This window comes from Nuphar pumila, chromosome 15 (genome assembly GCF_984573655.1).
Source record: "Nuphar pumila chromosome 15, dmNupPumi1.hap1.1, whole genome shotgun sequence".
NCBI classification, from domain to species: Eukaryota; Viridiplantae; Streptophyta; class Magnoliopsida; order Nymphaeales; family Nymphaeaceae; genus Nuphar; species Nuphar pumila.
Genome location: NC_143263.1, coordinates 15,992,762 through 16,064,850, shown reverse-complemented (window position 1 = coordinate 16,064,850; position 72,089 = coordinate 15,992,762). Strand labels below are relative to the sequence as shown.

The 72,089-nt window shown below is 36.6% G+C and overlaps 3 protein-coding genes across 5 annotated transcripts in view; all 3 read left to right on the top strand.

Moving 5' to 3' along the window:
* Positions 1-6,282: 6,282 nt before the first annotated feature.
* LOC149814623 (uncharacterized) lies at positions 6,283-10,804 on the top strand. Its single transcript, XM_089989736.1, has 3 exons — positions 6,283-6,702; positions 6,864-7,279; positions 10,205-10,804. Exons 1-3 carry the CDS (start codon positions 6,538-6,540, stop codon positions 10,644-10,646), a joined length of 1,023 nt encoding a protein of 340 aa, XP_089845862.1. The 5' UTR covers positions 6,283-6,537; the 3' UTR covers positions 10,647-10,804.
* Positions 10,805-31,079: 20,275 nt separating this feature from the next.
* On the top strand, positions 31,080-59,691 carry LOC149814622 (L-aspartate oxidase 2-b, chloroplastic-like). Of its 3 annotated transcripts, none has more exons than XM_089989653.1 (8): positions 31,080-31,268; positions 32,622-32,778; positions 37,001-37,346; positions 55,095-55,340; positions 55,822-55,878; positions 55,963-56,064; positions 57,985-58,046; positions 58,119-59,691. In XM_089989653.1, the coding sequence occupies exons 2-8, from the start codon at positions 32,645-32,647 to the stop codon at positions 59,128-59,130; spliced, it is 1,959 nt and encodes a 652-aa protein (XP_089845779.1). In that variant the 5' UTR covers positions 31,080-31,268; positions 32,622-32,644; the 3' UTR covers positions 59,131-59,691. The 3 variants fall into 3 exon arrangements, with proteins under 3 accessions (XP_089845779.1, XP_089845780.1, XP_089845781.1); XM_089989654.1 differs by having other exon boundaries at positions 31,080-32,277; XM_089989655.1 differs by having other exon boundaries at positions 31,082-31,268; positions 55,984-56,064.
* Positions 59,692-63,123: 3,432 nt separating this feature from the next.
* Positions 63,124-72,089, top strand: part of LOC149814621 (protein NUCLEAR FUSION DEFECTIVE 6, mitochondrial-like) — an 18,848-nt gene continuing 9,882 nt past the window's right edge. Inside the window, exons 1-2 of the mRNA XM_089989656.1 lie at positions 63,124-63,300; positions 63,891-64,009. Coding sequence (XP_089845782.1) covers positions 63,155-63,300; positions 63,891-64,009 — 265 coding nt within the window. The 5' untranslated portion in view covers positions 63,124-63,154. The remainder of the gene's footprint in view (positions 63,301-63,890; positions 64,010-72,089) is intronic.

Sequence of the window (72,089 nt, the reverse complement as noted above, 5' to 3'; positions counted from 1 at the left end):
CTGTGCATGTTGGGATGATTAGTGGGTGCATATAGCCTATTTAGGTGATCGTTTGGCCATTTAAAGGTGCATGTTGCATGTTTGAGATTTAATGGATGCATACTGCCAATTTGGTCTTAATGGGCGCATGCCAAATGATCCTATTGGTCGTTCAGCTAGGGTCTATATAAACCCTGATTGCCTCTAATATTTCATCAATGAGTTTAGTCCTCTTCCTTCCCTTCCTACGATCTCTTTCCTTTTGTTTTAAGTTACTTAGGGTTGCCACATCGTGGTGGTTGGCCTTCTCAGTACTTGGAGCAGCCAACATTGCATGTGAGGTGCATATTTGGTTTTATTCCATAAGCAAAGTTGCATACAACCCTTTTGCACCCAAGTTCACACATGGTGGATCAACTGTCGCTTTTAAGAAAGTGTCATAGGTGCGTGACTCCAAGCATTTTTGGCCTCACCTAATGTGAATAATCTCCAACATTTGTTTCTCTTCTTTTTTCAACAATCAACTTTTAAGATAACATTTCAAACTTTCAATTGGGTAAAAAATTATTGCTAGTATTTCTTAACATTAATAATTAGCATTATTATTAGAGTGAAATTTAAAAGAAAAATATTTTTTTGACCATCACTTATTCATAGATATAACCATCTAACTACTAGCATGCAATTGTTTTCCACTTTAATGTTTTCACTTGAGATATGAAATTTATTTATTTTTTGTTGAGCTTAGGCTGGCTTCTTTTAAGATCTACTCAAGTCATGCTTGAGGTAGAGCTAGGCATGAGCTAAACACCTTCGGTCTTATAAAGATTTTGAAATAAATAGAGGAGTGTGATTCCAATTGATCACCTTCTCTATAAGGGGGCGTTTGCATATCATGGCATGGGGGTGTCGTGGCACCCCCCTTCTGTCGATTCCACTCCGGCAAAATTGGAATCGGACCCTCCACGAGAATCGCTTTCACGAAAAAAGTGGGTCCAACATGTATTTTGGCATGCCCGTCAAGGTAAATCCACGCTCCCACATTTGTTTCAAAATTTTGGGCACCACAGAAAATGCCCGTTTTCCATGACATGAAAACGTCCCCTAAAAGTTAAACATCTTATCCTATTGGAAAGCATTTTACTTTATACAACAACATTTATACACATACTCAAACTGGATGTGTCATAAAATCATATGAGGCAAGCTCAATTGAACTCAATGACCTCATCAAGCTCGCTCTTTTGTTTATTCAGACAAGTTTGACTTGAGCTTAAATGTGTTAATCCCAAGCTAGTTTGGTTTTTTGTGCAGCTAAGGGTGCACACGAGCCGATCCCAGACTCAAAAAGCTTGGCTCGAATTGAGCCGAGTGTGAAAGGTTGTGCACAAACTCGGCTCAAGTTCGAGCTTGAGCCTAGTTCAGCTCGGCTCAAACCGCATTAACTTACATTTGAAAAAAATCAATTGAATAGAGGGCAGGATTTGAACCTAAGATCTCACGCATACGGGTATACACATTACCCACTTAGTTGAAAAAAGGTTTTATGAATATAAGTCAACAAAAGTAATACATATCTTAAATTTAGTCGCCATATGTCACAATTAGATGAGCTTAATCAGGCTAATCTAGCTTAATCAATCTTGAATGCCTGATCAAGCTCGACTCGTTTACTTACTCAGGTGAGTCCAAGTCAGGTTTAAACGAGTCGAGCCCAAGCTGAGATCCAGCTAGCTCGGCTTCTTGAGCAGCCTTACCTTGCTTGATAAAATAAGGGTTATTCACAAAAACATACCTAATTTTTTTTATAATTCAAAACCTAAAAAATACCTATAATTCAAAGGCATAATTACTTTTATGTTTAGTTATTTGAATTCATGCTTATGGTAACTATTCTCTTTTTAACTATAGTTGATAAATTCATCATAAAAAATACTATAGTTGATAAATTCAAAGATATTATCCTCATTAACTTTGCCTATTTACTCTCAACAAATTCTCTCTCTCTCTCTCTCTCTCTCTCTCTCTCTCTCTCTCTCTCTCTCTCTCTCTCTCTCCATAAGGGTAATATTGACTTTTTCCAAAATAAAATCACTGGATTTGAGTGAAAATAGGAAATACCAATTTACTAATTGACCGTAGTTCTGATTTTGGTTAACTACAAAAAAAATTGAGATTTGCATTTGAATTACCAAAACTTTTGGCTATGAATCTAAATTATCAATATTTTTGGGTATGTTTATGCAAATAACTCATAAAATAATTAAAAATAGTGAAGATATTTTAACCATTTTACTGAAATAAAGCCATGATCAACTTAGGGCCAAGCGTGATTTTATCGTAAAAGTGAAAAAGAATAGTTATCGCTAAAATGAGTAATAAATCAGACAGTTTTATATATGACTTCACATTATATGCAGCGTTGTTGCATGGTGCAGACTGCCTAACAACCATAAATCTTGACATTTCTTAAAATGGGTGCATTGTCCATCTCGAGAAATGTTAAGATTAATAGTCAATGCTAATGGAGATGCATGTTAAATCATGCAGAGCTATTGGTAAAAAATGGTCAATTTGTATAATTTTAGCACTGCATAATTATTGTTAGTAAAATTACAAAAGCACACCTAAAGTTTTAGTGATAATAAAAATACACATAATATTCTAATATTGCTAAAAACACACTTAAATTATACTCCAATAATTAAAAACGCACTTTCATCAATTGAACTTGGGTTATTGTTAACCTAAGTTGAGTATTTTGTTGTTAATTTACCCTCAAAGCATATTTTTTTAATAAACAAAAAAATATGTATACTAAAACTGGAAGCGTTATAAAACCCTAATCGAGATTAATGGAATTTAGTAAACTAATGAATCCCGACTCAATTATTTATTTGAACAAGTTTGAACTGAGCTTAAATGTGTTACACCCGATCTAGCTTGGCTCCTTGCTTAGCCCTACTTTCATTAATGAAAAAGATGTTATTTACAAAACCATACCTGACTTTTTTTATTATTCAAATTGATATTGAAAATAATTATAATACAAAATCATACTTAGTTTTATGCTCAATTATTTGAATTCATACTCAGGGCATCTGTTCTCTTTTTAATTATAACTAATAAATTCAAAACTATTGCCCTAATTAAATATGCATTTTTCCCATTTATCTTCTCTCTCTCTCTCTCTCTCTCTCTCTCTCTCTCTCTCTCTCTCTCTCTCTCTCTCTCTCTCTCTCTCTCTCTCTCTCTCTCCATAAGTGTAAAATTGACTTTTTAAAATAAAATAATGAATTTGAGTGAAAATAGGAAATGTCAACTTACTAATTAACCTCAACTACAAAATAAATTGAGGTGTGGGTTTGAATTACCCAATTTTTTTATATAAATCTAAATTATAATTTTTTTAGGTATGTTGTGTAAATAAGTCATAAAATAATATACTATTTTTAATAAAAAATAGTAAAGATATTTTAACCATTTTATTTAATTAAATTTGATCAACTTAGGGCCAAGCATGATTTTACAGTAAAGGTGAAAGAGAAGTAGTTACAAATAAATGAGTAATAAGTCGGGTGCTTTTATATAATTTTACTATTTTATAATTATTGTTAGAAAAACTTTCAGAAATGTGACCAAAATTTTAGTGATAATAAAAACACAAATATTTTTTATATTGTTAAAAACACACTTAAATTTACTCTCATAAAAAGGCACTTTCATCCATTTAAACCTAAATTAAGTTAAAAAGATAAAATTAGTATTCACCATCAAAGCAATATTATTTTTTTTAAATATTTTAGAAGCACAACCAAGGTTTTGGTGATAATATAAAAACACACTTAAGCTTTGGGTAATTGCAAAATACATTTAATCATAACCCTGATTAAAGTAAACCATGGTATTTTTCAATTAATCATAATAAAGTTTAGTTGCATTTTTAATAATATTAATGTAATGAACCAAAACCAGAAAATACATAAAAAATTGTAAACACAATATCTCATATATGACATTGCCTAAACCAAATTGAGCTCGAAGAAGTCGGCCTGCACAAGCACTAGTGTTTAATAGCTCTATAGAACTGAATTCGAGAAAAGACGTTCAAGCGATAAAACTCTTTATTTCAAAATCACATATAATTTAAAGTCTACAGCAAAAACATTATTTTGAAAATGATTAAACAATTTGAGCGAGTTACATGTACTTAAAAAGAGCTTTAATAAACTATAACTATTTGAATTCATTCATAATCAATTAGTTTATATCAAATGTTCAAAGAAATATATATTAAATTAGAGTATATATTCACAGAATCTAAATAAAATAAATGGTTCTCATGGCCCGCAACTGCTCTGCAACTCATTCATTAGCATCTATGCATTTATAAAAGTAAGGTGTCAGACTCCAACCGAGTCTCAGTAGGACACACATTAACAATGTATGCATACACAACACTAAATATACATAAGCATGTATCACGAATAACACACAGAGTATAACACTAGACTTTCAACTAAATTACTACAATAGTTAATTTCAGGAAACACATTATCATAACATGTCATCATTAAATAATATATTAGCATAGGCATGCTTTCAACAGAACAATAAAATAAACATAACTGCAAAATGTAAAGTGATCATGATCATCTAATTAATTATTTCTCTTGCTTAATCTTGTAGGCATTCAGACGAGACCATTTAGTCGTTTATTATGATATATATTTTTTTATAATCCAAATGACTAGCTGAACAACAACCCAAAAGGAGAACGACTCATAACCAAGAGAAAATCTCCTAATGGCAGCAACAATTGGATTGATCATGAAAAGAAGACTCAACAAGTTAAGGAAACTATTACCTAAGCCACACGATAGTTGCGCCCCCCAACTCCTCCCAACTCCTGTGACTAGGGACCAAGTAAGACCTTCTGCCTACAAAACAACAATAATGTCTCAGGAATTTGTATTGTCTACCCTCTCCAAAGTAGACTTGGGATATTAGATCTCATGCATTCTAGTACTCTTTCGAGGTACTAGGAATCATTAAGTATGGGTTATCTTTATTGTGGTCATAAGTCAATGATATTTTTAAAACTTGGTGCACAGTCAACACTCTATGGGTTCTCACAACTTCTTTCTTACAACTGAGTGGTCTCATGCATTTGCATGTTGCACACATGCCTTATAGCAAAAGAATATCATTTGACATCATCCCACAATCATGCACATATAAGGTGCATCCATATTAGCATATGCAACATATCAATTCAAGCTTTTAAGTTTTTGAACTGCAAGCTCATACAAGAGCAAACAATCATGCATCATGCAATTCATATATCATAGCATGTAACAACAGTAATTATTCATCATGATGCATGCCCATAAATTATGTCATAACATATGATGCATATTCTATTCATTTCAACATGTGACATATCATGCATTCATTTAACTTTGCAACTATCATTTAGTATAAGCATAATCATAAACATGATTTGAAATACACATTGGTCTTTATCCATTAGTATGTTCATCTGGTTCAATTATGAAACCAAGACATGTTTATCTGATCCTTTTTTGAAAGCAGGATACATGTATCACACAAGTTCCAACTCAAATTGTAGGGACTGAATTTTATCAGTCGGTATAAATTTGGTTATGGTCAAATTTTAGTGAGTAAAAATCTAAAATATTTATAGCAAATGTATGGTTCTGTTAGGTAAATATAGCCATAAACCTTGTCTTAATTGGGGTTCGAAGAATGAATAAATAAATGATTTACCGAGACTGGTTTTTTGTTCATCGAATAAACTTATTTGGTTTTGTCTTTCTGAAGAAGTAAAAAATTATAAAAAATATTGTACATAGATGAAAATGTCTAGAACAATCTTCCAAGTAGATTAGGTCTAGACTCCATTCTACTTGTGAATTAAAATTCACGGTTGGTAGCCTGTTCAGGTTTTTAGAAGGTTTGCAGCCCCATGTTCGGGGGGAACACACAATCTGCTCTTCTCATAGACTAAGTGGGTCTCACATGGGTGGTCCACATGTTATTAATTATATCTAATTTTATTAATTAAATTAAGAATTAATAATTATAATTAGATTTAAACTCATATTGAATCCAAATAGTAAGGTTTAGACTCATATTTATCATGTCTAAAATTCATTATTATAATTATCTGAAATACATTAATTAAAATTTATATATATATATATATAATATTAAAAAATCAACTCAAAGTTTAGGCTTGTTTTGACGATTTCTCCTGTTCTTATTTACCAAAGTACAAAAAAGAGAGTCGAAGGATAGAAGGGGCTGCAAGGTTCTGGTAGGCGGTGGAGGTTGGGTGTGGAAGGTTCTAGATGCCACTCACCTGTTAATTTCCTCCACCCGTCCGCGTGCCCGATCCTCGAAGCTGCTATTTCTTCCTGTTACGTCGCCTCTCTCTCTCTCTCTCTAGCATTCCGATCGCGGCTCCGTCCACCACCACCACCATCATACGCAATTCAGCACAGTCAGGCCTCTTTTTGCAAGAGAAGCGAAGGCATGAGCGTGGATTACTACAAGATCCTTCAGGTCGACAGGAACGCCAAGGACGATGATCTGAAGAAGGCCTACCGGAAACTCGCCATGAAATGGCACCCCGACAAGAACCCCAACAACAAGAAGGAAGCCGAAGCCAAATTCAAGCAAATCTCCGAGGCATACGAGGTACCCATCGTCGTCTCTCTCTCTCTCTCTCTCTCTCTCTCTCTCTCTCTCTCGCTCTCTCTCTCTCTCTCTCTCTCTCTCTCTCTCTCTCTCTCTCTCTCTCTCTCCATTGTACAATTTTTTTCTTACTTCCATAAACGTAAACTTTTGGCTTTGATTAGGTGTTGAGCGACCCCCAGAAGCGCGCGATCTATGACCAGTATGGAGAAGAAGGGCTCAACGGGCAAGTCCCTCCGCCGGGCTCCGGTGGATCTACGTTCTTCTCCACCGGTGACGCCGCCGGCCCCAACGTCTTCAGGTTCAATCCCAGGAACGCCGACGATATATTCGCCGAGTTCTTCGGGTTCTCGAGCCCGATCGGCGGCATGGGCGGCGGCCCGCGGGGGGGCTCGAGGATTCCCGGGAGCATGTTCGGCAACGATTTCTTCGGGTCGTTCGGCGAGGGTTCGATGAACCAGCAGTTGCCGCCTCGGAAGTCTCCTCCGATCGAGAACCATCTGCCCTGCAGCCTGGAGGAGCTCTACAAGGGCACCACCAAGAAGATGAAGATCTCGAGGGAGATTGCCGATGTTAGTGGGTATGTTAATCTATCGAAGCTGGTCTGCTTGACGGTGGGAATTGTTGGTTAATCCTTTTGGGAAAGTGATGATATGAATTGGAATCTTGCTGGATTGTCCTACACTGTTTGTTTTTGTATAATTCTGGTAGATATGTAACATCTTTGTAGGGCGTTTAGATTCACTCGCTTATCGAAAAAATGTTGGATAAATTAGAGTATTGGGCTGTTCCCCATGTTGCAATATCCTGGTTTATCCCAATTTTCTGGATAAGTGGGTGCATCCAATCACCACCTTGAAATTGATTATGAAACTTGGTTTCTTGTTTACTCCAAGGTTAGTTTATGTCTTGAAATAGAATGCTTCTTTTGATCGATTGGCCTGGAATATCTGTAGATGTTTGATGCGGCAAACTGCATATCTGAAAATATTTTCCTTTGAATGAATGGAAATTCATTTGCCACTTTATCTATATCATTTTCAAGCCCGAATTAAATTTGGATTTATTGCTTCATTACGAAGCAAGACATAAGATTGGTAGATACTACGAGAGCACACAAGTTTCCGTTAAAGTGCTCTGTTCCAAAAGTTTGTAATTTACTTGGTATAGATGACTTACTGCCATAATATAATTATGTGTTTTATCTGTTCCATTGCTCTAATCTGTTTCCAATTATTCCTAGTATATCATGGTTTGACTGTTTTCTTATAATTCATATAAAAATTGAGCAACCTAAACCTAACTTTTATAGATTGCTTGATCGTGTACTTGATTTGATCATTCTTGTTTTTCTTATGTCGCCTTTGAATTTTTCCGTCCAGCTGATCAGTTTTTATTGTTGGTAGTTGTGTTTTTGTCATATCCATGTATAGCTTCATATTCATCTATAAGTATATTTGGAAGAAATGAAGTTTCTCAGCTAGTATAGTTTTATAACTCCATCACAATATGATTGAAGAAAGCAAGTTTTCTTGTCCTTTCAAGTTTAGAGGTTCCAGAGATGCGGTTTTCAAATGCACTGGTCCATCTAAATATTTTATATTTAGCATTGGTGGCGCATTCTCATAGGACTTAGACACATGTCATAATCTTGAATTAGTTCTCCATTTCTATTTTGAAAGAATAAGCTTGATCAGGCAGTATATGAAATGCTTGCCTGTTTTAATTGTAGATTCTCCTATTTTCTTTCTTCACTTTTGAAAGCTAAGGCCATTTTCTTGAATTATCATGAAATTAAATTTAAACATGGTCTGCTGCCTATAAATTAATGTCTAAACTAATTTAGACGCCGATCATAACCTGTATATTATTTGATGGAACATGGTACATATTGGGAGATTGAAAAACTAGAAGGTTTTTCCGTGCGTGCCAAGTCTATGTGATAAGTAGAAGGGTAACTCTTCCTTTCCTGGTAACAATGTTGCCTTATAGATAAGGGATGAAATAGAGTTGGCTAGTTTCACCTTTGGCATTATTGGTTATTTCAAGGTGGGTGTGCCAGGAACTGTCACTAGCAGATTGCATACCCAAATTGGAAAGGAAGGGATTATTAGCAGTGTGATGCAATGTGTCTGAATTTTTTTGCATAACGGATTCATACCAGCAGTTTGCAGTTGCATATATGTGATCCACAATGTGCACTCTTTCTTTTTGCTGCAATTTTATGATGAAATTTGCTGGTTTTATAAAATCTTTTCAGGAAAGAATGTGCCTATCCACTTTGTAAGTTAAGCAGTTTGTCCGATAGGGCAAAGCATTTTGCTACAGATGCATGATGAAATTTATCTGATTGTGAGTTGCACATTATGATTAAACATTGAGAAGTCAATGTGTAAATTGTTTTAAATACTGGATGCTGAGATACGTGGATAACATGGCTGCTTCAGAAAAAGGTTTAATATGAAGCTTGAGATTCATTTTAGAGGCATTTATATATGGAAGCTGCTGGATTATGTATCCTTTTCTTTGTGCATTTTGCATAGCATGTGCTTTGAGATATTTTTATGCTATGTCACACGGATACTCCATTTTGGCTACTGTTCCGTATCCCCTTATATACTAGTCATATTGAAAACTTCATAAAATTGATCGTATCCCCGTATCTGCAGCCACATCCATGTGACAGCTTTTATGTAGGTAAAATCAGATCTTTCGGGTTGTTTTTCTGTGATGTAGGTTTGTTAACTTCCCTTTTGTTTGGGGAAAATATGCAGGAAATGCCCATGAAAATGTCAGCTTGATAATTGGGCTTTGTCAAATCCTGCCGTATCTATCCATATGGATTCATGTTTTGCACCTTATTTAGCATAATATTTTTAACCGAAACCATAAATCAACCGACATCTTTATCTGAGGGCTGTTGCTTTACGATTTGTCGAGAGTTGATTTTAGTAAAGATGAATACTGGCTGATTGTCAATAGTAAAGTTCGGTCAGTGTCATCAGAAGAGTATGTGTAGCTTAAGATGGACTGCTGCATTTCACAAATGACTTGCGGGTTCAATACAGAATTGCAGGCTGTGTTCCTTTATCATTCTCTTGCTGTGCTAGTAATAGGTAGTTTATACTTGGAGGAGGATTCTGGCTTTTCAGATACGTTTGCTTTTTTTTATTTGTTTTATTTATTTGTTTTTATCAAAGACCAGGTAAGAGGGTTCACTTGCTATAATGGAATTTGATGAAATTCTCTTGAATAATTGTTTTTGGTTCAAATCTAATTGAGTGTTAATCTTTGTGCCCTTCATTTTTCTGCTTTAGTGGTTGACGGATGACAGTAAATCTCCATATAGGATCATGTTATATGATTGCCAAGTCATTGCATTTTCCTCTTCGAGTTTGTTTGTGATTTTATGCTGTGTATGGAGTTTGAAATTAGCTTCGGATAGAATAGCAACTTGGTTTGTTATGCTCACGCTTTTGTTTTGTGCTTCTCCTGATACGATCAGGAAAACCATTACAGTAGAGGAAATACTGACGATAGGTATCAAGCCGGGATGGAAGAAGGGAACCAAGATCACATTCCCGGAGAAAGGCAACCAACAGCTGAACGTCACTCCCGCAGATCTCGTCTTCATCATCGACGAAAAGCCCCATAGTGTGTACACGAGGGACGGGAATGACTTGGTCACCACGCAGAAAGTATCTTTAGCAGAAGCTCTAACTGGTTTCACTGTGCACCTGACAACTCTTGATGGTAGAAGCCTAACCATTCCCATTAACAACATCATACATCCAGACTATGTGGAGGTGATGCCTAAAGAGGGCATGCCCATTCCAAAGGATCCATCCAGGAGAGGTAATCTGAGAATCAAGTTCAACATAAAGTTCCCTTCAAGGCTAACAGGGGAACAGAAGGTTGGGATCAAGAAGCTGCTGGCAGCTCCATGAAATATGAAGTGAGAAAATGAAGCTCAAAGTTTGTGCATGTACTCGGTTGTTGCATTGCAAAATTGCATAAGGGGTTGATTCTCAATGTTATCATAGCTTGATTTAACGTTAAATTGTATGTGTCACGAAATAACATGGATCCCGATGCAATTCAAAAAGAGCTCAAGGAGTTGAAAATTTGGATAAGACCATAACAACAAAGGTAGCATATTGAAATGAATATCTTTGTTAATAAAGAACACAAGTAAAATAAAAAAAATTTACATAAAATTTTCACTGCGTAACTTTCAAAACACAAAAAAAATATTAATACTGCCCATCACTCTTTTACCTTGCAAAGCACACACCCGTTCCAATTTATAGAGGAAAGAGAACAAAGAGACCTCTCTAACCGTTGGACTTAGTGTTGGGTTTAGTTTCCAACTTTAGTTGACTTACTTAATATATATATATATTTTTTTTTATATGTACATATATATTATATACACATATTATATATATACAACGGGTGCATTAATTTTAACAGTTGGTTTACAAAACTTTTTATGATTTTTTTTTAAAACTCTCTCTCCCCCTATTTACAGCAAGGTACTTCATGCGGTTCATTTGGCTTCTGTTTTTTTTTTTTTTTGTGAGGAAGGATGAGGTGTATTTTTTTTTATTGAATTTTTAGTGAATTAATATTTTGTCCAGAAAATTCTGACTCGTCATTTGTGACAACCAAATTGGGGTTGTCATAGCTTGCCGCATCATCGGGTTTACTTTTCCTTGTAAATTCCTTCTCTTGGAACTTTTTTTTTAAGCAAAAGTTGCCTAAGATCAATTTAGGTGACCCTACAGTTGATGGGTTTGAATTACTTTTACTGACTTGGGTCTTCAACTTAGGGATGGCAGTGGACTGGGGCGGGGCGGGGACAAGGTTTTCACCCCCGCTCCGTCTCAAAATCCTGCCCTCCATTCTCGCTTCTTTGCACGGGTTTTGATTTTAACCTCCATTCTTGTTTCATGTCCTCCATCCCCGATCCAAACGGGGTGAGGTGGGTCGGGCTTCATTTTCTCTCGGTCCACTGCCATCCCTAAAGAAGGACCGGGGACGGAACGGGGTGGGGCAAAGTGGGGATTAAAGATGGGGACGGGATGGAGCAGGCAAAAGCGTAATTCCATCTCTGCCTCCATCCCCCCACAGGTTTTGATTTTAACCTCCATCCCCAGGTGAGGCGGGGTGGGACTCAGTTTTTCCCAAGTCCACTGCCATCCCTACTTCAACGTCTTGCCGGGTGCCTGGAGCCTTTATGTGTAATTCATGGAGACATGCTTGATACGGTTACGGTGTAAATTCAAGCATTTCAAAAGCAGCTTATCTTTGAACTTGACAGTGGTTGTTGCCTTCTTGGTATTTTCTAGGTTCCAGCTACCCTTTAGGTCTGATTTTTGTCACAGCAATGGACCCTTTTAACAATCCAAGTTTTTACTTTAAAGCAGTGTTGTCAGTATCGATGAGAATCGGCCCATAATCAATTCCACAAGGTCCAATTCAGCCCTCAGCTGTTTTTTAATATTTTAAAAATAATTTAATATGTTTTAATAAAGCTGAAATACGATTTGATCTTTTCCATGCTGTGGAAAAGAAAATGTAGTTTTCTAACTCCACTTTGAATATGTTTAACATATCACAATATTTAAAAAATATTGCGATATTACCAGTTTAAGGAATTTCAGATAAATTAATTCAGCACAGCCTTTAATTTTTATCAACGAAATAGAGACTCAATATCCAATTTTAATCAAGAAAGCTTGATTGCCGTGAGAGACTATTTCATATTAATAATTTATCCTGCAAAGAAACGTAATTGGAGCCAAAGCCTCTCTGAAAAAGTGTATTTTTCTTGGGCATTATTTTTGTTCCTTAAATCATAGCTTTTAGTTTTTTTACTTGAAAGATGAATTAAAAAAATGGTTATCTTTTTTAAATCAATATAATCTGACCCAATCAGATGTTCTTAAAAATTTGTTACTATATTGTACCAGTAATGGTCTGCCTAACCCTAGCTTGTCTATCCAAAAAAAATCAACATTGAAATAAATGTTACAGCCTTTGTAAGATAAATTTTCTAGCTGACCAAAAGTTGCAGCATGTTCTTTTTCTTTTTTGGATTATCAAGAAGAAAAATGCCCCCCTCACCGTGGTCACTGACATAAAACCAATGTCGTCCGTATCGGAATCGGGGCCTGAATCGTTGGGCTGCCGATTCAGCTGTATCGGGCTGATACCTATACTCAGCTGAATCATTCTGTATCGGCCGAAAAATAATAAAAAATCATTACATATCAATCATTATGTGACACTGTTAAAACCATTAAAATAATTTAAAATTAATATTAAAAATATTTTTAAGTATTTTTTTACATTTATTAAAAATTAGTCGTATCAGACCTGCAGCGTATCGAAATTCTGTGATACAGGCCAATACGCACCGATACTGATAACATTGCATAAAACAAACCCCAAGTCACCGTTGCCTATTAAGGAGTGCTAGCTTTGGTCTCGCAATAAGAGATGTGGACATGTGAGTTTTGGACTCTTGACGGCCCATGAACTTGGTGACTATCATGAGTCGGCCCTACCAGATGAGCAGAGCCCTGATCATGGTCCAAAGTAAGGCTGTCAAAGGGTCAAGTACCCGACCCATGAGGGTATACCCAAACCCGCCCATATAACAAATTGTCGGGCTTGGGTTTTGCCAGTCACAAAAATGAAAACCCAAACCCAGACCTACATGATTTCAGAAATTTACTTTTACTGAAAATATATATAAAATACTCGGGTTGGTACAAGGACCCGACAAAAATCATAACCCAAACCCGAACCATTGACAGCCCTAGGCAAAAGATGCAACAGGTAACATTCCACAAGAAGTTTAGGAAAAAAAAACTTAGCACACCTTAGGTTGTTAAATAGGTTAGGGCAAGGGCTGTTCCAGGGGGGCAAGCCCCTCCTCAAGTTTTGAAAATTTTCAACTAAAGTGGAAAAATTTTCAATATAGCATATATCTATGATTTTTTTTTTTTTTATGATTGTGGGTATTGATTTATATTTTTTTCAGATTTCATGAACATTTAATTTGGGTTTAAGGTTTGTGTTATTTTTCTTTTCAATTACCATTAAGCACTCCTCTTAAAGTTTTGAAAATTTTCAATTAGAATAGATCTATGATTTTTTTTATGAATATTGATTTAAATTTTTTTTCAAATTTTATGAACATTTAATTAAGGTTTTAAGATTTTTTGTGCTACTTTTCTTTTCAATTAGCATTAAACATGATTATATTAATAAATATTTTATAATAAATATTTTTTTAAAACATATTGTTAGTATAATTAAGAGGGAGCTAGAGACTTTTCAAACCCTATGGATAGAAACTCACAGCTATCATTGGCCTCGAGCTTTTTTCATAAATGGATCTGACGAAATGCTGGGATTTTTTGTTCCGAACTACTAATGACATAAGAAGGGGTTGCCAGACTTTTTCTGTCCAAGGACAACGACATCCCCTTGTAGGTACGGTGCGCCCAAAGCAAAGTTTAGCCAAGTTCACATCGAGCCCTTCAGTCCTTCGTTGCCCTAAATCGAATGGAATCTTGAAGCTTCCTGTCCCGCCTCTAGTAATTGTTTTTTTTTAAATTTTATTATGCGGTTTGTGCCCACCCTAGTTTAGATTCTTGGCTCGGCCACTGGGTTAGGGACGTTTCTATTGAAAACAAAGATTATGTAGGAGAAAATTCCTTTAATCTTTTGCCATTGAAGAGCAGATACTCCTCCACAAGAGTGGTTAAAGGCATTAGATGTAACGATCTCAACTCATACCCCTTAGAAAGTGCAGAATTTTTTTTTTAAACAAGTGTGAAAACAATCCCAGAGACCCGGGGCCTTTACAGTTTCACTCACCATTGGATAATCAACCAACCACAAGAGATCTTATACTCATCTTTCATACCAAACTAAAATCAAACCAACTTTATTCATTCAAATGCAAAGCGTCTGAGACATAAGTAAATGAAAGTAAAGAAAGCAAAACGAAAGAGTCACATCGTCAAAAGAATCTGGCATGTAGTCATGTGGTCCCCTCGTGACTCTTCTCAGAAACGAGTCCTCCTCACTAGGCATCTGAGGCTGTGAAAAACATAAAAAGTCAGGTGTCAGAATCCAAAGAATCCTGCGTACGAATCCCTCTAATGAATCAAACAAGTAAAAAGAACATAAATAAGATTCATGCAATACTTTAGAGAGATGCAGTTCTTATAACTTCATAATTTAAATAATCATTTAAGCAGTAGGGATCAATTGCTAAACAAGAGAGAACAATTATCATCAATAGAGAACATCAATTATGCAATAAAGACAAGTATCATTCAATAGAGAATAATTATTGAACAATAGAGACCACAAATTAAGCAATAAAAACATTTAACATGCATTAGGGAACAAACATCACGCATTCCTCAATATATCACAATTAAGAAAATAAGTAAATATGCATGATCTAATGCATAGCAGGAATATGCATGATTCCAGTGCAATGCATGAATAATTTATTATCTTAAATCAAGTTCTCTTTCATATGCATGCCCCTATTAGGATGCACACACATTTAAGTTTCTCTTTTTAATTACCATTGCCCGTGAATACTCAAAATTGGTAAAATCCCCAAGGTCAAGTTAAGTTCCCAAGGTAGCTTAGCACACAATTTGTATTTTATTACTAGGTTCCAAACTTAGCCCTCAATCGATATCAGAAAACAACATCATTCATCAGAATATTGAAAATCAACATCCAATATTAATGACACAATGGAAATCAACATCCACTGGCGTCACTTTCTTGGTATACCAAAACAACAGTTGTGTCTACACACTACCTTCATGCAAAGTGACAGACTCTCCCTAAAATCGTGGCTAGGAGAAGAATCTCAATATCGAGTTAAGGGGCAACAATAATACACACAGAGTTTTAGTGTCCTCACGATTTCTCCAAACCGCAATATCCAAGATTTTTATACTAAAGAAAAGACATCAAGAAAACATAAATTATACTATTCTTTACTTTCTTTTATATTGTTATTAATTCATCTATTTTATATTTGTAAATCAACATACATAATTAATAACATAAGCTTGCAAATCAGCATGCCAAGCTCTTCACAGGACCACAGTCCGTAGCATCATAGAACAATACAATAAAAACAATAATATCATATTTGATTTTTGCAATGCATTTAACAATTAAAATAAAGAGCAACACATGCTCAAGGCTCACACAACCTAGATGATCCATTTGATCATCAGTGTATTCATATGCAAAAATCATCAACCACATGCCACTATGCATTACTTTCAAATGCTTTTTAATGCATATTCATACATGCTAACTAGAGATGTACAAGAACCAAAACATTCATATGCATGTGTTCACATAATCATGCCAAATACATGCTTTCATTTGTGGACACTCATGCAAATATGTATATGCAAAACATATCAATTTTAGGTATGCACATGCACATGTAACCATCTTTACAACAATATCTCGAATATGTGTCACAAAGCAAGTCTAAGCATGTGAGAAACATCACCCCTTTGTATGAAGAATAAAGCTTTCAACAATCATTTATAGAGATAAAGATGCAACTCAATATATTCTAGGCAGTGCATTCATTCAATTCTTTTACCAATTAGGGCATATTGCTAACATCTAATCCCTTGCCTTGCATTTGATAAACCACAACTTATTAAGACAAATCATAAATGTGTATTATGCAGCAAGAAATTGCAGGGTCACATTTAACAATTCTTCCATTTCATTGTTTACTTCCATTAAGGGCAAAGCTATTGTTTAAAATAAACTTGAAAAACACTAGCAGAAGTGAACAAGGTAAACCAACAATTTCCATGAGCTTGATGTAAGCTCATAACAGAGTGTTAAGAGTAATGATATTAAATTGGGATGCTAAATATGTCATTTATATAATAGCATCAAATAACAAGTCGTTAGTTGATATGGATTTTAAGATTTACGACACTCATCTATTCTTCTAGACTTCATACCATCTTTTCTTATAAATCGTTTCTCAAACACCACACATATTTCCCTCACTTTGACTAGTGTCAGAACAATTGTTAAGCTATCTGTATCTCAAAGTGCACCTACCAAGAATAAGTTTTAGTCTAATACCCTTAGCATATTCTGAAAATTTAAATGCATGACTGAATCTCTATAACAATTCAAGTAGGTACCGATGGTATGCACATGTGCATGAAACAGTTTTGTAATAACACCGTGAACATGCATCATAACATAACCAATTTATTTTCATGAGCATGAATATGAAAATATTCATGCCTGACTGCATATGCCCTTTCCTTTAGATTTTTTTTTAACACATGTGACCCAATATCATAAAAATATTAATTTAATAATATATATTTATATTGTTTCCCCTTGTTTCTTTTTTAGGCAATTGGCCCAGCTGAATCCAATCGGTTGGGTCTGTTCACTGCCAAAGCACACCCAGTCGACTGGGTAGGCTTGGGGCCAAATCAAGTCACTTGCCTAGCACGATAATGCATATAAAAAAATTTGTTTAACCACATATATATTGTTTTTTTTCGTTATGACAGCGTGTCAGCCCCAGCCGACCAGTGGGCTGGGACTAGACTGTTCCAGGTTCAGTCCAATTGACTGAATTGGCTGGAGGCAAATATATATATATATGTGTGTGTGTGTATTATAATATTCTCCACATCAACAGTGGTCCAGCACCAATCTGGACAGTTGTATGGGACTGGACAACAAACTGTCATGTCCCAGCCAACTGTCCAGGCTGGGACTGGACAATTGTTCATCCTATTTTGGACAAAAAACCTTCATAAATTCAAAATTTTTACATTAACTGAATATACACATATTTTTTTTCCATAAATCTGGTTTCGTTTTAAGAACCACATCCCCATGTTCACATGTCTATAAATATGCACATGTTCAGGGGATAGATTTGTCTAGAATGGACAGAATGGATAGAACAGACAATATGAATAGAGGCTCAAATCTGACAAGATCTGCCCATCATCACAGTGGCCAAATATGTCTAGATCTACCCGCTAAAAGCATGAGGCAAAACTGTTCAGATCTATCCAAAGTGTCCATACAAGGCAAGAATATATATATATATGAATGGGAGAAAAGGTAAAAACATGCAAAAAATTATAGGAAAATGAATATCACATATTCTAAGCCTTCCTACATCCATTCCCATGGATTAAACCATGAAGAATCAAGATAGAATCCATGGTTCCTCATAAAAATATTGCCTAAAGCTTATTTAGGCTCTTTTTTTCATCCGAGACAAAAGAAAGACCCGTACCATGTGAAGAAAAACAATGGTAGATATTGAAAAACGTGGGTGGATGGCTGGAAAAGATCAAATATCCTTCTCTTCTTCCTCTTTTGCATCTCTTTTCCTCACTTTTTCTTTTCTCTTTTTTTGAAGTCTTTTTATAGGCCCTATAGGGGAGGACGCCTCCCCCCCCCCCCCCCCCCAACCCATCTAAAAGGGTTGGAGAGAGAGAGAACTCTCATGAAAATAAAAACTCTTTTATATGAGTTTTTCGAAAATTTTAAAACTCTTCAAGTTTGACTTTTCAAAAATTTATTTTAACAGAACTATGAGTCTCTCAAATCTTCTTAAATGATTCCAATAAAGTCTAGGGACTCATTAAAATAAATTTTTGGAATTGAAATAAATTAATTAATTGATTAATACATCTTCTTAGACAACTTATTGAAAGATATAGAGAGATGAACAAAGATTTGCATATGGTTTTTATTGATTTAGAGAAGGCATACGATAGAGTACCTAGGGACGTTCTCTGGTGGACAATGATGAAGAAAGGTGTTTCTCTCAAGTACATTAGTATAATTAAAGATATGTATGAAGGAGTAGTAACCAATGTCCGCACTTGTGGAGGGGTGACAACCAATTTTCCGATAACGGTTGGGTTACATCAAGGATCTGCTTTAAGCCCTTTCCTATTTGCGATAGTGATGGATGAACTTACGAGATCAATTCAAGAAAATGTACCGTGGTGTATGTTGTTTGCTGATGATATTGTTTTGATTGATGAGTCTAGAGCTGGGGTTAATGCTAAGTTAGAATTATGGAGACAGACATTGGAAACTAGAGGTTTTAAGTTGAGTAAGAGTAAGACTGAATATATGGAATGTCAGTTTAGTAAGCAACGAAGTAGTGATGGGAGTGTAGTGAAGCTTGGTGAGCAAGATATACCGGTGAATGATTATTTCAAATATTTGGGATCTATCATTCAAAAGTATGAAGAAATTGATGGAGATGTAAATCATAGGATAAAGGTTGGGTGGATGAAATGGAAAAGTGCTACTGGAGTGCTGTGCGATCGTAGAATGCCATTGCGGTTGAAGGGAAAGTTTTATAGGACGACTATTAGACCCGCTTTACTATATGGTACGGAATGTTGGGCTGCCAAGAGACATCATATTCAAAAAATGAGTGTAGCTGAGATGCGGATGCTTAGATGGATGTGTGGAAATACAATAAAAGATAAGATTCGGAACGAAGAGATACGTAAGAAGGTAGGTGTTGCACCCATTGAAAATAAGATGCGAGAGAATCGTTTACGGTGGTTTGGACATATTCGGCGAAGGCCTAATGATGCTCCAGTTAGAAGGTTGGAGAAATGGGAAAATATATTAGTTAAAAGAGGTCGGGGTAGGCCTAGGAAGACTTGGATGGAGATGATAGGAAAGGATATGAATGCTTTGAACCTCACCGAGGACATGGCGTTGGATAGAAATGATTGGAGGAAAAGGATTCATGTGGAAGACCCAAAATGAATTTCTTTTTGGTTCATGTCGCTGACCCCAATTGTTTTGGGATGAAGGCGTAGTTGTTGTTGTTGTTGTTGATTAATATTTAATATTAAATAAAATTTCAAAAGTTTCAAAAAAATACCAAATTAATGTGGGAGGCTTCTTAACATAAATAAACCCCAATTTAAAGGTTTTTAATGCATTTAAAATTAAAAAAAAAAACCATTGGGTATGGATTTAGACCTGGATCCAGATTTAAGATCCAAATCCATCTCTGAAATCCAAATGAGTTTTGAGTTGGATCAAATCCAGATTAATATGGGTCTTGGATGGAGTCCAAATTCATATTAATTTGGATCAAATTCATAAGATCTGGTTCGATCTAGGTTCGGATCTAAACTGACAAACTGCTCACTTTTTGAAAAATTGTGATTTTTTGTCCAATCATAGCCCGAATCGAGAAAAACAAAATATCATTGCGCTCAAAGTTCTGAGACGCATCTAACGATATATAACTCGAATTTCGCTTCTGAAATTTGAATAAAAATAACTCAAATTTTGCTTAAATTTTGCTTGAATTTAAATGTCAAAAATAAAAAAATTTCCCACGTTTCAATTAACTCATTTAGACCTAGAAAATGAGACTTGGGTCAAACCCAGACTCAAAAACATCAGATCAAGGTTCAAACGATTTTTCTTCTATACTTAGCCAAATTTTTAAAAATCTCAAATTTAACTAAGTGTGAAAATACACGATATTACATTAAAAACTAACTACCACATTTTTTTTAGAGTGCCCTAATATAACACATGCAGAAGAGTTGTAGGTATGTTTGGGAAAAGATGAAGAGCAAGGTGAACATTGAGTCGGGGCACTGCAGAATTGGTTCATTTTTAAGTTCCAAACTTAGCTTGCTTGCATCTTTCCAAACCATCATTTAAGTTTTTTTTTTTTTAAGTATGATATCAGGATATAGACTTTTATCTTTTTAATTAATAAAACAGTCTATTTTTTATATTTAAAATATATAAATGTGTTTTTACTGAACGTATTGATAAAAATATTAAAACTTAGTAAAAATCTTAAAATAATATCTATACATCAACGTGTCACATAGTGTTTCACGGGTGTCACTCATGACACAACTTGAAATAGCGTGTCATTGTGACAGGACGGAAGGAGAGGATCCCTTCTCTTTGTTTTTTGTTTTCTTGCCCACGGAGAACGCGATACCGAAACAGGAAGGATCGGCGTCTCTCTGAGTAATAGCCAAGAGATTGTTGTGGTCTTGGAATAGGACACATGTAGGGCCAGGGGACATTGCGTTTTAGGGTACGTTTGTCTGTCACGGAAAATAGGTGTTTTCTGCAGAAATGCATCGATGGGCATGAGTTTCCGTGGGGCTCACAGTGATGAATCAAACAGCGGAAACTGTTATTTTCACGAAAAATCTTCGATGAGCATGCCAAAATACATGCTCTTTCTGGGTTTTCTGCGAAAACGGTTACTGTGGAGCCAGATTCTGTTTTCGCATCAGACATTTTAACAGCACCCCCTTTCCTCACATGCAAAGGCCTCTTTAGGGTTGTAGAAAGTGCATCAACAGCGGGGCTGGGTCAGGTGAAGCCGCACATGGGCTTCACCTGATCACCCTTCAATGCTGTAGGCCCCCCCACATCTGACAGGCTGTATAATAGCAGATGGAGGGTGAGCAGGTGAAGCCCATGTGCGGCTTCACCTGAGCCCGCCCCTATGTTGATGTGCTTTTTACAACTCCAAAGGGGCGTTTGCATATCAGGGAAGGAGGTGCTGTTAAAATGTCTGCTGCGAAAACGGAATCAGACCCTCACAGGAACCGTTTTTTGCAGAAAACCCAAAAAGGGCGTGTGTATTTTGGCATGCTCATCGAGAGTTTTTCGTAAAAATGGCAGCTTTTACTGTTTGATTTGTCACTGTGAATCCCATGAAAATGCATCCAATCGATGCATTTCTGCATAAAACACCAATTTGCCATGCCACTGCACCTGATCTCATCGACAGCTTGGGAGTTAGAAGGCCTTTTCAGGGACCCAGGATTGGGTCCAATCACATGGCACAAAATTTGTGCATTAAGCACCTGATTGCCCTCTATCAAGCCTTGGGCCCCACAACTGACAGGCATCAAGTGCTTCGTGCACAAATATTTGTGGTCTTTTAATCTTTTCAGGTGCCCCACCTATTTTTATGAGTATTTAACTAACATTAATTCTCAAACAGGTGACTCTCCTGCTCCACCACATCACATGCATGGTTTTGTCGAGGGGAGGGGTGTCAACGGGTCAGGATTGGTTCAGACCCAAGTGGTAGCAGACTTACCCAATTTTGGTGTATGGTACCGAGTTAGGATCCGAGTTTAATCAGGTTCACTGTAAAAAAAAAACCATACCTGGACCTAATAAGAACTACATGAATCAGATCCGAACGATACTATGTAAAATCATATTTTTTATCATTTTTATGTTGAAAATTTGTGGGTCTTAATCGAAACTCAGGTCCGGGTTTAGTATAAAATTTTACAAACTATACTCAGGTCCATGTATTAATCAACCCTTCGGATCCGAACTCGAGTCTTAATTGAGTGACCCTGTAGAGTTTGATTCGAGTCCGGGTAAACCCTTCGGATCAAGAAGCCTCGGCACGTGGGGTCCACATGCCCAACAAAATGAAAGTTCATAGGAAAAAGGTAAAATTTTCACATCCCTAGAACCAATGCTGTCACAATCCAATGTGCCTTCAAATCGTTTGGCTAACGATTGGGCTCGAAATGAATCGGCCAACATTTAACCAGCAGACAGCACGTGTCATTTAAAATATTAAAAACAATTTTTTAAACATATTTTGATTTATTTGAAAAAAAAAATCTGAATCAGGTTAGTTGCTAATCGAATTTTTACTGACAGGATATGAATTGACTGATTCAGGCAGACTCACGACTAACGTTGCCCCCCAACCTCTTTCAAGCGGTACAATCTTGGCCCATTGAAATGAGGCCTGGGCCGCTAAGCAGACGATCTAGGTTCAAATCTCATGGGTGTCACCTTTTGCGCAAGTCGAAGTGTGGCGACTTCTTGATCATGTTTAGGCAATAAAAAGCTCTTTAGAGCTCATGAAATAGTCTTTACCAAACAGAGCATGAACAGCAGGTGTTTGCCTCAGCTCTCCTTGTATAGGGTCATTAAGTAGTAATAATTAATCAATATATTTTGGATATATTTCATAATATAGTTTAGAATAAATAGTCAAACTATTTGTCTTGCAAGTAATAGGTTTACATCCCAACTACTATTCATTTCAACTTTGAAGCAATTTTGTTTTTATTAAACAAATCAAACTCAACTTGAATCGATAAGTCTAGAGTTCAGAATCCTGTTACTTCAAGCTTTGAAACAATGTATTTTTCATAAATGTGACAGCTTGTGGGTTCAAATCTAGGGGTGTTCACGGGTCGGGTTTGGTTTGGACCGAGGTGGAACCAGACTTGAACCAGATTTTTGGGTATGGTATTGGGTTCGGACCCGGGTCTAATTAGGTCTACTATAAGAAAACCCATACCCTTACCCAATAAGAACTACATGAACCAGACCTGGACCATACCCGGTAAAATAATATTTTTTTATCATTTTTACATTGAAAATTGCAGGTCTTAATCGGAACTCAGGTCAGGCCCGTGTCCGGTATAAAATTTCACAAACTGCACCCGGGTTCATGTATTAATCGGACCTTCAGGTCCAAACCCGGGTCTTAATCAAGTTTTCTTATTTATCACCATACCCGAATCCTATAGATTTGGTCCAGGTCAGGTCTGAGTAAACCAGGCCCTTTGACACCCCTATTCAAATCCCACTCTCAACATTACTGACAGTCTTTTAAAAAATGAGTCAGTTCGAACTCAGCTTGTTTAACTTTACTTCAGCTCATTGGCTTCTTTTACTAGCCCTATAACTGGTTAAACATGATTGAGCCAAACTTGATCACACAGAGGACCTTTTCAACACCCAATGGTCCAACTTGGCATGGTAGAGAGCCTGAATAACTGATAGTAGAACAAACCACACACCATGAGTCATTCGGTTGGGTGACCGCCATGGATAGTATTTACGGGGCTGTCAATGGGTCAGGTGCCCGATCCATCAGGGTGTACCTGAACCTGCCCAAATAACAAATTGTCGTGTTTGGATTCGGGTTTTGTAAGGTCACAAAAGTGAAATCTCAAACCCAGATCCACATAATTTAATAAGCTTAGTTTTGCTAAAATGCACATAAAACACATACATCAGGTCGGGTAAGTCACACAAATCCAACCAATTGACAGCCTTAGCAGCATGCCTTCATAAAAGTGCATAAAGTGCAGGAGTTGAAACTAAGCCAACTGAGAGAGAGAGATGAATGTTCAAGAAAATTCTATTCAGAGGGGCAAGTTTTTGCCCTTATCTCAAAAAAATAGGTCTCACTTTTTGAAATTCTTGATATTAGCCATAGATTTTCTAGAAAATGTCAAATAAGAACCTCAAGTTAACATCCATCTTTTCGAAAAATGCAATCCTTTTTTCCTTATTTATTTCATTATCCTTTGAAATTGGAAAATGCTTATTCATTTTCGTTAAAAAGAAAAATATATCAATAACTTGAACATTTGACCTTATATTTAGGCTTTGATAATTTAACTAAAGGTACTTACATATATTAAATACATACCTTAACTCGTTATAAATCAGGAAATAAAAATTTTGGAACACATTGTTTTTCCAATTCTCAAATCTTGCTCAATTATGTGATTTTCAAAAGAAAAAATCATTATAAATCGTTCAGGAAGAATGAGACACTAAGATTTTTACGGAAGGTGACTTGATATGTCAGGTTCAAGCTCACAAAATTTCAGAATTTAATTTGATTTCAGTTGAGAGATACAAATCTTGAAACACGTACTATTTTTATTAATTTTTGTTACTCGACAGAATGTGTCTCTAAAAACTGTAAATTTTGGACTAACTTTCAAGAATTTTCATATTCAAATTGTGAGGAATCAACTTCTGAGATTTTAATCATGTGTTTTTCTATATTTAGATTAACACAACCTAAAATCTCATCCACATATCCTAAGTATTTTGGAGGATATAATTTTTACAAAATACTCTATCTTTGTAACCTCACATTCAGAACACAATGTTTGTTTTAACTTGCAGATCGTGTATCTCTCAATCTACAACTCATTTGAGTATGAAATTTGATCTAGAACTACTTTTATATGTATATAATATCCTTGATTTTTTTTAAAATTTATGGGTTTTTCGTTTGGGAGAACCAAAATTTTCTTTTTGATTGGTTAAACTAAAATAACAGCACATTCTAGTTTTTCAAGAAATTCAAGATAACTTAAAAAAAAATCATCCAACAAAATAAAAATACATGTGCACATCAAGAACAATATCAAAACAATTCTTAAAGGCACTAAACATGATGCATATAACAAAAATTCATTACCTAATATAAAAATAAAACTCAAATCTAATCATTTTTCAAAGAAAAACAAGTTTGATTTCTTCTACAAATCAAAACATTTTTTACGAAAAAAAACTTGGTTTTAAAATTTATTCAACCTAAATCCTCTATACTCAACTGATTAAAACAAGTTTCAATGCCTGAATGACCTATGTTGAAACCCATACATGCTAAAAAACGTAAAATCTTGTACCTTAATATAGTTTTTGTTCGGTTAAAATACCGCATATGAAAACGAAGTTCAAATCATAATGTAGCGCTCCCAAGACCTCTTTAGAACGTGAAAGAGATCATAAATCACTTTCTCAACATATGTGGTTATTGTTCATGACCAATGTACAAACTTTGTGTCAGACCCAATATACAAAAACAAGCCAAAATGTCAATATGATTGGCTAATATAGTCGATTACCAAAAAATTTGTGGAGTAGAAGGCTTAACTAGGCAACAACAACCTCTATAATGGATAACTAGAAGGTTGGTCCTCTCTTCTCCTTTACTCTCTCTCTCTCTCTCTCTCTCTCTCTCTCTCTCTTAATGTAGTGTAAGGAAAAAAGAATGAGACTCAATCTCTTTAAATAGAGGAGGTTGGGGTTTCCTACTTCTATCCAAAATCCTAGGTCATGCCCCCTTCTAAAAGTTCTAAAAAAAAAAACATCTTTTAATCTTTTACCTTTTGTCACCTAACACTCTTTAAAATTTTGGACTCCTCAAGTGGTTTCTTGCAAGGACTATGAATCATTTTCATTAAGGCCCATGATCCAATATAGAATCCACTCCTAGGGTACAATGTATAATACAAACCAATTTTTTCTAAATAAATAATAATTATAATGAACCTACACCTTCAAATCTTTCGTGATAAAAACATTCACATAAAAATCTTATTAATTCAAGAAAAAATTTCATTAATTAATTTTTTTGGGTTTTAGAAAATGCTTAGTACCATATGAACACTTGAAATGGTACTTCACTCTAACATTAATTTACAACCCTCTATTTCTCATTTTTTATTTTTCAAGATGTGGATTGGGAAGGATGGGGTTCTTGATATCATTAGAACATGTTTACAAAAGAGGATTTAGGGTATCCCTATGTTCATAGTTGTTTCAAAATTGAAGGAGGTGAAGTATGGTCTTCAGAGATGGAATTATGATGTGTTGGGGGATATCCATACAAAGATTAAGAGTTGCCAAGAAGCAATCCTTATTATCCAATGTCAATTTGACAATGACAAACTCGGATGGATAAAAAAAGGGTCTAAGGTGAGGGAAGATCTTCAAGAGCTCTGTAGACGTGCAGAGTCTTTTTGAAAGAAAAAGTCTCATGTTTGGTGGTTGTAGGAGGGAAACAAGAACACACATTTCTTTCACTCCAAATTCAAACAAAACCTCATGATTAATGGGATAAGGGTGCTTAGGAACCAACGAGGAGACTTATACATATATAGGGCATATAATTATGACAGAAGCTACAAAATTCTATAGACATTTGTTTACGAAGGAGAGGCTTATTCATTCTCTAGAATTAGTGATCCTCGAGTGTCTAACAATGAGAATTAGGATCTTATTCTTTCAGTGACTCATGATGGGTACCAACATGCAATTTTTTAGCTTAAGGGAAATAACTCTTAGGTCCAAATGGATTTTCAAGGATGATTTTTCAATCTTATTGGGACATTTTGAAAGTGGATGTGTGTGAGGTGATTATGTATTTCTTTTGTACTCACAATCTTTTGAGGCAAATCAACTCTACTCATATTGTGCTTATTCTAAAGGTCTAAGAGGCTACAAGACTAACTAGTTTTTGCCTAATAAGTCTGCAAATCGGCTTACAAAATCATCACAAAGATCATTGTTAATAGGATGTTGTCTCTTTTGCAGAGACTTATTTTGCATAATCTAAAGGCATTTTTGAAGGGAAGGAACATTCAAGAAAGCATCCTTATAGACCATGACTTAGTTGATACGGTGAGTCATAGCAAGAAAAGCGAGTTTTTTTGTTTAAAACATATTTAGTCAAAGGCTTATGATATAGTTCATTGAGATTTTCTTCCCTCTTCTCTATCGTGGTTTGTCTTTGCTAAACAATAAATCAACAAGATTATGATGCATTTGCCATCTCCTAATTTTTCTATGCTAATAGATGGTTAATTTGGACCAGTGTTTCACAACTCTAGAGGCATTCGGTAGGGTAACCCCATGTCACGTATTTGTTTTTTATCGTCATGGAACGACTCACTAGGCATCTTCAAGAAGAGGAAAAAATGATCTTATTTTTTCTGTTGTAGTGAGAGGCTCCCAATGGAGCCATAACTTTTATACATGTTATTCCTTTTTTTATCAGGGATAAAGGCATATATGTGGAGAGGTTTTTGCATGTTGTGAGGGAATTTAAAGTGGTGAGTGGTCTTTGGGTAAGCCAAAGAAAAGTCTATGATTCCTTTTGAAGTTCAGAACTCTCAAGTGGATCAAATCAAGAGTCTTTGTTAGTGCCAAATATTTAGGATTACCGTTTTGTGAAAGTCTTAAAGCTCGTCATTGTGATAAATTGATTTTGAAATTTCAAAAGAAATCATATTCTTGGAATGGAAAACTATCATCATTGGTTGGTCAAGTTATACTTATTAATTCAGTTTTGGCATCCTTCCCAATATACTAGAAGATGATGTGTTATAAGCTTCTAAAATCAACGATTAATAAAATAGAGAAAATTATGTGGCAGTTTTTATGGTGTGTAGCAGACAACTAGGTGAAATTGCGCCTTCTTAGTTGGGAGGTGTTGTGCAAACCCGCAAGGAGGGTGAATTCAAAATAAGGAGAATTAAAGAAGTCAATCTAGCTATCCTAGCTAAAGAGCATGAAAAATAGCAAAAAAGAATTTTAGATTCGTGAACTCAGTCAGTGCAAGTAAAGTATTTGCACATCAATAGTTTGTGGATGGAATGGAAAAAAGGTTGTGTCATGGAGTTAAAGATCGGTGAAGTTGGGTGCTGAGATTACTGGGGGAGGAGCTCAGTGGTTTGTCAGCCCTGGTGATCTTATTGAATTCTAGTTCAACCCTTGAGTAGGCTACTTCTCTCCGATATGTTTCCTTTTTTTTGAATTTATAACCCTAAGAAATTTCACCTTGCACGATGACTTGGTTGTGCTGGCTCAACCTATTGTGTCGGTAGCATACAACTTTGAAGCTAGGACCTCTGCTCTCGAGGCCTATGCTAGGCATTGGCTTGCACAGAAGGGTGACACCCATGAGAATCAACCTTGATTTTTGGCTCCACCCCACTACACCAACCCCCTTGGGGCTCTGATAAAGATGGCAATGGACTGGGGGAAAATGGGGCCCCGCCCTGTTTCGTTTAGATCGAAGATGGAGGTTAAAATCAAAACACGTGCAGGGATAGACTTATGCTTTCTCTCGCCTCGCCTCATCCCCGTCCTTATCTCTGCCTTGCTCTGCCTCGTCCCATCCCTAATCCTTCCTTGGGGATGGCAATGGATCAAAGAAAAATGGGGCCTCGCCCCATTTGGATCAGGGATGGAGGTTAAAATCAAAACCCGTGCAGAGATGGAAGTGGGGATGGAAGGCATGATTTTGAGATGGGGCGGGGGTGGAAAACTTGTCCCTCACCCCGCCCCGGTCCACTGCCATCCCTAGGATTTGATGTGTCTCCTCGAAAGAACCCTTTTGAAAGAGATTTTCTTATCCCTGAGAGAGTCCAAACTATTATTACTGACCATAATTTTATGGTACAATATCTCTTTAACTTTCCTATGTAGGTCTCTTCTTATATGTTGCAGGTAGATGCAAATAGATGTGTGAGCCACACATCAGATCAACTTTCATGGATAGAGAGACAATAATTTAATTCTCATTATGCCTAGGAGGTGACTCAAGATCATAAGCAACTGTCGTGTGGCTCGTCAAGTTTGGAAAAGGGTAGGTACTATTTTTGGTGTAAGGTGGAAGGGAGAAAACAAATATGGTTCTATCATTGGAGTCCTGAGCCAAGGTCAAATTTTTACAATGAGATATCAGACTGCTAGATTTCGACGTTTCAGTTGATGATTAGGTTTCCTATGGAAAGTGCAAAACAATACCATCTTCAGGGACGAGGAGGCCACGAATGAGGTTCATGCATCAAGTATTCTTAATTGGGTTTGTGAAGTGTTGCTGCCCCAACTGAAGAGTATCTCTCACCTGGTTAGCCTTCGGCAGACTTATGCCAATAGATGGCGCCCACCTCCAGTAGGATGTCAGTGTTCAACAATTATCATAATGGATAGCGAGTGGGCTACATCGTTAGGGTATGTTTGATGTGCCATTCCCAGTGGGATTCAAACATAAATCTCGCTGGGAACAAAGATTTCCAACAAATGTTGGATGCGGTCGACGCGTTTCGCATGTCCGCCGTGTCCAAAAAAGCATGTAATTTTTGTAACACCCCCTCTCTCGTTACAAAAAATTGGACGCAGGGAACGAGGGGTGTTATGAAAAAAAAAGTCGGGGGGGAAGGGGTCCCCTCGACTCTCTCTATCCTATGCAAGCTGAGCAAGGCCACTAACGGTCGGCGAGGCCATCGACGATCGAGCACAGTTCTCTCCATTTCTTTGTCCCCTTTTCTTCTTTCTTCCCCTTCCTCTTCGTTTTTCTTCTTCTTTTTTGTTTTTCTTTCCCTTCGTTCTTCTTCTTTTTTGTTTTTCTTTTCCTTCGTTTTCTCTCTGTCTCTCCCCCTTCTTCATTTTTCTTTGTTCTTCTTTTTCTTCTTCTTCTTGATTTTTATTATTTAGGATTTTCATTGATTAGGTTAGTTTCGATTAAAATTGGATTATGGTCTCTCTCCCTTTTTGATTAGGTTAGATTTTATTAGGGTCTCTCCTCCTTTTTTATTTTCTTTGATCTTTTTCCTTTTTTTATATATATTTTTAATTTTTTATTTTCTTTGATCTTTTTCTTCTTTTCTTTTTCTTGATTAAAATCTTGACTAGGGTATTATTCTTCTTCCCCTTTTTTATTTTTTTTATTTTCTTTAAACATTTTTTTAGTGTGATGGCTTGTCCATGATGTCCATAACAAATGAACTTTGGAAGATAGACAGGGAAACAGTTGAAACAAACATTGAACTTGAAACAGTTGTTATGGACTGATCATAACCAATGTTATGTTTCATTCTTTTTGTTCATTTCATCCAACCTTGGACAAACGATCAAACATACCCTTAGGGATCACAGTGGCACATTTCTCAAGTTGAGATGGATTGATCCTAAGGAGACATCTCAATTCAAGAATGACATTGGTGGAGAGAAATTTTAGATGGTGATCAAGCCCTACGGATCATAGTGGAAAGCACCCGAAAGGATGCGATTCGTGTAGTGAACAATGCTTTGGAGGGTCGTATAAGAGGCGATTTGGTAGATCAGGTAGTGATGGAATTCTTTTGGAAGTTTGAGAGGTTTAGTAGTGTCTGGACATCGAGAGGCTGCATCTACGCTTCGGTGCAATTGGGGAGAGACCCACTTCTAAAATCAAGGACAAAGGGTTAGCCCCCGATGAAAATTTCTTCATTTTTTTTAGACTTGGTCAAAGGATACGGTTTGGGAGGGAAGGGTGTCAGTGGGGGTCGCTTTCAATCGTCATCCTCTTGGATTCGGTCTCTTTTATTTTGACCACGCGATCAGGGAGAGCAAAAGGTGAGCGAAACGTACAGGCACAGCCCCACCCTCAGTCAATCGTGGCGCCTGGCCAAAAGAGCCTCATAAATCATAATAGAAAGAAAAGGGCAAAGATTGGTGGGGCCAAAAGGGGTAGGCGTAATTCGTTTCACCCCTACGCCACTCGTTGACGTCCATGTAGCACCACGCCTCCCTTAGTCCTAGCCATTTGTTTTTTTCTTTTTATTTTGACATGAACGAACATTTTTCTACTCAATTTTGCTTTGATTGCTATCCTTGCTCTTACAAAAGCTGAAAATTAGATTACTTTTTGTAGTAATTTTTCACACTCGTGACCATGATTGATTGCTGAATACAATAAGAGCATGGGAATTCTATACTTCTTTATATAGAAAATTGTGAACGAGGCTCTCTTCTCTATATATTCCTAGGATAAAAGAAAGAGAAGCGCTTCTCTTTTGTGTTCTTAGGCGGTTGGTGTTGCTCAAGCGAATATCCACCGTCCAAGATTTGTGAGTTCGATGTTTTTCTTCTTTAGTTGGTGTTTTCTTTGTGATGGTGTTATTTCAATCGATGCAAAATTTGTTTGGAGTGCCTTGGAGTTGGTTGGTGTTTTTCTTTTCGTTTTTCCTTTTTTTTTTTGAGAAGAAATCTGGGTCTCCTGTAATTTTAATGATCATGGTGTTGCTTAAAATCGATGCACGATTGTGTCCGAGTAACCTGATTGGTCTTCTCCGTCTTTTTCTGTGAAGTGGATCGTTTTTCTTCTGATTTCTTTGATTTCGTGATCATGGTTGTTGGTTAAATTGATGGTCCTAGCAAGTAACATGGAAAGAAATGCGAGATGGTTTCTGCTGGTGGTCATTTATTTTTCTAAAGTTTTTAATGGGTTAGTTTTTTTGGTTTGTTGTTTTTTTTTTTAAATTTATAAATAAGGTGGGGGGTTTTGTTTTCTAGTTGATCGTGGTATCATAGAATTGAGGAACTTCGTGCTTAAATGTATTTTTTCTGTTTTCTGAGGTGCCTAATATGAGCTTTTCTTGATACGTATACATATGTTTTTTATCATGCGTTTTCCATGGATCTGAATACGTCGTTTTTGGTGTCAATTGAGTATTTGAGGTTGTTTACTATCTATTAGTTTATATTGCAGCGATTACAAATTTTACCATGGATGCGTTAATGGATCCACTCGATTTTTTATTCAGTTCGAGTTACCCCATTTGGTTCCGTGTGTTTTTGGTTGCTTCTTGGCCTTATGTATTTAATTATTATGTGAAGATAATTGGAAAAAAATGTTTTTTATTTGTTTTCGTTATCTTGAAAATGGTGCTTACAACTAAAGAAGGGAACCATATAACTTTTGAATGGAATAGTTAGTGTTTTTGTGAAAATGGGATGCTTTGTGTTCGGGTTAATGAGGATTCCTCAATAGTATCAGTCATTATTACAAAACAGATAGCCAGAAAACCTCTAAGAGGAAAGAAAATTTTCCGGTGGATGCATATTGATTTTGCGAAGGTAATTGCTACACAATTATCTATCATTTATCAGGCTGCAAATGGTCATTGATTCTAGCAACCATTCTTAGTGTTTCCGAGTGGGAATCTTGCAATAATGATAAATTGTTTGGCATCTACTTTGTCTACAGTTCTTTGCTGAATAGCTTATTGTGTATGTTTTGCTGATCTGATTTGTAGAGGTATGAATAAGACTGCTTTACGTAAATATTACAATTGCCTAGGATCACAAATATCATTACACAGCAAAAGTTTCTTGCAAGTTTTTCGTCTAAGTAATTTATGACCTTTGTGCATTTCATTCTCATGCTGGCTGTTTTGACGTTCATGTTCTGATATGGACAGGAACCTTTGAAGTGTATTTGAAGATGGCCAGTCTGATGCTTTCTGGAAGTGCTACCTTACATCAGAGGATTCATTTACATTTACATAATGATCAGAAATTTTCTTCTTTGGTGTTTGGTATAAATATCAAGAAACTCCATCGAGGGCAAACTATACGGTATGCATATTATTCTTTGCCATCACAGTTAAGTTTAGTGTGATCCTGATTTAAGTGTGAAAAAGTTTCATTCTTCCCTCCAGTTGGAGAGTATACATGATTTCTTCAATCTTTTTGTCTTGTTATGCCCCCATAGCTATGGATGTTGGTTGCACAAATTTTAAATCTCTAAAATTTTCAGCTAATTGGAAGTCTCTTTGATCAGGTAAAGTTGCGTCATGTTGCGATTGATCAGTCCATTCTTTGACTTTGTATAAATGGCCAACTCTAATTTGGGATGGACTGGGCAGTGCCTTTATTTGGCCTCAAAAAACTACTCATCAGTGGCAAAGCTGATAGGGCATCCTTAAATTTGACCGACCAGGGTGAAGACGATCCATGATCGAACTGTCTGCGTCAGTTTCCATGTGTAAGGCTCTGGGAGTTTAAAAGACATGATTTGTTCTAGGACTTCTTAGGGTTTAAGAATAGTCACTTATGGTATTGAGGGATATGAACTTCTAACTCTGCAGTGTAAGGTTGAAAACTGGAATTTTCTGTACTGACCCATACTCCATCGGAAGCACTATTATGACTCACATTCAATTTCGTCGGGTTCAATTTTTTAAATTGGTACCAATTAGATGCTTTCTTTTAAGTTTTTGACCAGTAGCAGGCACCCATAACGTTAGAGTACATCTTTCCCTTTGAAAGCTATTCAGGTCTCTGCTGGTACCATTTTTCCTCCGGGATTTTGTACAATTACATCACTCAAATTGGTTGATTAGTTCCTTACTGTTTTACGTTCTTATCTCATATGTCCATCCCCTGAATCAAAGCCGATTACCAGTTTTCTATTGATTGAGTATATGCATGCAAATCCTTTTTCTAGCATAACTGTTACCAACTGTTGCTAACACCATCATGATAGCATGATCTCTTGTGAAGAATACCATTCACTCCAGCTTTTTGGCCTTGTCAGTGCAGGATTTGTGTGGCAACAGGGAATGGAAACATTTCTATTGCCCAGTTGCCATAAATGAAAGGAGAGCGGGCCTTCTCCTTATCTGACACATTAAAGTGGCACCAATAAAACCAGCATGGGTTGAAGTATGAAAAATAGATGGTACCACTATGCTTGTCTATAGAATTGCTAGTGCTGGGTATGAACTCACAAAAGCTATGTCACATGGACACTCCATTTTGCCCTTTGTACCCGTGTTCCCGTGTTGACACACGTCGACACCTAGACATGCCATTTTACCCTCCGTACATACAAGTTTGTATTCAATTTATAATTTATAATTATATTTTCAGTTTATAACTTTATATTTTCAGTATATAATATATATTTTAGATATATCATATATATTTAGATTATATTCAGTTTTTTGTATTTATGTGATATATATATGTATATATATATATATAGCCGTGTCCCCGTACCCACATTTTTTGGAATTGCCATGTACCCTCCATATCCGCACCCGCACCCGCACCCGCAACTGCACCCGCACCCGTACCCGTACCCGTACCCAGGTGACATAGCGCAAAAGGAATACTGTGTTTATGTTCCTTCCTGGAGGGCAACCTGTAGCTTCTTGAGATGCATCAAGTTTCATTGATATCTGATTGGTAATACAGGAATGGATTTAAGAATAGCAAAATTTTTGCCTTTTGTTCTGCTATTTTTCGTAATGATACTTTCTTGATTTTGCATAAATTTGTTTAAATGGTGAATGAACAATAATGCCTTGCAACTAATGCATGCTATTTATAACCTGCAATATTTTTACTTTTACATATTTCTCACTGCATCTGTACACATGAAAAAAGCTTCCAACCAATATCTTGCACATAAAAACAATCACATTCCTTCGGTAAGAGCATAGCAGCTTATGGCTTGCTACCAGCAACATGAAAGGGTACCTTGGTGCAAAATGAAGGGCCATGTGTATAAATGACAATTACAAGTTACTCTTTGTTGGAAGAAAATACTCAGGAATATGGTAATAATTAAGGCTGCTGCCAATCTAAAAAAGATGCATTGTTGGTTTTCACAGCCTGAAGAATCTAAAAAAGATACATGGTTGGTTTTCACAGTTATCAAGTATTGAATAAGAGATCATCCTATAATGGCTCTCTTGACGAGGAAAGGAATGACCATCTGATGAACATTACCGAACTGTACCAGCAAAGAGAGTAAGCTGAATTTTTTTTGTTACAGAATGTAATATGTTTTGACAATTAAAGAAATGTGAGGCTGTTGGCAGCCAATGGATATAAGTATGGAAACTTTGAATTTGAATTTGGCATAATGAAACTTGGAAACACAACTAAATAGGTCTATTGATGGCCAATTGAGTGGTTGAATAAAAAACAGAGGTTAATCTTGATTATAGTCATGGAAGTAGCTTTTATCCAAATGGGAGTGCTGATAGGATTTTAAGCCCCTAACTCTGTCAAATTAATTGGCATTCATTTGAACAAGGACACAACATGCACAAAATGCATTACAAAGGGAAGGAGAAATTAAACATGAAGATTAACGTGCACTCTGGTGTGACCATCTAGTTCGTGACATCAACTAGTGATTTTAGATGAAAAAACTGAGTGTTTGTGTGAGTTTTGACAAAGGAGTCAGTCTGCTCAAGGTATAAGATCAAAAGTAACTCCATCAAGAAACTAGAGATGGGCAAAGAAAGGATCCATCAATATCCTTTCTGCATCAGGAGGCACTAGTTGCAGGTTTAGTGATATCTGTCCTTGAAAGAGGCTAATTAAGCATCTATATCAGCAATCAAATGACGAGCTAAACAAGCTTTTGTTTTGAGAAGATTATTGCTTTCTAATTTGGTTTTGTAGTAGATGAAGGTTGATTTATAACTTTGAAAAAGATTAGCCTGCACCATGAAACTAGAAGTCCTTAATATATATATATATATATATATATATATATATATATATATATATATATATATATATATAATATGGCATTGAATAGTTTCTAGACTAGCTATTACAAAATTAGCACAACTCCAAGAGAAATTTTGATTTGTTGCAAGCATCTTTCATGCATAGGATTGTACATGTGGGGAACATTTAAGAAGATCTATCCAGTAAACAGTGAGAAATTTTAAGCTGTAATTTTAAACATGCTTTGTTGAGTATGTGAATAACTAAACAGACACACACACATACTACATATACACAAACATATGTATATATGTGTGTAGAAATTTGTGTACATATATATATATATATATATATATATATATTATATGCACATATATGTATATCACAAAGAAACAATAACTTCATGAACATAATGCTAGACTGGAATCAGACACACCATGACTCTTTTATAGACTTATTATCACATTGATCCGGCTGCAGATACTGGGATACAGCCATTTTTATGAAGTTTTCAATATGATTAGTATAAAAGTGTACACGATACGGGAGTCAAAATGGAGTATGTGCATGATATAGTTAGACACGAGCACACTTGTGTCTAACATGACGCACTGTGTCCTTAACTTTATCTATTTTCATTTTACGATCTTGATTATTTATTTTGTAGTTAATTGCATGTTTTCCTTTTAAAATTTGTCAATGCTTATATTGCCAACTTGGATTTATTATTTAGTGTTTATTGACGGTGATGACTTAGAACTATTGCTCACAAATTTACACTTGTGATGGTATTCATGAGTTATTGCTTCAGGAAAAGAATTATCAATGTGTATGATCTACAGTTTTGTCTCTATTTCCTAGCTTGATGAAACTCTTGCAGTTTAGCATTTTCTAATTTATTATATTATCTTGCAGTATTATCATCTTCGAGAAAAACCTTCAAAGATATGATAAATTGAAAATAATGTTCAAAGTAGTGACTATGATGCATGGTGAATATATATGCATGCATATGCAGGTATACAATTAGTTTAGTAAGAGAAGTAGAAAAAGGATGTATGTATCTCACACTGTGCAGAACTTAAAGATGAGAAGCAACTTTAATGCAACTCATGGATCATGCATTTCTGCCTTTCAAGTTTCAGTGAGCATTATAGAAAAAGGTGTTATGTTAACAGTTCCAAACTTTTCTCACAGCACATCCAAATTGGCTTCTGTTCTTTCATTATTATTGTTATTGTTATTGTTATTTACATTTTTACCCCTGAGGGGTGCCTGCAGAATGATCTTCACTGTCCAAGACATAATGGTTGCTTTGCTTTTCTAGGCTACATGGAGTTTCCAAATTCTTGATGGCCCAAGGTCATGACTTCCCTCTATCTACTTTTCCTAATAAGAAAAGAGCAGTGCCAGAGGCAAGCATCAGAGAGACTACAACAAAATATTTCGACTTTGTGGTAATTGGCAGTGGAGTTGCTGGCCTTCGCTATGCCCTTGATGTTTCCAAGTATGGCACTGTTGCTGTGATCACCAAGGCGGAGCCTCACGAGAGCAACACAAACTATGCACAGGGTGGTGTTAGTGCTGTTTTAAGTCCTTCTGATTCTGTTGAGAACCACATGAGAGATACCATCGTTGCAGGGGCATATTTGTGTGATGAGGAAACTGTCAGAGTAAGCTAAACCTGTTACTGATTTGGAGCATTATTTTCTACTAAGGGTAGTAATTTTTCGATAATTTTGTCTGCAATTTTGCCTTTCTCTTCCTCCTCTGTATGTGGTGGATGCATGAGGCAGGTTATTGCCAGGCACACAGGAGAGTGGAGTCTGGCGATATCCATTTTATGGTCTTTTTTGTCCATGTGAGTCTAGAAATGGGCCTGCTTTCTTGATCTGGTCCCTAAAAATGCTACTCAGATACCAACAGTGCGACACAAGTTACTAGCTTGGGTCAATGTTAGCATAGCACAGTGCAGTCTGGTCCAATTTCAATAGTCAATGACCATGAATTAGAACAATGTGCAAAAAAAAAAAAAAACATATAAGGATGCTAAAAGAACATCTAATGCAACTTTCTTAATAGTAGAGGATAAAACTGTGAAAATATCTCAAAAAAGAGATAAAGTGTGCGATAAGCACAACACCACCAATGTGCACAAATGCACAAGAACACTTAGAACAAATGTACACGAAGGTACAATAAAGAAACTCAAATGCACAAAGGCATACAAAATATAAAGAATTTTATTGAGAAGAATGGAGAACAAAAGCTCCAAGAAGTGAGTTTTACAAAGGGGGAACTCCCCTATTTATAAGAGGAAAGGAGCCTTGGAGGGGCTCCACTAGCTGTTGGAGCCCCTCCAACGGTTAGAATTCTAACCGTTGGAGAGGCTCAACAGCTAGTGTTGAGCCCCCTCCAAGTTGACTTGGAGTCAACAAAAAGAAAGAAATAAAAGATGAAGAGAAAAAAGAAAAAGTAAAAATACAAAAAATATTACAACATATTCATAATTATGAATATGCGCAAAAGGAAGGGAAATGACTAAAATACCCTTGCGGGTTTTACAAGAAAAAGGAAACATATATATTTACATATATATATATATAAAGATAGATACATATACATATATATATCATGTATATATGTATATGTATCTCTCTTTATATATATATATATATATGTAAATATTTACATAAGAGAGATACATTTTAACACCCTCCCTCAAACTTAGGGCACAATGACCGAAAGTTTGCTAAGGAGAAAGTTGAATCTTGGAGAGCAAAACGCCTTGGTGAAGAAATCTGCCAACTGATATTCTGAAGTCACATAAGGAAGATCAATGACTTTTTTGCAGATATGCCTCTCTGACATAATGACAGTCCATCTCAATATGCTTTGTCCGCTCATGAAAAGTGTGATTCTTAGCAATATAGATTGCACTCTTATTATAACACAACTTTGTGGGTTCTTGAATTGGAATTCCCATGTCTTGCAACAACTGATGAATTCAGACAATCTCCATAGTTGTAGAAGCCATGACTCGATATTCTGCTTCGGTGGACGATAGAGACACCTTCTGTTGTTTCTTACATCTCCATGAGATCAGGGATTCACCTAAAAAAATGCAAAAGCCTGTAGTGGAGTGATGATTATTTGGGTCACCTCCTCAATCAGAGTCAGTATATGCAATTAAATTTAACTCAGAAGATGAGGAAAGGAAAACTCCCTTGTTTAAAGTTCCCTTTATGTATCTGACAACTCGGAGAACGACACTCATATGAACGGATGTAGGAGCATGCTGAAATTGGCTTGCAGTATGCACGGCATGAGAGATGTCCGGCCTTGTGATGCTAAGATACATTAGAGATCCCACAAGTTGCCGGTAGGGGGTAGGATCCTCCAAAGGTTTCCCATCATCGATCTTCATTTTTGATCCCACAATTTCAGGGGTCTCACAGATTTTATCATCAGTAATACCTGATCTGTCAAGAATCTCACAAGCAAGTTTAGTTTGAGACAAAAAATAGCCTCTATGAGAGTAGGCTACCTCGATACCAAGAAAGTAAGTCAGATACCCCAAGTCTGACATTTCAAACCTTTCTTTTAAAGTGGTTTTAATGTTTCTGATGCCCTTTATGTCACTACCTGTTATCAACATATCATCAACATACAACAGTAAAATCACAATTCCTGCATCAGACTTTTTGACGAACTCAGTGTAGCATGAGGTAAAACCATTTTGAACCATCACATCATTAAATCGATCATACCAAGCCTTAGGGGCTTGTTTTAAACCATAAAGCGCTTTTTGCAAACGAAGGACTTTCCCCTTTGGTACGTTCATACCAGGAGGAGCATCCATGTAGACTTCTTCATTAAGGTCCCCATTTAGAAAGGCATTTTTAACATCCATTTGGTAAATATTCCATTTTTTAATAAATGCAATGGTGATCAAACACCTTACAGTAACCATTCGTGCAACAAGAGCAAAGGTTTCTTCGTAATCGATGCCGTATTCTTGACTATATCCTTTTGCGACAAGACGAGCTTTATATCTTTCGAGAGTGCCATCACTCTTGGTTTTGACTTTAAAAACCCATCTACATCCTATTGTTTTCTTTCCTTTTGGAAGACATTGAAAAACCCACGTTTTGGCTTTGTTGAGGGCTCTAAGTTCGTTGTCCATGGCATCCCTCCACTCTATCATTTCCTTAGCTTCTTTAAAAATTTTAGGTTCTTGATATGAGTGAATGACACTAAGACATGCCCTATGCTTTGGAGAAAAAGACTCATAGGATATAAATCTAGAAGGATTTTTCCTAGATCTTTCAGTTCTTCGAGAGTGGTTGGAAGATTCACTAAGGTCACTATATTTCTCTATTGCACTTCTAAAAGTGCTTTTATCTCTATGTGTATAGGTAATTGGTTCATTTATCATTTCTTCTTCATCATGAATGGTTTCAGGAATACTTTCAATTATATCCTCATTCTCATTCAATTCATCATCGCTAAAAAAATCTTCATTTCTAGAGAATAGTTCAAACAGAAAAGAGTAATCGGCATTATCTTCATGAGTTTTGTGTTCTTCAAAACCACTTATGTTTTCTAAAAAGGTTACATTTCTTGAAACATATAGTTTATCATTTTTAATATCATAACACCTAAAACTTTTTTGTGTTTTCGAATATCCCAAAAACGCACAAGGAATAGCTTTGGGAGATAATTTATCATTCTTGTCGGTGAGAACAAAACATTTACAACAAAAAATTCTTAACCTATTGTAATCGGGTTCTTTTTTATACAAGATTTCATATGGAGATATTTGATTCAAGTTTTTGGATGGAAGTCGGTTTATGAGATAAACCGATGCAAGAGCTGCTTCGGCCCAAAATCTTTTTGGAATTTTTTGAGAAATGAGCAAAGTTCTTGTAGTTTCAATTATGTGTCTATGTTTTCGTTCTGCCAACCCATTTTGTTGAGGAGTTTTGGGACAAGACCTTTGATGAACAATCCCATTATTTTCAATATAACTTTTGAAATCATTTGAGAGATATTCTCCCCCGGAATCGGTTCTAAGAATTTGTAATTTACTATTTAATTGATTTTGTATTAACATGTGAAAAATCTTAAAAGTAGAGAAAACCTCATGTTTATGTTTGAGGAAGTATATCCAACTATACCTTGAGAAATCATCCACATAAATAACATAATACGAAAAACCTCCCTTAGACCCAACGGGTGCCGGTCCCCAAACATCCGAATGCACAATTTCAAAAGGCTTAGTTGAAAACATAGTTCTTTGTCCAAAAGGTAAGCTTCTCATTTTACCAAGAATACAATCATTACAATTGAAATTGTCTTTACATAAAGTTTTAGCAAAATGTAAATAAGAAAGCTTGACAATATTTGGATGCCCAAGGCGTTTATGCCAAACATTTATATCTTTATGTTGGGCAACATTACACAAAGAGGTTTTTGGAATTTGAAGAAATTCCATGAGATAAAGATCTCCCTTCCTAGAGCCTTCCCCAATCAACTTTCTGGACCGGCGATCTTGTATCCAACATTTATTTGATGAGAATTTGATATCACACCCATGATCTGATAGTTGAGAGACGGAAAGCAAATTTAAATTTAGTTTTGGTATAAATCTAACTTTAGGAATAGAAAAACCTTGTCTTTCAAAATCACCAATTCCTTTTATTTCAAGAGAAACCCCATCCGCGGTGGAGACAAAAGAGGGTGACAATTTTTTTGAGTATTTAGAAAGTGCAAAAACATTTGGAGTCATATGAAAGGATGCACCCGAGTCTAAGAGCCAAAGAGTCTTACCGGGAGGAGAGAAGGTGGTCATGGCGGCTCCGGAAACGGATCCCTTGAGGAGTGGTTGAAGAGCTTCCATGATTTGATTGAGAGACAAAGTAGCATGGTTGGAAGTTGATGGACCTTCCTCCTTGGTTGATTGTAAAGTAGTAGACATAGCCACCATCTTCTTCCATTTAGGGCATACCGGTTTAATGTGACCCGGTTCTTTGCAAAAATGACATATGATCTTACTATAATCTCTTCTTCCATAATGCCCACCATTTTCTCTTCCTCCTTGATTTTTGTTAAAATGAGGGGGTTTATAGGTTTTAACATTATTCCCCGGTCTTGAGACGGCATAAGCACCCTCATCCTCATCTTTAGAGGGAACGACCAACACACTTAGATTGGTTTTATTCATTCCCAATCTAGTTTCTTCTCCACTTAATTTGGTAAGCACATCTTCCAATGGAGGAGAAGAGAAAGAAGACAAGAGGGAGGAACTAGTTTGTTCAAACTCGGGTCTAAGCCCATTTAAAAAGTTAAAGAAATGATCATCTTCTAATTGTTTGGCACTCAATTCAATAGCCTCACCACTCCATTTAGGTTCTTGGAGAGCAAGCTCATCCCAAATAATGGATAACTCGGCGAAATACTCTCTAACGGACATTTCTCTTTGTTGAAGGGTTAAAGCCTTCTTTTGGAGATAATATTTATGGGACAAATCTCTTGAAGTATACATTCTTTCAAGATATTCCCATACTTGATATGCCTTTTTGAACTTTAGAATGTTGGCATTAATTTTGGTCTCAACCGAAGAGAAGAACCATGAGAGTATTTTGTAATTTTTCATTTCCCACTCTTCATGCTTCTTATTGTAATCTTCAAAAGCCTTTTCTCTTTCTTCTCCCTCAAGAACCTTGATCTCCCCTCTCTCAAGGATAGTAATTTTAGGTTCGGGTTCGGGAATAGTTCCTTGAACATATCCCCAAAGACCCTTTCCTTTTATATGGGCCTCCATATTCCCGGCCCATACATGATAATTCGTTCCATTTAATTTGAAGCCAAGAGAAAAGTGTGAATCCTTTTCGCCCATTAGAGAGGATACAAAGAGAAATAAATGTGTACCACAATGCAAAATGATTCCCTTCTTGATGTAGGAAGCTTCTAAAATATAAAATGAAGGACCGAGTCTTCGCTCCAACCACCACAACTTAATGGCACGCTTTACGAGGTACTCCAACGAAGAGAGAAAAAAGCACAATCTTCTTTTCCTTTAAGCCTAGTTTTGATACCATGTGAAAATATCTCAAAAAAGAGATAAAGTGTGCGATAAGCACAACACCACCAATGTGCACAAATGCACAAGAACACTTAGAACAAATGTACACGAAGGTACAATAAAGAAACTCAAATGCACAAAGGCATACAAAATATAAAAAATTTTATTGAGAAGAATGGAGAACAAAAGCTCCAAGAAGTGAGTTTTACAAAGGGGGAACTCCCCTATTTATAAGAGGAAAGGAGCCTTGGAGGGGCTCCACTAGCTGTTGGAGCCCCTCCAATGGTTAGAATTCTAACCGTTGGAGAGGCTCAACAGCTAGTGTTGAGCCCCCTCCAAGTTGACTTTGAGTCAACAAAAAGAAATAAATAAAAGATGAATAGAAAAAAGAAAAAGAAGAAAAAGAAGAAAAAGTAAAAATACAAAAAATATTACAACATATTCATAATTATGAATATGCGCAAAAGGAAGGGAAATGACTAAAATACCCTTGCGGGTTTTACAAGAAAAAGGAAACATATATATTTACATATATATATATAAAGATAGATACATATACATATATACATCATGTATATATGTGTATGTATCTCTCTTTATATATATATATATATGTAAATATTTACATAAGAGAGATACATTTTAACAAAAACTACATGCAACCTGACTATGAAGGTTATTTACAATTGCACAAAAATTACTTGTGCCACCTGGACATGAATAGAGGTCTAGACAATGACATGGGTATGATATACAGACATGTTGATTTTATAAAAAACAGCACAAGCGGGTCTACATGCACACATATAATGAGATATGCAGAATTAAAGACAAAGTGCAAAAACACATACACAAGTCCAAGAATGGACAATACAAAGGCACAAAGACACAATACAAGCACAAGAGTGCTCATAGAGACTTCAAAGAGTCTTAGAATAACAACAAAAGTAAAAAATATAGAGTTTATTGAATGAACATGCTTTGAAAAAGCATAGAAATACATGTGAGCGGTTCACCCCTATTTATACAAGAGGAAAGAGGGGAAATAAAGCATGGACTCTATTGGGAAGCTAGAGTTGTTGGGTTGTCCCAACGACTCTATGGTCTTTTGACCATAGAGCCCATGCTATTTTACATAAATGTCATAAAAAATAAAGAAAACAGGAAAGTAAAAAGAAGAAAAAAAACAATATAAAAAGGTTATATATGAAAAGACCAAACTATCCTTAAAGGTTAATACAAGTAATAATCGTATATATATATAATCATATATATAGTCTATTTTAGCACCCCCCTCAAACTTACGGTGATCACCAAAAGTTTGCTAAGAAAAAAGAAGCGAGGTGCTGCCAGAGCTTTGGTAAAAAAATTTGTGAGCTGATATTCTGATGTGATATATGGCAATTCAATGGTTTCTCTTAAGAATTCATGACGAATGTAGTAACAATCCATCTCCATATGTTTAGTACGCTCATGGAAGGTGTGGTTGCTGGCAATGTAAATTGCACTTTTATTGTCGCAATACATCTTCGAAGCTTTGGATATGCCAACTCTCGTATCCTTAACCATACTAGCTCCATGGTTGTTGTTGTCATAGCTCTGTATTAAGCTTTTGTTGGTGACAGTGATACCTTTTGTTGCTTTTTGCATCTCCAAGCCGTTAATGAATCTCGTAAAAAAACACATAAACCAGTATTTGAGATTTTCTCCCCAATCAGCATCAGTATAAGCAAGTAAATCCAAAGATGAAGATGAGGATAAAAAAAACCCTTTAATTATGGTATTCTTTATATATCTGACAATTTTTAACACAACATGCATATGTACTGTGGTTGGAGCATGCTGAAACTAACTAGCAGAATGAATAACATGGGTTATGCTTGGTATGATGATAGATAAGTAGGTGAGTGACCCGATTAGTTGCCGATAAGGTGTTGAATCTTCGAGAGGAGTCTCATCTTTAAGTCTTAATTTTGTATTGATTATCTCAGGTGTCACTACCTTTTTATCATCCGAAATGTTTGACTTAGCACAAATATCAGTAGCAAACTTCATTTAAGAAAGAATATACCCTTTGGGAGAGTAAATAATTTTAATACCTAAGAAATATCGTACAAAACCCAAACCAGACATATCAAAATTTTCTTTTAAAACATTTTTAATATCAGTAACTCCTTGTTTATCACTTTCTGTTATAATTATGTCATTTACATATAGTAGAATAATATCAATTTTAGAATCTGTACTTTTAACAAAAAAACAGTGTCAGTATAGCAAGAATGAAAACCCATATGAGTCATTAGATTACTAAATCTATCATAGCATGCCTTAGGAGTCTGTTTAAGGTCATACAAGGCCTTTTTAAGTCTAAGAGTTTTACCTTTTTCAATATCAAATCCTAGAGGAGGGTCCATGTACACCTCCTCATTTAATTCAGCATTGAAATATGTGTTTTTAACATCAAGTTGTTAAATAGGTCATTTTTGGATAGATGCCACAGTTATGAGGGTCCTAACACTAGTCATCCTAGCTATTGGTGCAAAGGTTTTTTCATAATCAATTCTGTATTCCTGGGAATATCTCTTGACTACTAACTTAAGAGACCCATCACTCTTGGTTTTAACCTTAAAAACTCATCTACATCCTTTAGCTTTCTTTTCTAGTGGTAATGAGGTCACTTCCCAAGTTTTAACCTTTTTAAAGGCATCAAGTTTGACATTCATGGCTTCAACCCATTGAGGAAGGGTTTTGGCTTTATTATAATGTGTTGGTTCATAATGAGAGTGTAAAGCTATCAAACATGCTCTACAGTTTGGTGCCAAAGTATCATAAGATACAAACCTACTTGGTGGGATATTGATACGATTGGATCTTTTAAGAGGAGTTTTTTCTACAGAGGAGTCATGGGAATATTTTTTGAAAGCACTTTAGGGATGTCTTTGCTCACGTTGGGTATAAACTTGTATAGGTATATCAATAATATCATCATTTCTCAATGATGATTCAACATTCTCAACATTAAATACATCTTTGAATAACTCGGATGACCAAGTCTTTTATGACAAGTTTCAATATCTTTATCTTGAACATAATTACAAAAGGATTTCAAAGGAAGTTTCAAAGAATCTATGAAGTAGAGATCTTCCCTCCTATGACCTTTTCCAATCTACTTTCCAGACCAGAGATCCTGCATTGAGCAACCCTTAGATGAGAAGGAAATTTCACATCCATGATCGGAGATTTGAGAAACCAAAAAAAGATTTAAATTTAACTTTAGAACCACCCTAACTTTTGTAACACAAAAAGTTTGAGATGAGTCTAAGGTTTCAATATTTTTAACTTGCAAAGGTATTTCATCGATAGTAGAAACATAAGATAGTTTTGAGTTAGTGCATAAATTGGATATGATATTCTCATGTGGCCTTATATGAAAAGAGGCTCCCGAATCAAGGATCGAAGAACACAGGAGGAGAGGATGAGACTATAGCAGCACCCAAAGTTGATGGAGATTTGAGTAAATGTTGAAGTGCCTTCAATAGTTGAGAAAGAGAAAAAGTGTCTCATTTCCTTTTAATTGATTCTTCTCTCTTTGGTGTAGATTCTTCAACGGAAGACACCTTATTCTTGGGAGAGTCATTGAGCTTGGGACAATTGGGTCTTATGTGTCTCGGTTCATTACAATGATTACAAATAGCTTTTCTATAACCACCACTATTTTCATTATAGTTATTTTGCCTCCCAAAGTGTGGAGGCTTATAAGTCTTCATTGCCTGGCTTAGAAACGAACAATACTTCATCTTCTTCTTTAATCATACCAAGATGAGTTTCTTTTTGGCATATTTCGGTAACCACATCTTTCAAAAGAAGAGATTTTGATCTATAGAGAAGAGAAGATCTAACTTGTTCAAATTCGGGCCGAAGCCCATGTAAAAATTGGAAAAAGTTTTTTTTATCATTTTCTCTTTTCTTAATTTCATGATCATTTGGGTTGAATAAGTGACAATTCATCCCTTAAAGGGCCAAGTGCATTAAAATAATCACATACACTCATGTATCCTTGTTTGATGGTTTATATTTTCTCTTGCAAGAAAAATTGCCTTGCAAGGTTTTTTTGGGTATACATACCCTTCATAAAAAACCATGCCTCATTGGATTTACGGAATTTAGTAATGTTGGCACATATTTTGAGCTCAACATTGTTCATGAACCAAGCAAGAATTTTTGCATGATTACTTTTCCAATCTTCTACCTTGGATTGATGATGTTCAATAGCTTTAATGCGAGCATTTCTTTCCAAGGCTTTTCCTTGAGTTCTTTCCAACTTGGTGAGCTTGAGTTGAGGTTCCGGGGTAGTGTCCATCACATATCCTCAAAGCTTCTTTCTTTTGAGGTTATTCTCTATAGTGGATGCCCACATCATATAGTTGAAACCATTTAGCTTGAAATAGAAGTCAATCTTATGTTAATGCTTCATTTTGACTTCATAGAAGAGAGAGGAGAGAATCTGGAAGAACACGGAAGAGCACCACCACTTTGAGTCACTACGAACCCACAAACACTTTTGAATGCTTTTCTCACAATCATGAACACTTAATGGCCACTTTCCACAAGACCAAGATCACTATCGTCCTGATACCATGTAATGAGATATGCAGAATTACAAGACAAAGTGCAAAAGCAAATACACAAGTCTAAGAACGAACAATACAAAGGCACAAAAACACAATACAATCACAAGAGTGCATACAAAAACTTAACAACAAAAGTAAAAAATATAGAGTTTATTGAATGAACATGCTTTGAAAAAACATAGAAATACATGTTCACCACTATTTATACAAGAGGAAAGAGGGGAAAGGGAGCATGGAATATATTGAGAAGCCCCCAATAGAGTCGTTGGGGCTCCCCAACGACTTTATGGTCTTTTGACCATAGAGCCTATGCTCTTTTACATAAATGTCATAAAAAAATAAAGAAAATAAAAAAGTAAAAGAAAAAAAAGGAAAAAATATAAAAAGGTTACATTGTGAAAAGACCAAACTACCCTTCATGGGTAATACAAGTAATAATCGTATATATATATATATAATTATATATATAATCATATATATAATCATATATATAATCATATATATAGTCTATTTTAACAGTGCACACACATATTAGTAATGATAGGGTGCACGGGTGCACGGGTGCACCTACACCCATCTAGTAGACACCATAGTTTTTTATATATTTCGAGTTTTTTGGTTTATTAAACCTTATAGATGTGATTGGCATACATTGTTTAGTAGGAAATAAGTTTTGGATCATGTGATTGTGACAACAGATGCAGGTTTTAAGCTTCAAAAATCAGCGGTCCATAATGTACCAAATTTGGCATTTGGATTTCGCAAGAAAGAGTTCCTATTTGTTTTTTATTAGCATTTTGAATGGGAAAGTTTCTATTTGTTCAATTAGGAAGGAGAGACATCGATATTAGATTCTCTATATATATAATAATGTGAGTAATTGTTTAAACTAATTATGTCGAACCCTAGATATGCATTTTCTGAGCTAATTACCATGGTCAGTGTAGTATTAGTAATTAGGAAAATCCAGCTTATGTTAGGATGTAAATCAAGATAAAAGTAAAAGAATTGACATTATTCTTTCTTTCATAGTTTTTATTTCCTTATTCATGATAGGGAGTTTGGTTTGAGCATGTGTTATGAAAACCATGAACACAAGATAAAGAGAAGAAGCAAACAAGAGAATATATGAGATTTATGTGGTTTGGCACTCATTCTTACGTCCGCGGGCAAAGGAGGAGTGAAAAAACTGTAATGAAATATGCGGAAATAAGAACAATGTCCAACAATGGACATTCACACATAGAAAGCAAAGAACAAGCCCAAAATGGACATACACAAAAGCCAACAATGGCTTGCAAACATAAAATCTTTATAAATGCAAGAAAGGGCTTCAAGAAGCCATGCTTTACAAAGGGGGAGATCCCACTTATTTATAGGCAAAGGAGGGTGAGAGAGAGGGAGAAAAGAAAGAGAGAGAGACCACATTGGGAGGCCCAACAAGGTGTCGTTGGGCTCCCAACAATACTGTTGGGAGCCCAATGACTCTTAGTTGGGACCCCCAATGTGAATGCATTAAATGCATTTCATAAAAAGAAAAAGAAAAAATAAAAGAAAAAGAAAAAATATAAAAATAACTACAATGCCCCTATTGGGCAGAATTATAGGAATACCCTTATAGAGTATGATGGATATATATATATATATATATATATATATATATATATTGATTACATGTATTTTAACACCCTCCCTCAAGCTTTACTGGGATATAACTGAAAGCTTGTTGAAAAAGAACATAAAACGAGGAGCAACAAGAGCTTTAGTGAAGAAGTCCGCCAACTGGTACTCTGATGTAACCTAAGGCAGTGCTATGGTTCCACTTAGGTATTCATCACGAACTTAGTGACAGTTCATCTCAATGTGTTTACTACACTCATGGAAGGTGTGATTGCTTGCGATATAAATTGCACTTTTGTTGTCGCAACACATCTTCGAAGGATTAGAGATGACTATGCCCATATCACTGAGGAAACTTGTAAGCCACACAAGCTCCATGGTTGTAGTAGCCATTGCACGATACTCCGCTTCAGTTGAGGACAATGATACTTTGTGTTGCTTCTTGCATCTCTAGGAAATCATAAAGTCACCTAAGAAAACACAAAAACCAGTAGTTGAGACTCTATCATTGGGATTTTCTCCCCAATCAGCATCAGTATAAACAATTAAATTAAGTGATGACGAAGAGGAAAGAAAAACTCTCTTAGTTATGGTGTTTTTAATGTATCTGACTATTCTTAAGACTGCACTCATGTGCACAGTTGTAGGTGCATGTTGAAGCTGACTGACTGAGTGAACAACATGAGCTATGTCTGGTCGAGTGATGGATAAGTATGTCAGAGACCCAAAAAGTTGGCGGAAGGGAGTAGGATCCTCGAGAAGTGTTTCATCTTCCAACCTTAACTTTGCATTGATATCCTCAGGGGTTTCTGTCTTCTTATCATTTGAGATGTCAGACTTGGAACAAATGTCAACATCAAGTTTCATCTGAGAGAGAATGTACCCTCGGGGAGAGTATGCTACTTCAATAACTAAAAAATATCTTAAAAAACCAAGGTCAGACATGTCAAAATTTTCGTTTAAAACTTTCTTAATATCATTGATTCCTTGCTCATCACTTCCAGTGATGATCATGTCATCAACATAAAGCAGTAGAATGACTACTGAAGACCCTACATTTTTCACAAATAAAGCAGTGTCAGTATAACATGAACGAAAATTTAAACTTGTCATTACATTGCTAAATCTATCATGCCCAGCCTTTGGAGCTTGCTTTAAACCATATAATGCCTTTTTAAGTTTGAGGATTTTATTTTCACCAATACATACTTCAGGTGGAGGATCCATGTAGACCTCTTCATTTAATTCACTATTTATGAATGCATTCTTAACATCTAATTGATAAATAAGCGATTTTTTAACTGACGCAACCGCAATAAGAGTCCTAACACTAGTCATCCTAGCTACAGGAGCGAATGTTTCTTCATAGTCTATACCGTATTCTTGAGCGTATCCCTTGGCTACCAACCGGGCTTTATAGTGTTCTAAAGACCTATCACTTTTAATTTTAATTTTGAAGACCCATCTACATCCAATAGCTTTCTTTTCAGTGGGTAATGAGGTTATTTCCCAGTTTTTTGCCTTCTCAAGGGCACTAAGTTCTAAGTTCATGGCTTCAACCCACTGAGGAATGTTTTTTATTTCATTATAATGTGATGGTTCATGAAAAGAGTGTAACGCAATTAGACACACTCTATACTTTGGTGTTAGAGACTCATAGGAAACAAACCTATTAGGAGGATTGGCGATTCGGCTGGATCTCCTTAAAGAGGTTTCTTCTATATTGAAACCTTGAGAGTATTTTTCTAAAGCACTCATGGGAACTTGTTGACCACGCCTAACATAGGTTTGAATTGGTCTATCACTTTCATTTTCAACATTGTTAAGAGGAATATCCTATAGGTCATTCAACAAATCATTAAAAAATTTCTCTTCTTGAGGAGTCACATCTTCTTGAGAAAGAAGATCAAATAAGAAAGCATATTCACTTTCGTCAATATCTTTAGTTTTCTCAAAACCATTTTCATTTTCTAAAAAGTTTACATCTTTAGAGACATATAGTTTGTTATTTTTAAAATCGAAGCATCTAAAACCCTCTTGATTTTCTCCATATCCTAAGAAAACACATTCAATAGCTTTAGGAGATAATTTATCTCTTTTATGTGTAAGGACAAAACATTTACACCCAAAATTTCTTAATCTATTGAAACCGGGTGTTATTTCAAATAATTTTTCATATGGAGATGTATTTTGTAAGGATGAAGATATCATTCTATTTATCAAGTAAGTTGATGTTAAAGCGGCTTCAGCCCAATAACTTTTTGGAATTTCTTTGGAAATAAGAAGTGTTCTAGTGGTTTCCAAAATGTGTTTATGCTTTCTTTCAGCTAGACCGTTTTGTTGAGGAGTCCTAAGACATGATCTTTGATGACAAATTCTATTTGTTTTCAAATAATTTTAAAATTCATTTGATATATACTCTCCACCCGAATCGGATCTAAGAGTAGAGATATTACTTGAAAATTGATTTTTGACTATCATATGAAATTTCTTGAAAAAGGCAGAGACTTCGGATTTTAAATTGAGAAAATAGATCCACACATATCTAGTGTAATCATCAATAAAAGTAACATAATAGGAGTATCCTCCTTTCGATATGACCGAAGAAGGGCCCCATACGTCCGAGGGAACTAACTCAAAAGGTCTTTTGGACACAAAAGTTCTATTTAGAAAATGGGTGAATTTTATTTTCTCAAAAATACAATTCTTGCAAACAAAATGTTTTTCATTACAAAATTTTGTTTCAAAAAGAAAGGAGTACATTTTTGAGAAACTTGGATGTCCAAGTCTTTGGTGCTAAGTTTCAATATTTTTATCTTGGACATGATTACAAAAAGAGTTAGTGGGAAGTTTCAAGTTGCTCATGTAATAGAGATCTCCCCTCCTATGGCCTTGCCCAATCTGCTTTCCAGACCAGAGATCCTGTGTAGAGCAATCCCTAGTTGAGAAGGAGATTTCACATCCATGATCACATATTTGAGAAACAGAAAGAAGATTTAAATTAAGTTGAGGTACCACTCTTATGTTTGGCACAAAGAAATCTTAGGAAAAATTTAAAGTTTCAAAACTTTTTACTTATAAAGATGTACCATCGGCGGTTGAAACATAAGAGTTTTTAGAGTTATTACACAAATTGGATAGCCCATTTTCAAGTGGGGTCATATGAAAGGAAGTTTCAGAATCAAGAATCCAAGAGGACATACCTGGAGGAGAAGAAGAAGTTATGACGGCACCTGAAGTTGATGGCGATTTGAGTAGAATTTGAAGTGCCTCCGATAGTTGAGCAAGAGAGAAGGACTCCTTCCCTTTGATGGGTTCCTCATTTTGTGTAATTTCTTTAACGGAGGCAACCTTATCTTTTGGGGCTTCATTTAGCTTAGGCCAATTAGGTCTTATATGACCCGGTTCTTGACAATGATGGCAAATGACTTTTCTATAGTTGTCATTATAGTTATTTTGCCTCCCAAAGTGTGGAGGCTTATAAGCTTTCACACGATTGCCGGGTTTAGACACGGCCAAAACTTCATCTCCTCCCTTAATCATGCCAAGAGGAGTTTCTTCTTGGCATATTTCGGCTATGGCATCTTCCAAAGGAAGAGGTTTAGATCTATGAAGTAGGGAGGATCTAACTTGTTCATATTCGGGCCTAAGCCCATGTAAAAATTGGAAAAAGTGTTCTTTTTTTATTTGTTCTCTCCTTAGTTTAACATCTTCACTAGAGACTCACTTTGGTTCTAGTAGGGATAACTCATCTCATAAGGGTCCAAGGGTGCTAAAGTAATCTCTTACGCCCATTTCCCCTTGCTTAATAGTACGAATTTTTTCTTGGAGAAAGAATTGACGAGCAAGGTCCTTTTGAGTATACATACCTTTCATAAAGAACCATGCTTCATTTGCCATTCGAAATTTAGCAATGTTGGCGCAAATTTTGAGCTCCACATTGTTCATGAACCAAGCAAGAATTTTTGCATGCTTGCTTTCCCAATCTTCAACTTTAGATTGTTGATCTTCAATAGCCTTTATGCGGGCATTTCCTTCAAGTGCTTTTTCTTGATCACCATCCATCTTGGTGAGTTGGAGTTGTGGTTCCGGAATAGTGCCCATGACATATCCCCAAAGCTTTTTACCCTTGAGGTTGTTCTCCATGGCGGCGGCCCACATAATGTAGTTGGTACCATTAAGTTTGAAAGAGAGATCAATCTTTTGTTCTCATTCCATTTTAATCTCAAGAAGACAAACCAAGAGAGAAATACAATATGAAAAATATAATTAGTCAACTAGCTATATCAAGAATCAAGAGCATGCACCTTGCTTTGATACCATGTAATGAAATATGCGGAAATAAGAACAATGTCCAACAATGGACATTCACACATAGAAAGCAAAGAACAAGTCCAAAATGAACATACACAAAAGCCAACAATGGCTTGCAAACATAAAATCTTTATAAATGCAAGAAATTGCTTCAAGAAGCCATGCTTTACAAAGGGGGAGACCCCACTTATTTATAGGCAAAGGAGAGTGAGAGAGAGGGAGAAAAGAAAGAGCGAGAGATCACATTGGGAGGCCCAACAAGGTGTCGTTGGGCTCCCAACGGTCACAATTGTTACTTGTAAACAACTAATCCAGAAGAAATGTGAATGGCATGATAGTCAAAATGGATTCTATCAAATTTGAAATCCTTAAAGCAAAACGGATCTGCACTGTGTGTCTGTGTGTTGAGCCTTCCCTTTTGGTATTTTTTAGAAGGGCATCATCATCACCCTTATCCCAACTACATCTAATCAGCTTTATGGGTCCTATTTCTCCATTCCTTCCTCTTCAGAGCTACAACTATGGTAAGTTTGCACTTCTTCATATCTCCTCTTATTGCTTCCACCCAAGTCTTCAATGGCCTTCCTCTTTTGCTAATTCTTGCTGCTTGTGTCATGACAAGATTTTTTTAAGGACATGAGACCCCTTTTGATCCATTTTGGTTTCCATAAAGTTTTTAAATTTATCAAAGGTGTAGTACATAGTAAAGAGAGGGAGGTGTGTAATGAAAAAATATGCATGAGAGAGAGAGTTGAACATGTAAAGATGGTAAAATGTGCATGGACAGGCCAATATATATATATGCTCCGGTGCTCTGGGAGCACCTACTCCCACCTAATAGAAACCATATGTGTAAGTTATATCTTCTCAATCAGACTTCATAGATGCATTCAACATAGTTTATTTGATAGGAATCATGCTTTGGATCATGTTTTTTGGACACAAAAAAAAGGTTTTTTTGGTCTTGAAATTTTGGTACATTGTGGGGCATCAATTTTTAAAGATCTTGAAAAACCTACATTTAGGTCACATTCACATGATTCAAAGCGTGTTTTCTACTAAAAAAGGCATGTAATCATATATATAGGGTCTGATCAACGAAAAGCCCAAGAATTTTGAAAAATTAAAGCTTTCTTTAGGTCGGAGTAGGTTCTCCCGGAGCATCGGTATATGTGTATATATATATATGCTGTTTTTTTTTTAAATTTGTCCATTTAAAGGAGGCGATTTTGTATGTTTGGTGGTGGAATGAACAAGCTGGAGGATCACTAGCAGTATTTAATTTCAATGCTTCAAAGGTTATCATAAATTGTGAGTGTATAACTTTTATTCATACATAAAAACATACAAGAACAAGTGTTAAACATAGGGAATGGTCTTTAATTTTGGTCCATAAGAAATCAAATATAAAATTTGATTATTAGCATTATTCTTCTAGCATTGTCATTGATCTTATGTAAGAGTTATTTTAGACAGATAAACTTGTAGCACAAATTCAAAATGTAATGCATTTGTTGACTTTGCTCACTTTCCTTACCACGCTGAATTGTTATTACATTTATCTGTGCATGTGGAACAAGAGCAACCTCTGGATTCTTTATACTTGAAATTAAGAATCAAATTTGGTTGTTTCTTTCAGACTTTTGTTTTAGTCTCTATCGTGTCTTCCTCTGAATTCTTGCTCATAATTAACTAGTTCATTTAATTTTATAATAGATGTTATTCTGCAGCTATATGGGCTATACTTACATGCAGATATCTTCATTTAGGTGGTGTGCACTGAAGGTCCAGATAGAGTTAGGGAGCTAATAAATGAATTTGGTGCATCATTTGATTATGGAGAAGATGGGAACCTCCATCTAGCAAGAGAAGGAGGGCATTCACATCGTAGAATTGTTCATGCTGCTGATATGACTGGAAGAGAAATTGAGCGTGCTTTACTTAAAGCTGTTGACAATGATCCTAGGATTTTTATGTTCGAGCATCATTTTGCCATTGATTTGCTGACCTCTCAGGCTAGTGCGGACACAAACCAGTGTGTTTTCATTTGATCTTATATTTCCTGTATTCTTGTTGTATAGATCACTTTTTATCCCACAAAAGTTTAGTAGTAATTGAAATATATTGGTATTATTTAATAATCTTCAAGATTTTTACATTGAAATTGTTATAATGCTTTTATCTACAATAGGAGAAAAATATTTCATTTTTTATAAGACTAAAAACTAATTAAACTTGTGAAGGAGCTATTTTTGTTAAGATATCTGTAGGTTAGCTTTACACTCCAAGTAGAGTGATTGCTTGGTTGGTTGAAGTCTGAAATCCCAAAATTTTAACACCACAGGCCTTGTGTAATTCTGTAGGTAATTTAGTGACAAACTTGTGTCGTATACCTTAGGATTGGCATGATGACTTACATGGTAACACCTACTCCTTGGATGAACTCTTACCATTCAAATGTATCATGAAGTTCATATTTATTTTTGACTTACGCAGGATGGCCAGGAGATTTCTTGTTATGGAATCGATACATTGAACACTGAGACACAAGAGGTAGGCACATGGTCAGCAGCTGTCTTTATAATTGATTATCATTGCAATTTGAATCACATGATTCTTCATTGTTGTCTGGTTCAGCATTCTCATTTCAATTTACAGGTGGTCCGCTTCATCTCAAAAGTAACCATGCTTGCATCAGGTGGAGTGGGGCACATATATCCGACAACTACAAATCCACTGGTATAGCTTCTCTGCCTCTTTGTACATGCTTTAAATTGTTATGCATTTGAGAAGAAATAAAATTTCATTAACAAATGTGAGAAAGTTTCTTTTGGTCATCTCTCTCTCTCTCTCTCTCTCTCTCTTGATGCATGTTCTTTTCTTCTTGTTTTTTCGGGAAAGCTGCATCTTTTGATAGTAGATAAAAACTGCGAAAAGAAAAACTCTTAAGTCACTGTGAAATGTTACAGCTATCATAAAATAAATTTAAACGAGAACAGGGTGTTAAAGGACTACGAAGGCTTCAGTTCTTCTGTATTATTAGTATTTCACATTCTTAGCTAAGAATCAACTACACTCTTGAATAGGGTGTGAGATTTGAACCTCTTTAAAAAGGAGGAAGATAATTCTTCAACATTTTAAACCTGTAGGCTGTAAGGTAATTTGCTTGTTGCATTAGGTAATTTGGATGATTAGTTGGCAGCCAATTTAAGGATAATATTTTTTAAAGCATGATGCATGGTCAGTTGGCATTCCTAGATGATTTCAGAGAAGAGAGCAACCATGGCTGCATGTTGCAGTGCATCTAGCCAAGAAAAGTCTGAAGTTTATAAGATCCCCTATGTCTGAATTTGTTTGCAGCTGGCAGGTTTCCTCCCAATTTGCAGCAATATACCTGGTCAGTTTGATGTAACCAAATGAGATATACTAAAAAAACAATTTCATTCTTAATTAGCACCATCTTACATGGAATGTTAAAATGGCCACTAGGATTCCAAAGCCATAGGAAGAACAATAGAGGAAAAGTGGACCTCCCCAATTGGACCATTTCCAAGGGAACTGTATTCCACTTGTCAATAATAGTGTTGGAGATTCATGAGTTTGTTTCATAGCACAGATCATTTGAGTTGGAGATAAGTAGGAAACACATCTTGCATGCCGATGCTGTTGATCCATTGCTCCTAAGTCTATAATCAAAGATTTAGATGCAATATGAACGAAAGGATTATCACCCTTTTGCTCCTGAAGTGGTGATGTGATGATTTGTTCCTTCCTCTAAGATCCATTTCTTTAATCCTTTTCCCTTAGAATGTTGTAATATCCTTCTCATTCTTGACTTTAACAACTTATAATATGAATATGTTTTATTCTATACTTATGATGGAAGAGCATACCTTTCATACATAGATGATTTGTAGCTCTAATTTGGTTTGCCAACATTGTTGTTCCCTCTGGCTTTACTTTTTCTAGAAAAAATAGATTTAAAGTAACCTCCCAAAAAGAATCACCATAAATTTGTTTCTTTCTCTACCATGGGAATTACAATGCCCTCTCCATTACCTCTTCCAAAGGTGGTCAATGTAAATTTGAAGTTATTAACTTATAAAAACTGAAGTCTTCAAAGTCTCATCTAGAGTCCCAGTAAGCTGTCCTCTTCAACTTTTACTTATTTGAGTCTGCAATGATGGAAATTGTTATTCCAACACCTGTCTACAACTTCAATGCTTATTCCCCAAAATGAACCGAATCTCAATTTTATTTCTGCTTTTTCATGCATGATAAACACATCAGTTTCATGATAACTCAACCCACACCAAAGCCCAGTAATTTGGCATCATATATATTTTCCTCATTTACATCATGCCATACTTGTTACTATCTTTTTTCGTTTAATACGCCTTCCTGATGCTCCTCGTTGCCTGATGTTGCATACATGTCTTCATGATTAAGGGTTGCATTAATTATCTTTTCGCCTGATGTTACTATCTTTTAATCCATAATATAACTATTACATTTTTTCCTTTCAACACCTTATATTTGTGACGTGTCTGTCTCCTGCGATCTGAAAATATGCTCATTGATGTATCTTGACTCTTTCCCCAATTCACGTGTCTGTGATCCTATTCACATACTTAGATTCACTATAATTCTCTTTTTCAGGTGGCTACTGGGGATGGTATTGCAATGGCACATCGAGCAAATGCAGTCATATCCAACATGGAGTAAGTATTTGGAATTCTTAATAATCCTTTGAATCCTTGATAATATTGTTCACTTATCTTCTGCTTAATCAGATTTGTGCAGTTCCACCCCACAGCCTTGGCTGATGAAGGGCTACCTGTTAAACCAGAAAATCGTGAAAATGCATTTCTGATCACAGAAGCCGTACGAGGAGATGGTGGAATCCTCTACAATCAAGCCATGGAAAGATTCATGCCACTGTATGATGAACGAGCCGAATTGGCTCCGAGGGATGTAGTGGCTCGATGCATAGATGATCAGCTCAAAAAACATGGACAAAAATATGTTTTACTGGATATAAGTCACAAGCCAAGGGATCAAATTCTCTCCCACTTCCCCAATATTGCAGCAGAATGTCTCCGGTATGGGTTGGACATCACTCGGGAACCCATACCTGTTGTCCCTGCTGCACATTACATGTGTGGGGGAGTTCAAGCTGGCCTTCATGGTGAAACAGCTGTCCGTGGTCTCTATGTTGCTGGAGAGGTTGCATGCACAGGCTTACATGGGGCCAACCGTCTTGCTAGCAACTCTTTGCTTGAAGCACTTGTTTTTGCACAAAGAGCAGTAAGACCCTCTATTGATCATGTTGCCAAGTTTAGCCATGGTCTTGACCTTGAGGCTTCAACCAACTGGGTGCGTCCTCAATTGCCATTTTCTCTTGGGCAAGACACTCTCAAGACCATCAAGTGTATGACAGCATCGATGAGGAAGGAATTGCAGGCAATCATGTGGGATTATGTGGGGATAGTGAGATCAACACGAAGGTTAGAGATAGCTGAGCAGAGACTGGGAAAGTTAGAAAAATCATGGGAAGATTACATGTTCTGTTCTGGGTGGAAAGCACACATGGTTGGGCTTGAAGTATGTGAGATGAGGAACCTCATATGTTGTGCAAAGCTGGTTGTTAGTAGCGCTTTGGCTAGGCATGAGAGCAGGGGGCTGCATTTCACAGTGGACTTTCCTTATGTTGAAGATAGCAAAAGGCTTCCAACGATCATATTTCCTGGTGCTTCTATGAAGGTGACATGGAGCTCTCAACAGGTTCATAGGAACTGTGCATGAAGTAAATAGTTTTGATTCGAGTTCAATTCATTTCAATGATCATAAGTGAAGGTAACAGCCATATTTCTTGGGAAAGAAGTTATAGTATGGCATTTTTTTTGTCAAGTGATGGACTTGTACCTCCTAAACCTGCTTGAATCCTTGGATGAGAAGTGACCCTGAAGTTTATAAAATCACATTACTGGGTTTCATCTTTATTCTCCAGCATGACTAAAAAAAGGAAAAAGAAAAATGAATAAAAGGAAAGGAGAGAAAATGGGAGTAGAGGTGTTTTATTTAGTGTTTTTAGAATGAAGTGTTCCTTCTGTCATTGAATCAAGAATTGTAGCATGTTATTGTAATCGTAGCCTTTTCAGAATCAAGCAGGAAAAATAATTGAAAGACAATGTTTTTGTCATTGACGAATAGTCTATGGGAATTTTGGTTCTTGATTCTTTTCATTGGGAAATTGTTGGTATTTTGAGGGTATACTGACCATAACATGTACATAAATTCTTGTTAACGTCAGTGTGTGAAATTTGGTTCTTGATTCTTTTCCTTAACTGATTCAAACATTTGTTATTGTTAATCTGTTCCCTAATTATCATCTATCTTCTTTTGACCTTCAGAATACAGTTGGTGATGGGCAACCCTTTCAGATATAATTAATCAAAATGAAATAGAAGAACATGAAAAACCCAAAAGATGATGGCGGCTCATTCTTGTAATCTTAGATTGAAATCTCATGTATGCAAACAAGTTGGAACGGTTTTCACTTTGAATTGCAGCCATCAAAACCGTTTGGCTGTTTTTGAAATTTTATCTACTGTTAATTAGTTCCTTTTTGTTGCCATGATAAGTATAGCTGAAAAGATGAGCATCGCTGCTCAATGGGTACTGTGTGTGCTCGCACACGAGAAAGAGAGATTCTTGATTTAGACAAGATGCGTCCAACGACTGCTTGAGTAGTAAGTCTGGTTGGGCTTCACTTGAGGAAGAAACCTGTTGAACTGGGACTTGGTGGCTTGGCTTTACTGGTCCTGGACTTTCCCTAGGTTACGGCCTACATGCCTAAAGAGGAACTGCTTGAGCTTCTTCTGGCTCCTCCTGGTCTCATGCACCGTTACGCATGTGCTTTATATCAGTTAGATTATTGTACAATTGAGATATGCTCAAGTTTCCCTTAAGACTCGTCAACATTAAACCACATTAAGGCAAGTTTTGTTCCAACAATCAGGTTCAAATGTTCTCTCATTTTAAGGAACCAGGTCTATGTCATTACCAAGCGACCCACATGGTTGCCTAAAGGGGGGTTGGCGAAGTGGAGTGGGGCCTTGGCTGCTAGACAGGCATTCAAAGTTTGATTTTCATAGGTGTCGCCCCTCTGCACAAGCCAACACATAGCATAGGCCCTCGGGGTAGGGATCCTAGCCTCGGAGTTTTACGCTGCTGGTACGATGACCGTAGGTATGGAAGTCTGAGCCAGTGCGACCAGGTCTTCATGCCGGGTGCCATTTCTTTGGGTTATAAATCCAAAATAAAAAAGCAACCCACATGGTTCCAACTGCAACTCTCATGACTTGGGCCATTATGGGGTTATGATCGTATACATGGTTCCTAATGTAGCTCTATTAACTACCATAACTATGAATTGCACATGTATTTGACGTGATCCATTTGATAGAAATCAACACATAGATTATGTTTCTATGATGAAAAAATATTTCTGAACCTTAAAATTTATGATTTTATTTTTTCTGACAAAGGGACTCTCACCGAAAACTGGGTCACTTAATGGGCCTGCCTCTTTGTGACGTCCGAGTTGAGGATACTACCACCCAGCCTTATGTGCCCCCAACCATGATAAAGCAATGGCACTGTAGATTTTTAAAACCTAAGAAAACCTACTTATCTAAATAAGATGATATAAGAGCTGCTTCCTATAAAACCAATCATATATATATATATATAGGAATGGGTTCGTGCTAAAGCACATTGGTGCTAAATCAGAGATAAAGCACGTTGACCGTTCATCGCGTGCATTGATGAATGGTCAGCATGCAAAAAATGCAAAAATCATGTCTTTGACTTTTAGTGGCGTACTAAAAGTGCCATTAAAAATCAAAAACATGATTTTTTTGTTTTTTGTGCGCTGACCGTCCTGGATGGTCAGTGCGCTTTAGTTCCTATTTAGCACACACACATATATATAAGATGATCTAAGAGTTGCTTCCTACAAAACCAATCATGTAGTAGAAAACTGGCTGACTCCGGTCACATACATTGGTTGAACCATAGCAGGGTTGTATCATGCTACATTGGCTTTCTGCCCTCCTTTTTGACTGGTCAAAGGGCCTCCCACTCTTCAATCCTCTTTGTTTATCCCACTGGTTATTGAATTCAAGTATGATACCACCTGAGGCCTACATGGTCACTAAAACCCACCTTGGATGACCCTTGTATTTTTAGTGGTGGCTTCTATATGTAGTCAAGCATATATATTAGTAATTATAGGGTAGGGTGATCCCGGAGCACCTAATAGAAGCATTAGATTTTCAACCTTTTTGAATTTTCTTTATTTATCAGACCTATAGATATGATCTACAAGTATTATTTAGTAGAAAACAAGTTTTGGATAATGTGATTATAACATACATGTAGGTTTTTTAAGACCTTTAAAAATCATCAGTTCACAATGTATCAAAATTTAATGACAAAAATTCCTATTTTTATGTCAAAAACATGATCTCTATCAAATCAACTAAGTTGAGTACATCTATAAGATCTGATTGAGAAGGAGCACCGTAGCATTACTCTCTATATAGCCAGATTTTAAATAAACAGCTATGATTTCCAGTATGTATGTAGGAGTAGGTGCTCTGGAAGCACTGTAGCATTACTCTCTCTCTCTCTATATATATATATATAGTCAGATTTAAAATAAAAATAAAAATTTTGGTTTTTCAGAACGACCCTCCGCTTGCTTTCACACCAAGGGTGTGTTTGTGTCTTGCAGAAGAAGACTCCATGTTGAACAGCTTCGGGAATTGCAGAAACCAAGGGTGTGTTTGGGCTCAACTAGTTTAAGTTGAACGAGCAAATCGTTGCTTGGCTTGTCATTTATATGAACCAATCACAAATGAGTTCGTGACGAGCTAAACTGAACCGAGTCTCGATCTGCTCAGTTTGTTTACCAGCCCTAAGTACTTGCAAAAATCTAGAGATATGCTTGCCATTAGCTGGACTTGTCAAGCCTAAAACAGGTCCAACTGTGGGTCAAAGTGGCTCCCAATAATATAGTAGGAATGAGAGTGGACCTAGAGAAAACAGGGCCTTACTCCGCCTTGCTCCGTTTGGACCAGGATGGAGGCGGTCATGAACGTTAAAATCAAAACTCGTGTGAGGATGGAGGCGAAGATGGACTTGCGCTTTCCCCATCCCGTCTCCTATCCCTGTTAATAAAATAATTAAAATACCTTTAGGGATGGTAGTGGACCGAGGAGAAATAGGGCCTCGCCCTATTTGGACCGACGATGAAGGTTAAAATCAAAACCCATGTGGGGATGAAGGCAGGGATGAAGGGCAGAATTTTGAGACAGGGCGAGAGTGGAGACCTTGTCCCAGTGTGTTCTTTCACCAAAGAACAGGGTTACTAGTACCAGCTAACTCACAAAGATTCGAGTATGATCCGATACGTGACTCGTGTTTGACATGCACGTTCAATTTTTTTTTTCAAAAATAAGATATGACTGATGCATATATTTTGAATATTTTAATCAATAAAAAACTATTTGATTGAAATTAGTAAAAGGTAATAAAACATTAAATTAATGCCCATACGTGTCATGGTCTTGTCAGCGTATCATAACGTGTCTGAATCCTGCCACAGTGTATCAATGTGACATAAACAGGGTTAGCTTTTAGGCCCGGTTCAACCCACGCTGGCCCGGTTCTTGAAATACCCTTTTTGAAACACACAGTACCGGTAGTGGAGACCGGAGAGTATTAGAAAAACTCTCTCTCACAAAGGTAAGAAGAAAGAGAAATGGCATTTACTGCCTGTGCCAGGAGAGTGGCGCGTTCTTCGCTTGGCGGCACCGGCAGGTCATTCGTTGCGAGGAAAGCCAAACCCAATGTGGGTGTGCCTTCTTCTGCGCCAACACTTCTGCAGAAGCACTCGCGTGTCTCGAGGTTTGATTTTCTTTCCTTGTTTCTCCCACTGGACCATGTTGGTTGAGAAAACCTTGCCCATTTGCGTTTTCATTTCGTTCATTGTTAATTTGATCCATGAATCCGTTGTTTGTATTGGTTGTTGTTGATGTTAATCACATGGTTTCTTTTTTGCCTGAATTTGAAACTACAGTCATGCATAGTTGGCTGCTTTGTTGGTGGTAGGCAGCATATTCTCTTAATCTTGTTCTTGGTGTACCCATAATTAGTTTCTCTCCGTTTCATCGTTCTTTTTTTGTTGCTTAAGTTTGCTGTGTATTGCGTGGTTTTTAGATCTGTGTGTTTGGTAACTTTATGTAAAGAAATGAGCGTGGAAACCCTTTTGTTTTGGTCTTATGGTTGAGTTGTTCTAGAGGATCTCTTATGTATGAGTTTGGAAAAAGTCCGAGTTGCTGTTTTATTCTCTGTTCCTGTTGAAAATAGTTTTTTCGCTTTTATCCCTTTTAGTGTGTTTGTTTTTGGAAAACCTAATGCTTGTTCTGTTTGTGATCATGTTTTTCACTCTTCACAAATGGATTTTTGAACTTATATAGTACTCTTATTGTTTATAGGCTACCTAGGATGTTGGGACGTGTTGAATCTTTAATGCCACTGCACAGCGTTACTGCATCTGCTTTGCTGACTTCCATGCTTTCTGTTAAGTCTAAAAATTGGGGGTGGCTATCAGAAGGTATCGTCTTCCCCTTTGATACTCTTTCCTTTTTTTTTTTTGGTTTTCTGCTTGTTCCTTTTCATGATTGTAGCTTCTGATTGCTTCTTCCTTGATAGAATGATTACCATTTCTGCTTTAACATCTGATAACCCCTTCCTCTTTTGCCCTTGGATATGCTTTTCTTTAACACAGGATACTTAAAATTTATCTGCTAGTGATCAGACCTTTCTAATCAACTAATTTGAAAATGTCGTGACCATTTAGCATTCATGTTATGAACTGTTTTAACCTGTCACCTAGGTCATATTTTGTGCTTTTTTAGACCATCAAGGTGTCATATAGAGTAGTTTGGTAGAGATCTAGAGCGAATAAATAAATCGAACTGATTTCTAGTAGCTTGAGGTCTATTGATTTGTGGACAAACTTGCCAAATGGGAAAATGATCTTGAAACTTTTTTTTGTTAAGTAAACACGCCATGTACTAGCATGTTTAGACCCCCCTCCCAAGTTTAGGAAAAAATCATTTTCAGCTTGTGCCCTTGTGCACATGTGTGCATGTCTACTGATGCTCACACACATGCCACAGACATGCACAGAAAGTTCTCACACAGACATAAATGTATCATGCAATATGAACATTCATGCACAAGACATGCAAACAGACACTTGATTTTATCATGCAGGAGGATGACTTTCTCAGTGCTAATAAAGTGTTCCCTTGTTATACACCGATTTTCCTTCCCTTTTAGTTTTGACTTGTGACTTTGATAAAGAAAAAAAGGGGAATTGCAGTGGCATGTTTAGTGACCATAAAGTAAACAAGAACATGTTCTTCTTATTGTCCGTATCAAGGGTTTTCATATGCACTGGATATTTTGTACCCTTTGCCTGGTCATATATTCTTTTCCTTCAAATTGAACAAGATTTATGCTGAAAAGTGGATTTTGAAAATGGTTCTTTAAAAGAATATGACATAGATTGGGAGAGTTAGGGGGATGTGCAAGGGGATGTGTTATCTTTTAAGATTGGACTGCATGCATGTACGGGTCCAGATCTGGACCCGTATCTCTATCTTTATAATATCGGGTCTGGACTGAAGAGTCTCAGACCCGACTCGATCTGGTGGTTATAAGTTCACGTAAAGAAATAGGGCAAGGGTATTGGAGGCTGATTGATCTGCTGCTGTCGTTCTCCCTCCTCTCCCTTCCAGCAACCAACAGAAGAGCCGGATACCAAAAAGGTGCGTTTTCTTTCATGGTATCAGAGCAGGTCGAAGTCTAACGACCAGGTCCAGTTTCACCAACCTCTCTGCTTCTTCTTTGATCGTCCCTTGCTCCTGTGAGAGTTAACAAAAAAAAATCCCATTTTCTTCTTTGATTCGATTCTCCTCTGATTTTTCTGATCGTACCCAATCGTGCCCCCCTTTCCCTTGATCCTGGGAGAGTTAACACAAAAAAAGAAAAAAGAAAAAGGACGTGTCCGACCTTATTTCCCCTATTTTCTTCCTTTTCCCTAAACGTGACCTTATTTCCCCTCTTTTCTTTTCTTTTCCCTAAACGTGGCTGACCTTATTTCCCCTCTTTTCTTCTTATTTCCCTAAACAAGTTTCTTTCTATCGTTACCAGCCATGTTAATTTCATTACCTAATCTGTTCAGATCTGATCATTCAGATTTGATAATTTCCAACAGGCCACGCTAACGTCTGATCTGATCATTCAGATCAGATCTTAACGTCTGAACCCCATATTGATTATTGATTTTGATTGCCTAAAATCAGAAGGTTGTTCCTTTCTTGCATATTTCCCCCTGCTCTCGCTCTATATCTGATTTTTGTTCCAAATCAGAGGTGCATATATCGTTCATTCACGATATTTTTTTTTAGTCAAAGCACATATCCCAAAGCACGAGTTGTTTTTTGGACCATATTTGTAATTGTTCCTGATCTCGATTTCTGCAAATCATTTCTGAAGAAATATATCAAGACTGTCCAAAAAAAAAAGGAACGGACAAGTCTGGGTCATTGCTTTGCTGAGCAATTTTTCTTACATTTCTTTTATTCAACTTATGTTCTTCTCCTTAGACAACTCGTCTTGTCTTCATGGATTCCCCATCACTTCCGTCCAGTTTTCTTGGCCAACTTATATATGAGAAATTGAATAATTCCAACTACTTGACCTGGAAAATGCAAATTTTGCCTTTCATTCGTAGTTTGGACCTCTCTGGCCACCTTGATGGAACAATCCATGCACCATCTGAGTTCATTCTGCAGGAAGAGCGAGATGATAAAGGGGAGGTTTCTAACAAACTAGTTCGCAATCCAGAGTTTACCACATGAAAAAGAAAAGATCAGGCTGTCGTGGCTTACATTACCTCTACTCTTTCTCAAGAGGTATTAGTGGCCATTCCAGATGAATGTTCAGCTAGAGAACTGTGACAGATACTAGCACAGACAACAACAACAACAACAACAACTACGCCTTCATCCCAAAACAATTGGGGTCAGCGATATGAACCAAAAAAGAAATTCATTTTGGGTCTTCCACATGAATCCTTTTACTCCAATCATTTCTATCCAACGCCATGTCCTCGGTGAGGTTCAAAGCATTCATATCCTTTCCTATCATCTCCATCCAAGTCTTCCTAGGCCTACCCCTACCTCTTTTAACTAATATATTTTCCCATTTCTCCAACCTTCTAACTGGAGCATCATTAGGCCTTCGCCGAATATGTCCAAACCACCGTAAACGATTCTCTCGCATCTTATTCTCAATGGGTGCAACATCTACCTTCTTACGTATCTCTTCGTTCCGAATCTTATCTTTTATTGTATTTCCACACATCCATCTAAGCATCCGCATCTCAGCTACACTCATTTTTTGAATATGATGTCTCTTGGCAGCCCAGCATTCCGTACCATATAGTAAAGCGGGTCTAATAGTCGTCCTATAAAACTTTCCCTTCAACCGCAATGGCATTCTACGATCGCACAGCACTCCAGTAGCACTTTTCCATTTCATCCACCCAACCTTTATCCTATGATTTACATCTCCATCAATTTCTCCATACTTTTGAATGATGGATCCCAAATATTTGAAATAATCATTCACCGGTATATCTTGCTCACCAAGCTTCACTACACTCCCATCACTACTTCGTTGCTTACTAAACCGACATTCCATATATTCAGTCTTACTCTTACTCAACTTAAAACCTCTAGCTTCCAATGTCTGTCTCCATAATTCTAACTTAGCATTAACCCCAGCTCTAGACTCATCAATCAAAACAATATCATCAGCAAACAACATACACCACGGTACATTTTCTTGAATTGATCTCGTAAGCTCATCCATCACTATCGCAAATAGGAAAGGGCTTAAAGCAGATCCTTGATGTAACCCAACCGTTATCGGAAAATTGGTTGTCACCCCTCCACAAGTGCGGACATTGGTTACTACTCCTTCATACATATCTTTAATTATACTAATGTACTTGAGAGAAACACCTTTCTTCATCATTGTCCACCAGAGAACGTCCCTAGGTACTCTATCGTATGCCTTCTCTAAATCAATAAAAACCATATGCAAATCTTTGTTCCTCTCTCTATATCTTTCAATAAGTTGTCTAAGAAGATGTATAGCTTCCATAGTTGATCTTCCAGGCATAAAACCAAATTGATTCTCCGATATCATGACAACCTTCCTCAACCTAGACTCAATCACCCTCTCCCAAAGTTTCATAGTATGACTCATGAGTTTTATACCACGATAGTTTGTGCAATCTTGTATATCACCCTTATTCTTATATAAAGGCACCAAAGTACTCTTCCTCCACTCATTAGGCATCTTATTTGTTCGCCAAATCAAGTTAAAAAGATTTGTCAACCATTCTAAACCTTTCTCTCCCAAGCATTTCCAAGCCTCGATAGGTATACCATCTGGGCCAACTGCCCTTCTTGATTTCATTTTCTTCAAAGCCTCTGCAATTTCTTTCTTTTGAATCTTGCGCATGAAGTCACGATTTATCTCATGAAAAGGAATGGAGAAGTCTCCAAGATCTTGAGCATGACTATCATTAAATAGCTTATCAAAATAATCTTTCCATCTCTCCTTAATCTCCTCATCTTTGACTAAAACCCTTTGCGTTTCATCTTTGATACATCTAACCATACCCAAATCCTTCGATTTCCTATCTCTCATCTTTGCAAGCCTATAAATATCCTTCTCGCCTTCTTTGGTATCCAACTTGTCATAAACCTCCTTATATACCTTAGCCCTCGCGTTTCGAACAACTTTTTTAGCTTCCTTCTTTGCTATCATATACTTCTCCAAATTCTCATTATCACGACTCTTACTTAGATTTCTATAACACTCTCTTTTAACCTTAATAGCTAATTTGACATCCTCGTTCCACCATGATGTATCCTTACCTAGTGGTGCACCGCCTTTAGACTCACCCAATACCTCCTTAGCTACTTTTCTCATACCACCCGCTATCTTATTCCACATTGATTCTGAATCCTCCTCGAGACACCAATCAACTTCCTTAACTACCTGCTCTACAAACATTCCTTGTTTAGCTCCTTTCAGTGCCCACCACTTAATTCTAGGATCTATCCTATGTCTATCCCTTTTGCGACATTGTCTAATTCTAAGATCTAAAATTAAGACTCTATGTTGTGTAGCTACACTTTCTCCTGGTATAACCTTACAATCGATGCAACAACCCCTATCTCTCTTTCTAAGTAGGAAAAAATCTATCTGACTCGTATTAACCCCACTTTTAAATATTACTAGGTGAGACTCCCTCTTCCTAAACCAAGTGTTTGCTAAGATCATATCATAGGACAAACAAAAATCTAAAATCCTTTCTCCACTTTCATTTCTTTCTCCTATACCATAGCCTCCATGGATATTCTCAAATCCATCCCTACTAATGCCTACATGTCCATTAAGGTCACCGCCGATGAAAAGCTTTTCTCCATAAGATGTCTCTTGTACTACTCCATCTAAATCTTCCCAAAATTGATGCTTAATGGAATCATCTAAACCTACTTGAGGTGCATAAACACTAATAATATTAATAATATCCGTACCTAATACTAATTTAATAAGTAAAATTCTATCACCCTTCCTACGGACCTCAACTACATTATCTATAAACTGACGACTCATAACAATCCCTACTCCATTCCTATTCCTATTTATTCCTGTATACCAAATCTTATATCCCCAAGGTTCTATCACTTTAGCTTTCTCACCTACCCATTTGGTCTCTTGAAGACATAAAATATCAATATTTCTCCTACACATAACATCTACTAACTCTACCAACTTACCAGTTAAAGACCCTATATTCCAAGTGGCTAACCTAATTTTATGGTCTTGGACTAACTTCTTTACCCCCACCCGTCCAACAAAGTGAGGGAACCCTTGCCTATTTGACACCACACCCGGGCGCCGGTGTGACGCGTCGCTTCTGGGCGACGACCTAGCAACCCTTGCACATTTATCACTGCCTCCGGGCCTAGAGAGTACAGCGCGTCGCTCAGTAGGGAACGCCCCAACGAAATTCTCATATTGGTTCATTTTCATAGGATATGACAAAGTTTTTATGCTGGCTGTCACAGGCCTACCGCAACCCTCCTCCTTTATCCGGGCTTGGGACCGGCAGTGTATAACTACACAGGCGGAGTTAGATACTAGCACAGACCTATTCACAAATTTCAGAGGCTAGGATTCTTCATTTAAAAAGCGAGTTTCAGCTCCTAAAGAAAGACAATTTATCAGTTACAGAATATATGAACAAAGTCAAGAGCATCACAGATCAATTAGCGATGGTGGGTTGTGTAATTCCTGACAAAGAAAAAATTCAACAAGCGCTGAATGGTCTTGGACCTGACTATCACATGTTGGTCACCTCTCTTCTATGCCTTCCTTCATTGCCTAACTTTGATGATATGCTGACGAAACTACTATAGTACGAAGTTACTATTAGAGGTGAGGAGCTGATTCAAAATAGCAATCATGAGGTTCTCGTCACAGGTATGGTGGCAGGACGAGGACGTGGAGGTTTTCGCGGTGGACGGGGACAGAGAAGAGGTAATCAAGGAGGTCATGGATTACTTCCCACGCCTAACATGTCATCCAACTCACTTCCAGTGAACCAGTCCTCTAGACATATACCAACGTGTTTTCAGTGTAATAAAAGATGGCACATTAAGGCAAATTGCTGGCATAATCCGCAAAACAAAGGCAAATTTAATGGTACTGGGGCTTCCACTAGAGGACAAGCAAGGGATGAAAATGAGAATGTGAAGAATCTCTTGATTTCTGCCCTTTCTGAGTTAAGTTTTAAGCAGACTGAGCAGGGAACTTGGTACATTGACTCTGGGGCTGCTGCACATGTGACAGGTGATGCCAGTAAGATTTCTCAACTCATTCCTTATCATAGTAAATTCAGTATTAAAACTGGAGATGGTGCCCTCCATCCTATTTCTCATGTTGGAAACGTTTCTCTTCCACTCCCAAACTCATCACTTCTTTTATCAAATGTTTATCACTCACCCAGTATTGTTAAAAATATTGTTTCTGTTTCTAAACTTGTTGATGATACTAATTCTTCTGTCGAATTTACTCATTCTGTTTGTGTCAAGGATCTTCTCACGAAGAAGACGCTCGTTGAAGGAGAACGACAGGGAAATATGTATGTGTAATGAGATATTGCGGAAATATGAGGAGTGCTCATAAGCACTTACAACAATGAATAAAAGAGACTATCACAAGTCCACTAAGGGACAATGCAAGCACAAGCCTTTAAGAAGGCAACAATATAAAAAGCCTCTTATTGAAAAGAGAGAGAATACAAATATACAAGGGGTTCGCCCCTATTTATACAAGAGGGAGTGGAAAGAAAAGGAGGGCCAAGGGCCTCAAAAGGGGGCTCCCATGGAGTCGTTGGGAGCCCCCAACGGTCACATTTGTGACTGTTGGGGGCTCCAACGACTCTATGGTTGGAGCCTCTTTTGGTTCCTAAAAAATACAAAAAAAAAACTAAAAAATAAAAAAAAGAAATTACATTTTAACAAAAAGATAAAAATAGTTGTTTTCTAAAACAACTATATGAAATTACAAAAATACCCCTATCGGGTATTGATGTAATATATATATATATATATATATATATATATATATATATATATGAAGTACATTTTAACAATATGTCCTCAAGGAGTCTCATACTGCTTGTGCCACTCCAATAAAGTCACAAAAAGTTCAGCCAATATCATTCAAAGATTGTTTTAGTTTGTCTCAGTGTAATAAGCCAGACATATGGCATCGTCGTTTGGGTCATTGTAATCGTTCATTCATTGAAAGACTTGTGTCTAGTGGACTTGTTCCACAGTCTAGTTTAAATAATGAGTTTGATATTTTTCTTTGTCCCAGCTGTCATTTATGTAAGAGTCATGTTCTTCCATTGCACTCAATAAATCAAAGAGCTTCTGTGCCTTTTGAAATTATCTATTCTGATGTTTGGGGACCTGCCCCACAATCTTCTTTTTCGGGTAGCCGCTATTATGTCACCTTTATTGATAGTTATTCCAGGTATACTTGGATCTATTTTATGAAACACAAATCTGAAGTGTTCAAGTTTTTTCGTGCATTTCGTGCCTTAGTTAGTAATCAATTTGCATCTCAAATCCAACATTTTCAATGTGATGGTGGGGGAGAGTATCTATCAAAGGAATTTACTGAATTTCTCCAAGATAATAGAATAAGTCGCCAAATATCTTGTCCACACACACCCCAACAAAATGGTGTGGCGAAAAAAAAAACACCGACATATTGTAGAAAGTGCCTTGAGCATGATACATGGTACTAATGTCCCTTTAAGCTTGTGGACTGAAGCTTTTCATTCTGCTGTGTACGTCATAAATCGACTACCTAAGTCACAGGGACTCGGCAAAACAGGTGCCGCACCCGCGTCGACGCGACGCGATGCGGGTGCAGCACCGGGTGCGGTCAACACGGCCCTGGGTGCAGTCAACACGACCCTGGGTGCGGTCAACGCACACAGGATCATTTTTGTCCACTTTTTTGGC

Coding starts and splice junctions, on each gene's coding strand:
- LOC149814623 (XM_089989736.1), top strand. CDS start 6,538: ATGAGCGTGGATTACTACAAGATCCTTCAGGTCGACAGGAACGCCAAG. Junction 6,703..6,863: donor AAATCTCCGAGGCATACGAG/GTACCCATCGTC, acceptor GGCTTTGATTAG/GTGTTGAGCGACCCCCAGAA. Junction 7,280..10,204: donor GAGATTGCCGATGTTAGTGG/GTATGTTAATCT, acceptor TGATACGATCAG/GAAAACCATTACAGTAGAGG.
- LOC149814622 (XM_089989653.1), top strand. CDS start 32,645: ATGGCCAGTCTGATGCTTTCTGGAAGTGCTACCTTACATCAGAGGATT. Junction 32,779..37,000: donor CATCGAGGGCAAACTATACG/GTATGCATATTA, acceptor TTGCTTTTCTAG/GCTACATGGAGTTTCCAAAT. Junction 55,879..55,962: donor TGAACACTGAGACACAAGAG/GTAGGCACATGG, acceptor TGTCTGGTTCAG/CATTCTCATTTCAATTTACA.